Raw genomic sequence first — 72089 nt, forward strand, 5'->3', positions numbered from 1 at the left:
TTGAGTATGTTTTCCTGTGTATGAAATCCAGGATGGGTGAATCTACAGAGACAGTAACGGGATTAATGGTTTCTTGGGGGTCTGGCAGGGGAGGTTGGTAGGAAATGAGCTATGAACAATGAATGCAAGAAAGAAGAAACTGTTCTGAAATTGATTGTGGTAATGATTGTACAATTCTTCTTGATATGGCTGAACTATTGAACTGCATGATATGTGGATGATGTGCCAATAAAACTGTTCTGTTTAGTTTTTCTTTTAAAGAAAATGGGCTAAATTAGGTTGTGGTGGTGGTTGCTAACCTCTGACTATACTAAAACCCACCCACTTGTACACTTTGACAAGTGGATCTGATGGTCTATGAATTTTGTGGTATGTGAATTATATATCAATCAGGGTATTTAAAAAAAATAAGTGGAAAGTTGACATGAATTTTCCCTAAAAGAAACTTCATTCAGGTGTATTCAGTTCTACAAAATATCAGAACTACTTTCAACTCTGACAGAAATATACATTTTTATTTTCTAAAATTCTTGCTTGGATTCTCTATTTGCTTGCTATTGTAAACGGCAGTGGTATGAATCCTTTGCAGGAGGGAGGAAAGTGCCCCTAAGGTACACAACATCTAAGCTTGTACCTGGCGGGCAAGACGTGAGACGGCTCAGAAACGCCTATGGTGTATTTTCTTTTTAATACTTTTATTGAGGGCTCTTACATCTCTTATCACAATACATACACTCCTCCAACGCTTCAAGCACATGTGCACAATATGCCACCATCATCGTTTTCAAAGCATGCTCTTCCTACTTGAGTCCTGGATACCAGCTCCCCATTTCTTATCCCTCCCCCACCTGCCCACCCTCCCTCACAAACCCTTGATAAGTTATAGATTATTTTTTCCATATCTTACATCGTCCTCCATCGCCCTCACCCACTTTTCTGTCGTTCGTCCCCCTGGGAGGGGGTTATAGTTGATCCGTCTGATCCATTCCCTCTTTCTCTCCCCACCAACCCCTAATCCTCCTGGCATCTCTACTCTCCTTGTTGGCCCTGGGGGATTTATCTATCCTGGATTCCCTGTTGTGGGCTCTTATCTGTGTGCAAGTTCTGGTCTAATTCTATTTGTAAGGTAGAATTGAGGTCATGATAGTGGGGGAAAGGAAGCACCAAAGAGCTAGAGGAAATTTGTGTGTTTCATTGGTGCTATACTGCACCCTGACTGGCTCATATTTTCCCTGTGACCAGGGGATGTCCAATTGTCTACATGTGGGCATTGGGTCTCCACTCCATGCCCGCCCCCCAATTCACCTTGGGTATGGATTTATTCTGGGTCTTAGATGCCTGATACCTGATCCCATCGACACCTCGTGATCACACGAGCTGGTGCGCTTCTTCTATATGGGCTTTGTTGCTTTGATGTATTTTCTACATCACCTAAAAACAAAATCTAAGTTCCAGCTAATGTAAGATCAGGCAAGTGCAGTTCACTGGCCCATGCTTAGGAACTAATTGCACCTAAGTAGAAGTAATTATTTAAAGAGCGTTATGTGTGAACTTACCAATTGATTTTCATTTGAATAGCATCAGAGTGTGAAAGCCATGATAAAACTGAGAGCAAATGAAGACTTCCGGGAAGATGGCGACTGAGTAACACATACCACAGGGACTCCACAGAAATTAGCCCAGGAGAGTTACTTAGAGGTAAAGTTAACACAGCTGGATCACAGAAGGAGCATCACAAAGATAAGTAGGCACAGACCCACAAGGTTTTGAGGGGCTAGGGGCTTTTGACTTACCACAGTGGAGGCTGGCTAGGGCTTGATCATAGTGCCACCAATGTCTCAGCCGGAGCCAGGACCATTTGGAACAGGCGCAGAAGCTTTATCTCAACACAGCCACAGCTTGCCGCCACCTCCTGGAAGGGATTAAACCATTGCAGAACCATAGGCAGGGATCAACTACATTGTTACTTTTGTTTCCCTCTCTTCTCTCTATCACCTTCAGTCTCAGGGGGCTTACTTTTTAATTTATTTTTTCCTCTTTGTCTCTTTACTGTTCTTTCACACACCACTGCCAACCTCCAGACCACTCCCCTTAGCCTAGGGCATTTACGCCTGCCCCACACCAGCTAGGTGAGCTCCACCCTGTGGAGCATAGCCTGAGGCAGGGGAAAGCCCTGCCAATCTCCACCACGGGACACTCTGCCCAACTTCCTACCAGGAATTTCTTTTTGTGTGCCTGGGGGAGCTCCTATTTTTCCTCTGTTGTCCCACATGACTGAGGGAACGTTCTCCTGCCTACCTTTGTGCCTCACAAGGCCTAAGGTAGCTCAGCCAACACTCATGAACATTGCAAGCTGTTGCAGGAATATCTGCCCAACCTCCGCAACACCAAAGCAGGGAACCCACCAGCCTTCTGGACCACTCCCCTGAGAGGGAAGCTACATGAGGGTAAAGTGGTAGGTTAATTCCATAGTGAAATTAGCTGTAGGCAGGTCGAAAAAACATTCTTACAGGTCTCCCAGAGAGAACCAGTGCTCTTCGACTCCCTAGAAAATGGCACCTGGCTCCTCTAAAACAACACAACACAAAGAGCCATCAGTCCCAACAACTTCAATAAAAACCATGAGAAGAGGGGGGAATAAAATGGCGACCAGATAGGACTCATCCCTCCGGAGCTCCTGCTGCCAGACCAGAAAATTGGGAGGTAAGGCAAAGGAACCGGGGAGGTAGAGTCCTAAAACTAGAACTAGGGTACCAGGGCTTCTCCTGAACCCCTTTTTGCGTGGGATTTCCACTCACAAAGCAAACCAAGAAGGCTTTAAAGCGCTCTAGCATTGGCGAGGCCACAGGCGCCGGCTGTGCCCTTGCCTAGAGCAGGGATCTCTGCAGACAGCAGGTGGAGAGGGGACAGAATCCCAGACACGAGGGGAACCTCTCTCTGGAGCTCTCTGCATGGTTGGCTGCCTTGCGCCCAAGGCCAGGGGAGTGGTGGTGGGTAGCCATACGTAGGGTAAAAGAAAAATATATAGTATTACCTTAGGAAGATCGCAGTGTGGGAGAATATAAGAGGAAAGTTGGGAGTCCAGTGAGCAAATTTAGTTCCAATTGGCCAGGAAGGAAGCAACTCCCCTAATAAGCTGGATCTCCCCCTCTGGGTGTCATCCTGACAGCCCCCAAATCAGAGCACATCACAAGCAAAAATTAAAAAGGGGTGAAATATATATTATTGGTTTACAACTCAAATCCAAGTCAGCTTGTTCAACTCCAAGGGAGGCCCTTAACATAAATCAGCATAAGAAGTAACCTAGCTAAGGAATATCAGAACTCAGCTACAGGGCTGGGCATCTTTTAGCATAACAAAGACTACAGTCCAGTGACTATGAGAGACAATTACATTTGAATATACTCTAGCTGGCCAGGGAGATTAAATAAATAAATAGATAAATAAAATCCTCAGGCTCAACTGGCTTGCTTTTTAACTTTTTTGTCTCCTCTTTGCCTCTTTCTTGGTCTCTCACATTCTACCACTAACCTCCAGACCACTCCCCTTAGCCTAGGGCATTTACACCCAGTTAGGTGAGCTCCACGGGCGTATCTAGATAAGCTGGGAAAATCCCTGCTGACTCCCACCAGGGGATACTCTGCTCAAATTCTTACTGGGCAATTCCTGCCTGTGTGCCTGGGGGCATAAGGCAGCTAGATCAGCCTACATTCCTCTACTCTCCAGCAGGAACCTCTGCCCAACCCCCACAACACCAAAGCAGGCAACCCTTCTGGATCACTCCCCTGAGAGGGAGGCCATGGGAGGATAAAGTGGTAGGTTAATTCCATAGTGAAATAAACTATAGGCAGTTCAAAGAAGCATTCCTACAAGTCTCCCAGAGAGAGCCAGTGCTCCTCGACTCCCGGGAAAATGGCACCTAGCTCATCTAAAACAACGCAACGCAAACAGCCATCAGCCCCAACGACCTCAACGAAAGAAATGGAGAAACAGAAGGCAATGCCATAAGATGGCCTTAACATAATGACATGCATAGAGGAAGCAGACATTGAGCTGCCACAGAAAGGAATTTTCAGAATGCTACTTGGAGTCATAGAGGATATGAGGAAACAATACAGAAAAAGGATGAAATGATAGAAGTGGTAAAAGCTATAAATCAAAGAAATACAGGAGTTGAGGGAGGAGATAACAAAAACCAGTAGCAGACTCAAGGACCTCGAGAATTGACTGGAGGAATCAGAGAACCGCATCAGTGACTTGGAGGACAGCTAAGCAGACTTTTACAAATGCGAACAAAAATGTAATAAGATTATCAGAGAAGCTGAAGAAAACTTAAGAGCTATGTCTGATGCTATAAAGCAGAACAACATTAGAATTATAGGCTTACTAGAGGAAGACACAACAAAAAAGTCATCGGCAACAACAGTGAGAGAATTCTTGGAGGAAAGCTTCCCCAGCTTAGTGAATGAAAACCAGGCAACCATTCAGGAGACTGAAAGAACCCCAGCAAGATGGGACCCCAAGAAGAAGTCACCAAGGCACATAATAGTTAAATTATCCAACATTGAGGCAAAGGAGAAAATCATGAGAGCAGCTAGGGAAAAACAAGCAATCACATATAAAGGTTCCCAAATAAGAATATGGTCAGACCTATCAGCAGAAACGATGAAGAAGAGGAGAGACTGGAGTAACTTTTCAAAAAACTGAAGGAAAACAATGCAAACTCAAGAATACTCTACCCAGCCAAACTATCGATCAAGATAGATGGAGAAGTAAGAGTCTTCCCAGACAAGGGAAAACTCAAAGAATACGTTAGAAGAAACCTAGTCGTACAAAAGATCCTTGCCGACCCAGTATGGGCAGAAGAACAACACTCACCAAGCATAGATAAGAGACCACCACATAGAACAACCTCACCCAGAGGGCAAAAAAACAGAAAATAGCCTTCAAGATAGCATTGACTGAAATATAGAAATACTTGAAAGACTGCTGAAGTAAGCTTAAAAAAAAAAAAAAAAGACAAATGGGGCATAGTGAAAAAGCGACGGTTTACAAATATCCCTGGGATGAAGACCAGGTAATGTGGCAGGGACCAGACCAAATACAGGGACACACATGGAAGACAACTAAAAAAGGAGATGGGGAAAGGAAAAAATAATAATAATTTAAAAAGAAAAGGGTAGAGGGGGCACAGGGTACTAACCCACCCAAGGGGAGGATATTGTTTGTGTCTCCACAGGGAAAGAGGGACCAGACTTCATCTGATGCTCAAAGATGTGAATGCAACATGACGGCGTGGCATAGGGAACCAGTGGAGAGGTCTGGGGGGCCAGCCCCAACACCAACTACTAAGTGGACATCTATTCCTCCCCTCAGAAGAATTTATATCAAAGGACAGCATGGAATCTACAGCTCTGGAAGAGGGACATAGCTGCTCAGAGCACACAGGATAAGAGGAAGGGAGAGGAGGAGAGAGTGGAGCACATCATGGCCCACCAGGCCAGGAGGTTGATGTTCTCATTTAGAACAGCCAGTCGACAGAGAAGACCACATGGCCGGCCCCACTATAAGACACGACGTCCCTCACAGACCAACCCATAGCCTACAGGCAACAACACCAGAGACACAGTGAGGGAATTGCACCTGATCGGATCTGCCACACCGAGGCAAAACATTAAGGGGGTGCAACAGAGCCGCAAGGTCCCCAGGGAAAGCTGAAGATGGACTTTGGGGCCAGGACATGGTGCCCCAACAGACTGGACTGGAAAACACTCCTAAAGGCCAACCAACAATCCTTAAACTAACTACAAGCTTTTCTTTCTTGTGTTTGTTTTTTTTTTTGTCATCAGTTTGTTGTTGTTTTGTTATATATTGTTTCTTGGTAGTGCTCTGTCTTGTTTTTGTGCATGTTACTATCTCTGCAGGTCTGTCTAAAAAAGATAGGCTGGATGAACAATTGGAGGAAAAAACAATGGGACCGATAGTTCCGAGGGGACATGGGAGACAGGGAGGTAGGGGGAAAGGTAGTGGTGTTAAAAAAACCCAGGGACAAGGGAGCAACAAGCGATCCAAATTGGTGATGAGAAGGGGGTGGGAGGCCTGGTTGGGCATGATCAAGGGCAACGTAACTAAGAGGAATTGCTGATACCCTGGTGGGAACTGGGCATGATAGTGGGACAAGAGGGAAGTCAAAGGAAATAGAGAAAAGAGAGGGGAGGCAGATGGCATTTATAGAGGTCTAGCTAAAGACATATACAAATGCAAATATATTTATACATGAGGATGGGGCAATAGATGCAGGTGCATATATTAATAAGGTTAGTATTAAGGCAGCAGAGGGACATTGGACCTCCACTCAAGTACTCCCTCAATGCAAGAATACTTTCTTCTATTAAATTGTCATTCTATGATGCTCACCTTCCCAACACAACCACTGAAGACAAAGTGGGTGAACAACTAAATGTGGTGAAGAAAGCTGATGGTGCCCGGGTATCAAAAGATATAGCATCTGGGGTCTTAAAGGCTTGAAGGTAAACAAGCGGCCATCTAGCTCAGAAGCAACAAAGCCCACATGGAAGAAGCACACCAGCCTGTGCGATCACAAGGTGTCAAGGGATCAGGTATCAGGCATCATCAGAACAAAAATCTTACCATAGTGAATGAGCGGGGGAGTGTGAAGTGGAGACCCAAAACCCAGTTGTAGGTCACTGGACATCCCCTTACAGAAGGGTCTTGGGGAAGAGAAAAGACAGGGTGCTACGTAGCAATGATAAAAAAATACAACTTTCCTCTAGTTCTTAAATGCTTCCTTCCCCCACCACCACCACCTCCCACTGTCATGATCCGAATTCTACCTTGCAAGTCTGACTAGACCAGAGAAGGTACACTGGTACAGATGATAACTGAAAACATAGGGAAGCCAGGGCGGATGATTCCCTCAGGATCAGTGAATGGCAATACTGGGAGGGTATAGGGAGGGTGGGTTGTAAAGGGGGAATCTATTTCAAGGACCTGCATTTGACCTCCTCCCTGGGGGACATATAACAGAAAAGTGGGGGAAGGGAGATGTGGGAAAGAGCCAGATATGACAAAAAATAATTTATAAATTATCAGAGGTTGATGAGGGAGGGGGGAATGGGAATGGAGAGGAAAAAATGAAGACCTGATTCCAGGGGCTTGGGTGGAGAGCAAAAGTTTTGAGAATGATAAGGGCAACAAATTTACAAATGTGCTTTACACAATTGATGTATGTATGGATTGAGATGGATGGTGCATGAGTCCCTAATAAAATGATCCAAAAAAAAAGAAGTGGGGGAAAATGGGAAGATGCCATTATATTTTAATTGATTTTTTCCCTACACTTTAAAAAAATCCCCTCATATTATACTTAACCTTAAATAATACATTATTTAATAGTATTTTTAAAATATTATATGGCATCTATGCAAAAAAGACAGAAAATGTTTTGAAACCGACTGTGGTAGCAATTGCACAATACTGTTTTATGTGATTGTTGGAATGTTATGATATATGTAAGAGCTCCCAATAAAATATTTTTTAAAGAAAAACCAGGAGAAACAAAAGGCAATAGCAAAAGCTGTCCTAAACATAAAGAAATGCATAGAAGAAGCAGTCATTGAGCTACCACAGAAAGAAATTTTCAGAATGTTGCTTGGAGTCATACAGCAGATGAGGGAAATAATACAGGAAAAGGATGAAATGATAGAGGAGATAAAGTATACAACTTTGAGGAAAAGGAGAAAATCAAGAGAGAAGCTAGCAAAAAACAAGCAATCACATATAAAGGTTCCCAAATAAGAATATGGTCAGACCTATCAGCAGAAACTATGAAGAAGAGGAGAGTGTGGAGCAACATATTCCAAAAATTAAAGGAAAACAATGCAAACCCAAAAATACTGTATGCAGCCAAATTATCAATCAAGACAGATGGAGAAGTAAGAATATTCCCAGACAAGGAAAACTCAAAGAATAAGTTAGAAGAAATCCAGTCCTACAAAAGATCCTTGCCAACCCAGTATGGGCAGAAGAACAACACTCACCAAACATAAATAAGGGACCGCCACTGAATATGTCAACCAAACACTCCAAAAGAATAAAAAAGAAATCACAGTCTCAACAATTATAGTGGATGACTTCAATATACCACTCTCTGAGAAAGAGAGATCACAGGGAAATAAACTCAACAAAGAGGCTAGAGATCTAAACACTACAATTAGACAATTTGACCTCATAGATATTTACAGAGATTTTCATCCCAATACAAAAAAATCCACATTCTTTTAAAGCCCACATGGCATATATTCGAAGCTAGAACACAAGCTGGGGTATAAGGCAAATCTACATAAATTTAAGCACATTGATATCATACAGACCTCTCTCTCTGACCACTATGCCATAAGTCTGGAAATCAACAAAAGGAAGACAAAGAAAACAAGAGCAAACAATTGGAGGATGAGTAGCTCTCTATTGCAAAAGGAGTGCATAATGGCACAAATCAGAAATGAAATTAGGAAATTTCTAGAAACCAACGAGAATGAGAATACGACGTACCAAAACTTATGGGACACAGCAAAGGCTGTTATCAGAGGAACTTTCATAGAAATATATGCACACCTGAGAAAGGAAGAGAGACTCGTGATTGATAGGCTGACATAAAATTTACAACAAATATAGAGCAGAGTCAGCAGGACAATCCTACTAATAGCAAAAGAAAAGAAATAATAAAAATCAGGGTTGAGATTCAAGAGAGAGAAAATAAGAAAACTATGGAAAAAATTAATGCTGCTAAAAGTTTGTTCTTTGAAAGGATAAACAGAATCAACAGACCACTAGCAAACCTAACCAAAGAAAGGAGTGAACAAATACAATAGCAAGAATGAGGGATGAAAGAGGGGACATTACAACAGACCCTAATGAAATCAAAAGGGTGATTACACAGTACTATGAGGGATTGTACTCAAATGAATTCAACAACTTGGAAGACATGGACAAATTCTTGGACAAACAATCCCTCCCTAGACTGTCCCCAAAGGATGTCAAGAATCTCAACAGACCCATAGCAATAGAAGAAATAGACAAGGTTATCAAGGGATTACCACACAAAAAATGCACTAGACCAGATGTCTTCACTAGGAAATTCTACCAAGTATTTAAGGAAGGACTAACACCAATCCTACACAAACTCTTCCAGAAAATAGAAAAGGACGGCAAACTCTTGAACCCCTTCTGTGAAGCCAGTATAAATCTGATACCAAAACTGGGCAAGGTTCCCACCAGAATCGAGGACTATAGACCAATATCCCTAATGAACATCGATGCAAAAATCCTTAACAAAATATTGGCCAATAGAATACAAAAGTATATCAAACAAATAATTCACCATGGCCAAGTGGGATTCATACCAGGGAAGCAAGGATGGTTCAACATACAAATGACCATTAGTATTATTCACCACATTGACATGAAAAACTATAAGAACCACATGATAATATTGATAGATGCAGAAAAAGCATTCAACAACATCCAACACCAATTCCTGTTTAAGACACTTGAGAAGATAGGAATGGAAGGAAAATTCCTCAAGACACTATAAACTATAAATGAAAATCCATCAGTCAACATGGTAGTCAATGGAGAAAAGACTAACACAATCCCATGGAAAAAACAGACCAGACAAGGATGCCCCTTGTCCCCACTCATACTTAATATCATGTGGAGGTTTTGGTTAACAGCGTAAGGCAAAGAAAAGACATCAAAGGTATTCGTTTGGGGAAGGAAGAGGTGAAATTACCTTTATTTGCAGATGGTATGATTTATATATGGAAATCCTAAAAGCTCCACAAGGAGAGTACTGGAAGCAATAGAGAAGTTTGGCAGAGTGGTAGGACACAACATCAACTAACAGAAGTCCATTGGACTGCTATACACATCGGATAAGACCATAGAAGAGGAGATAAAAAATGTGGTATCCTTCACAATAGCCAAACACAAATTGAAATATCTAGGGATATATCTCACTAAAAGAACAAAAGATCTATATGGGGAAATCTACAGAACATTATTACAAGAAACCTAGAGTGACCTCAACAAATGGAAGAATATCCCATGCTTTTGGATTGGAAGACTCAATATAGTCAAGATGTCAATTCTGCCTAAGGCACTATATCAGTTTAATGCAATCCCTATACAATTACCCTCATCTTTCTTCAAAGAAATGGAAAAACTGATTACCAACATCATATGGAGAGGGAAGAAGCCCAGAATTATAAGAGACCTCCTCAAGAAGAAGGACACAGTGAGAGGGCTTGCATTACCTGACTTTTGCACATACTATACTGCCACAATGGCCAAAACTGCATGGCATTGGTACAATGACAGATACTCAGACCAATGGAAAAGAACTGAAAACCCAGAAATTAAATCATTAGGATACAGATAACTGATCTTTGATAAGGGCCAAAAAATATCCAGTGGGAAGCTGATGCCCTCTTTAACAAGTGGTGCTGGTAAAAAATGGATATTTACCAAATTGGTGGTGAGGAGGGTGTAGGAGGCCTGGTAGGCATGATCAAGGGTAATGTAACCAAGAGGAATTACTGAAACCCAAATGAAGACTGAGCATGATAGTGGGACAAGATGAAAGTCAAAGGAAACAGAGGAAAGAGCTAGGAGGCAAAGGGCATTTATAGAGGTCTAAATAAAGGTACATACATATGCAAATATATTTATACATGAGGAAGGGGAAATAGATCTATGTGCATATATTTATAGGTTTAGTATTAAGGTAGCAGATGGACATTGGACCTCCACTCAAGTACTCCCTCAATGCAAGAACACTTGGCCTATTGAACTGGCATTCCATGATGCTCACCTTCCCACACAATCGCTGAAGACAAATGGGTGCATCAAAGAACAAAAAATCATATCATGGTGTGATCACCTCCCTGATACAATAGCTGATGACAAAGAGGTGCATGAGAAAATGTGGTGAAGAAAGTTGGTGGTGCCCAGCTGTCAAAAGATATAGCATCTGGCATCTTAAAGGCTTGAAGGTAAACAAGCAGCCATCTAGCTCAGAAGCAATAAAGCCCACATGGAAGAAGCACACCAGCCTGTGCAATCACAGGGTGTCAAAGAGATCAGGTATCAGGCATCATCAGAACAAAAAATCATATCATTGTGAATGGGGCGGGGAGGGTAGTGTGGAGTAGAGACCCAAAGCCCATTGGTAGGCCACTGGACATCCCCTTACAGAAGGTTCTTGGGGAGGAGATGAGCATGTCAGGGTGCGATGTAGCAACGATGAAACATAACTTTTCTCGAGTTCCTAAATGCTTCATCCCCCCACTATCATGATTCTATTTCTACCTTACAAATCTGCCTAGACCAGAGGATGTACACTGATACAGATAGGAACTGGAAACACAGGGAATCCAGGGCAGATGATCCCTTCAGGACCAGTAGTGTGAGTGGTGATACTGGGAGGGTGGGTTGGAAAGGGGGAAGCAATTACAAGGCTCTACATATAATGCCCTCCCTGGGGGATGGACAACCGAAAAGTGGGTGAAGGGAGACGTCAGACAGGGCAAGATATGACAAAATAATAATTTATACATGATCAAGGGTTCATGAGGGAGGGGCTGATGCTAGGGGCTTAGGTGTAGAGCAAATGTTTTGAGAATGATGAGGGCAATGAATGTATAAATCTACTTTACACAATTGATGTATGGATGGATTGTGATAAGAGTTGTATGAGCCCCCAATGAAATGATTACAAAATTTGAGCACAAATATCAGTTTAGTGAAGAGAAGATCACTTGTGAGTTTTGGGATCATTAGAAATTATTAAGATGACAGGATGAGTATTGTTATGCCAAAAATTTGAATTAAACAGACAAATACCTAAAATATAACAGAAGTAAGATATATAAAATTCTATAACCATACTGCTTTAAGTAAAATATTTATTAAAAAAACAACACCTCGCTGGCTCTGTGGGTTTCTGAGACTAGGGAAGTGGCCTCATCTTTCTCCCTCAGACACGTTCTGAAATGCGCATCTTACGGTTAACAAGCCCAACTTGTAACGCCACTCAGGCTCACGCACTTCACGTAGTAACCCTAGATATGTGGAAGGGTACTACCCATGAAGTTCATGCTCTACATTCACAGATGTCCTCTGTAAATATCCTGTCCATTCAAATACCATCTCCATCAGTTTAAACATCCATTCTATTTGTAGAAAGGCTGAGATTCCGGAAATATTTTACAGGAGTCCTTACTCACCTGGCTCTCAGTGTTTTCATCTGCTGAATTAACTCAGGTGATGGATCTCGCTGTGTCAAGCTGCCACCCCTGCCCACCATGTGGGTTCTGCTGGGAAGCGCAATACCTTTCCTTGATTTCCATATGTAATTAGTGTGAACAGTCAATTTTACAGGAAGTTTTGAGAAAAAGATGTTTGTATCACATAAAACCAATCCATTTAAAATTGAGCACCAGTGAACTTTTTCTTTGGAAATACATATATATACATATATATTTCCTCCCCTCTTCTTTCCCTCTTTAGTTTTGATACTATAGATTTCCTGTTTTTTTAAAAATAATTTTTATTGGGGGCTCGTACAAGTCTTATCGCCATCCATCCATACATGCATACATCATGTCAAGCACATTTGTACATTTGTTGCCATCATCATTCTCAAAACATGTTCTTTCTACTTGAGCCCTTGGTTTCCGCTCCTCATTTTTCCCCTCCCTCCTCCACTCTTCCTCCCTCCTGAAACCTTGATAATTTATAAAAATTTTGTTCATGTCTTACACTGTCCGACGTCTCCCTTAACCCACTTTTCTGTTTCCCATCCCCCAGCACAGGAGTCATATGTAGATCGTTGTGATCAGTTCCCCTTTTCTCCCCCTACCTTCCTCTTCCCCTCCTGGTAACCTACTCTCATTATTAGTCCTGAGTGGTTTATCTGTCTTGGATTCCCTGTGTTTCCACGTCTGATCTGTACCAGTGTACATCCTCTGGTATAGCCGAATTTGTAAGGTAGAATTGGCATCATGATAATGGTGGGGGGAGGGGTGTACATCCTATGGTATAGCGGATTTGTAAGGTAGAATTGGGATCATGATAGTGTGTGCGTGGAGGGGGGAGACACTAAAGAACTAGAGGAACATATATTTTGTCGGTGCTATACTGCACCCTAAATGTCTCATCTCCTCCCTGAAACCTTTCTGTAAGGGGATGTCCAGTTGCCTACAGATGGGCTTTGGGTCTCTACTCCGCCCACCCCCTCATTCAGAATGATATGATTTTTTTTTCTATGATGCCTGATAACTGATCCCATAGACACCTCATGATCATACAGGCTGGTGTGCTTCTTCCATGTGGGCTTTGTTGCTTCTGAGCTAGATAGCTGCTTGTTTGTCTTCAAGCCTTTAAGACCCCAAACACTGTATCTTTTGATAGCCGGGCACCATCAGCTTTCTTCACCACATTTGTTTATGCAGCTGCTTTATCTTCAGCGACTGTGTCTGGAAGGTGAGCATCATGGAATGCCAGGTTAATAGAACAAACTGTTCTTGCATTGAGGGAATACTTGAGCGGAGGCCCAATGTCCATCTGCTACCGTAATACTAGACCTATAAATATATGCACATATATCTATTTCCCCATCCTCATATATAAATATATTTACATATGTACACGTCTGTTTTTAGACCTCTATAAGTGCCCTTTGCCTCCTAGCTCTTTCCTCTATTTCCTTTGACTTTCCTCTTGTCCCACATCATGCTCTGTCTTCATTTGGGTTTCAGTAATTTCTCTTGGTGACATTGCCCTTGATCACGCCCTACCAGGCTCCTACACCCTCCTTGCCATCCATTTTGGATCACTGTTCTTCCCTTGCCTGTGGGCAGAGTTCTGGTTTCTTGTGCTGAGTACCAAGCTACGTTTATGTCATTCCATGTGGCCTGCTGACCCTGCTGGCAATCACTTTTCACCTCAAGCAGGTTTTTTTTTTTAAGTATGTTTCTAAATGATGAGAGAAAGAATGTACAGATGGCTTTATACAATGGATGTATGTATGGATTGTGATAAGAGGTGTATGAGTCCCTAATAAAATGTTTTAAAAATAAAGTATTTTTCTAAAGCAAGACAGTTCCTTCCCTAAAAATGACGTTTGGTGTTATTTCTGAAGACAATCACTGTTCGTCCTGCTGCATGCTGTCACTCACTCTCGCTCCTCAGTGCCATCCAGTCGACGCCAACTCAGAGTGACCCCACAGGACAGAGTAGAGCTGCCCCTGTGCGTTTCTGAGACTGTGACTCTTTCTACCTCAGACCAGAGCAGATGGTGGTTTTTGAAATACTGACCATGCAGACTGCAGCCCAACACGTAGCCTCTATGCCAACAGGGCTCCTCTGCTGCCTTTCATGTCTTCAGGCTTATCTATGGACATGCCATTGTTATGTCCTTTATCACAATGCCTATTAAAACGTCCTTACAATATCTGGGTACCAACAAGCAAATAAGTATGTTTCTGCCTTGTAAGGGTGCAGCGGCAGCTAGGAAGATGGCGAGCCTGAAGAGTATAGCCTTAGCTGGCTTGAGCGCCTTGTCTGATCTGAGATTTGGCAGCTGTCTCTTTCCTATCCCCATGCAGACCTCAGCACCTTATCTGCACCGAAGCCACCGTAGCTCCCAGTTGCAGATTTCAGACATCACTCTCTTTCCTTCATCAACCAGACCTTCCAGAGCTGGTTAGGAGAAGCTAAAAGGCAAGTGTCACAGAATGATCTTCATCCCTCCCTGTCTTTCCAAATGAATGGCGATTGAGGAGTTTTGCACATCTCAGGGGGATGCCCATATACGGCTTGATTACCCAGGCGTTGGACCTTCAAACAGTCTGTCAGGGCAGTGCACAGTAAGGCGATGGAGGGAAGATGCCTCTCTTTCCCAGCTACTTGGTGGATCTAGCCTTGGTGTATGGTTCATGCTTTATGCTGCCACGGTATTGCCAGAAAAGACGGTCGCTCGTATTGGTGCAGTAACAGCCGCAAATGGTCTAGTGGCACGGTTTAATCAGCTCCTCATGGAGGTAAAGAAGGAAATAGAGATGAAATACGAGTCCTCAATGTCATCAAAATATACTGAAGAAGGAGTCTATCACCTTCTGCACTGTTTTATTATAAAGCTGAGTGCCATGGCAGTCACCGAGCTCTGCCTGCAAATTGCCTGATATGATTTCTTGATGGGATTCCCCCACTGCATGAAGGAAGCCATACCTCCTCCAGGCCGGCTCTTGGCCAAGTAAGTACTCAGCACAGGTGTGGGAAAAGGTAGCACACTGGCATCTTGGAAGATGCAGACATTCATCTTACTGTTTACACTCTTAATGACTTAATTGATAAATGTACCATTGCAACTTGAATTGCATCATGGTATAAAGATATACTGTATTCTGCAGTTGGCTATAATCACATACTTAGTTGGCATGCAAACTGATATATTCGGGAGATTAGAAGAGAGAGAGCTAACGACAGGCACTCATAACTTTAAATGTTTTCTCCCTTGTACCTCTAGTTCGTAAGTATCTTGAGCATGTACTTAATGCTGTTTTTTCGCAAAGGGTCCATATTGTGAAGAAAGTGCCAGCGGCTGTTTAGTAATAAATTTTCTCCTTCCTTAAATATCTCATTATTTTTTCATTAAAATGTTTCCATTATACACATATATATTCTCTGCCTTAACAAAAGGTAAAGCCATCAACAGACAAAAAAGGGATTTTGCTAATACTGATGGCAATTAAAATGAAGTGTTTGCTGACTTTATTTCATATACCAAAAAGCACTTAAACAACTACTGATTTTTACTGCCTAAAATGTATAAAAATAAAAATCACTTAGCTACTGATGAGGTTAACTACATTAAAAGTGTTCAATTAAAGGTTTTAGCACTGAACTAGCTCTGTTCAAACCACAAAATCCCCTATTTCTCATTTTCAAATGAAAACTTGAAAATTTTCATTTCCTCAAAATTCACCAAGAAATCTTGCTTGCTTGTCTTGTTTTAAGTTCTAGTACCCTTGGACCTTTTATCTCCATCTTCTCTTTTTTAATCTTCTGGAGCTCTACTTGAGTTACTGTCAGCAAAAAAATAACAAACCACAGATTGTTTACTTCACACCTAACGGTTGGAATGTCTCTGTAAGAACGGCAGCTTGTTGGAGCTCAGCAAATGAAATTACCGCAACATCAAATGATGATGACCCCAGATAGCTGGATGCAGTAATTATAAAGCAGTCTCTAGTCTCCCATGAGAACATGCTGAATAATGAAATAGGTAACACTTATTAGCCACCTATTACATTTCATCATTTCTGATACACATTCTCATTTAAGCCTTACAGCTTTCTGTAAGGAAAGTGTTGTTGGGTGCTGTTGAGTTCTGACTCACAGTGGCCCCCTAGTTCTGGGAAGAACCGCCCATCCAATGCCTAGGCTGTAATCTTTATAGTCACAGGTCTCCAGGTCTTTCCCCTGGGAAGGGCTAGTGAGAGGGACTCGGGGCTTTCTGTTAGCAGCAGAGTACTCAACTGTGGCACCACTGCATCTCTTTAAAGTAAGTATTAGCATCCCTGTTAAATAGTTTAGGCTCAAAGAGGCTACTCAACTACCTCTCACTACCCCACTCTCCAAATTAAACAGCTAGAAAATATCAGAATTGGATGGAAACTCAGGATTTCTTCTGCTTCAAAACCAATGTGCATTACATTTAAGATTTTGCTGTCCACTGCTGCTTTCCATTCTAATCCACAGATACTCACTCTGGATGTTTTTCATCTGAAGTTAACAGTTACGGCAGCTTCTTCATTGATACTATGGTCTAGTCCTCTGAACAGGTACAATAAAGATAAGATGAGATTGCTTCTGAAACACCTGCCACTCATTGTAAGTAATTATTAGACTTCCAAGAAAACATGTAAATAAGTCTTCAAATAATAACCCAAATTACAATTTAGCTGATGCCTTACACATGCTTTCTAGACATTGTTTACAAATTCTAGCAGATTTTTATTTCTTTCCAAACCTAAAGCAATATACAAAATACTTTTAAAAACTCATTTCTTAGCAGTGATTATCTGTTATACCAAAACACTAGGTTTTGGTTTATAAAGACTTTGCCTTTTAAGAACAATATTTAATTTCCACAGATATTGTGTGAGCACAAGCATCACTCCTGTGAGATGAAAAGAATAATTCTTTTCTTTTTTTGTCCCCACTCTCTCTGGCCTCGTTGATGCAAGCTAATTTCACTTTTCATCACGCCTTCATTTCCATAAATTTCATTCGTACTGTACAATAGCACTCCCATCCCCTGCTTCTACCCACACACATAAAATCACTCATTAAGGAACATAAACACAGAACACTTGATGACATCATGCCTGTGAAGATATTAAAGGATCGTGATCCCCCTCCCCCACTTCTTTAGAAGGAAATTCAGATACAATCTAATCAAAAGACTCTTGGAGGATAATTGTTGGCTGAATGATGCAACTGACCTGAACTAAATAAACTTAAAGATTTATCAATATGATTTTTTTCATATACATTTGCATTTGTGGTTCAAAAAGAGCTAACACTATGTAACATTAAGTATGCTGATGTGTAAATTAATGAACACATTTCTTATTGTTTTAAAGGCTGATGCCAAAGGGGAAACAACAAGGGTTACTACAATCGCTGAAAGCTAGGCTATTTGGAGGGGCCTAGATTTTTAAAAATTATTTTATTGAGAGTTCATACAGCTCTTATCACAATCCATGCATACATCCATTGTGTCAAGCACATTTGTACATTTGGTGACATCATCATTTTCAAAACATTTGCTTTCTATTGAGCCCTTGGTATCAGCTCCTCATTTTTTCCCTCCCTCCCTCCCTTATGAACCATTGGTAATTTATCATTTTTTTTCATGTCTTGCACTGACAGATGTCTCCCTTCACCCACTTCTCTGTTGTCCATCCCCTAGGGAGGGGGTTATATGTAGATCCTTGTGATCTGTTACCCCTATCTCCCCCAATTTCCCCTTACCTTCCTGGTATCGTTACGCTTATTATTGATCTCGAGGGATTTATCTGTCCTAAATTCCCTGTGTTTCCAGCTCTTATCTGTACCCATGTACATGCTCTAGTGTAGCCGGATTTGTAAAGTAGAATTGGGATTAGGATAGTGGGGGGAGGAAGCATTAAACACTAGAGGAAAGTTGTATGTTTGATTAGTGCTACACTGCACCCTGACTTGCTCGTCTCCTCCCCGTGACCCTTCTGTAAGGGAGTGTCCAATTGTCTACAGATGGGCTTTGGATCTCCACTCCACACTCCCCTCATTCACAATAATATGATTTTTTTTTGTTCTGGGTCTTTGATGCCTGATACCTGATTCTATAGACATCTCATGATCACACAGGCTGGTGTACATCTTCCATGTGGGCTTTGTTGCTTCTGAGCTAGATGGCTGCTTGTTTGTCTTCAATCCTTTAAGACCCCAGATGCTGTATCTTTTGATAGTCGGGCACCACCAGCTTTCTTTACCACATTTGCTATGCACCCGTTTTGTCTTCCGCAACCATGTCGGAAAGGTGAGCTTCACAGAATGCCTTGCGTTGAGAAAGTATGTGAGTAGAGGCCCAATGTCCGTCAGCTAACTTGATACTTAGCATGTAAATTTATGTTCATAGATCTATTTCCCTATCCTCACCATCAATTTTAGATTACTTGTTATTCCCTTGTCCCTGGGTTTGTTAACACCCACTTCCTTTCCCCACTTCCCCTCTCCCATGTCCCCCTGAAACCGTTGGTCCTGTTGTTTTCTCCTCTGGATTGTTTATCCCACCTATCTTATCTAGATAGATGTGCAGAGACAATAATAAGCACAAAAACAAGGCAGAGCAAAACAAAAGAAAACAACAACAACAAAAAAGAAAAGCCTATAAATAGTCCCAGGTTTGTTTGTTGACCTTTAGGTGTGTTTTCTGGTTGAGTCTGATGGGGTGCCATGCCATGGTCCCAAAGTCTATTTTTGGTATTCCCTGGGAACTTCATTGCTTTGCTCCCCTTGCTACTCTGTTACATGGCCTTTGTGTTTCGCCTCAGTGTGGTGGGGTCAAATCAGGCACAGTTCCCTCACTGTGTCTCCAGTGTTGCCCCTCCTAGCACTATGGGTCAGTTAAAGAATACTTGTGTCGTGGGGGAGACGGCCCTATGATTCTCTCTGTTCATTGGGTGCTCTGAGCAGGAATATTGTCCTTGGGGCTTCGTGGACCAAGATGTATTCCGCACTCTCTCCTTTCCCCTTTGTTTGCTCCTGTGTGCTTTGATCAGACATGTACCTCTCCCTGAGCTGTAACTTCAGGGATGTCCTCTGCAGTGCATTCTTCTGGGAGTGGAGGGGGGCGATGTCCACATAGTTGGGATTGGGGCTGGCCCTGCAGACCTCTCTTTTGGTTTCCTACTTCATGCTGGTATATTGCATTCATGTCTTGGAGCACTAGGTTTAAGCCTGGTCCCTCTCTCCCTCTCCTGTGGAGATATAAACAATACTCTCCCCTTGGGTGGGTTATTGCCCTGTTCCCCCACTCCCCACGGTTTCTTTTTTCTCTTTCCCCTCCTTTTTAGTTGGCTGCCATATGTGTCCCTGGATTGGGTCTGGCTCCTGCCATAGTACCTGGACCACACCCCAGGAATGTATGTATATAGTAGCTTTTCCCTTATGCCCCTTTTGCATTTTTAAGCTTACATCAGTGGACTCATGTTATACTTGTCCTTTTGTGCTTGGCTTACTTCACTTAGCACAATTTCCTCCAGTTGTTCCCATGTGGTGATGTGCTTCATGTGTGCATCACTGCTTTTTAGGAATGTGTAGCACTCCATTGTACGTATGCAACACAGTTTTGGGGCCTAGAGCTTTTGATGTTTTCCCATTGGCAAAATTTTAAGTGACTGTACCTACTGTGGGGAAAGTTTCAGGGAAACCATAACTTTTATACACTATTAGTTACAATATAAGTTGATATCACTGTTCAGTTGAGAAATCTGAGAGTGTTATTTTTTCAATTTTGAATGTTTAAGTCCTTTGATAACTAGCATTTTCACTTAATTGAATTTATCCAAAAGTATTTATTCTTTTAAAGATTAATGTATAAAGATGTAGGCACAGACAGTATATTCTATCAGAGATTCTTGATAATAAAAAATACTTTAAAACAATTTAAATATCCAACCATAGAGGTCAGTTTATTAATAAATGGCATATCCATATGATAGAATAAGTGTAATGTACTAGTTACTGCATAAGAGGCTTCATAGGCTTTCAAATAAACCCAGGTTTCCAATCATGTACTTGCTGTGAGATGTAAAATAACAAAAACAATAGTGCCTACTACTTATGTTCTTGTTGGATGCTGTCAAGTTGGTTCCCACTCAAAATGATCCTATGTAGAACAGAATGAAATACTGCCCAGTCCCAAGCCATCTTCAACTTAAGTCCATTGTTGCAGTCACTATATTAATTGAGCATCTCATTGAGCGTCTTTCTCTTTTTTGCTGACCCTTTACTTTACCAAAGATGATGTCTTTTGTTAGTTAGGTTTGAGGTTAACTTTATTGAGCTAGGGATCTCAGTGATTTGGCAGTTAAGATCTAGTACTTCCTCATGATGTGACCTAACACACTGTAGTCAACTCCATAATGGAAGCTGCTGTGAAAAACCAAGCAGTTACAAGGGAATGAGGATGGTGTGATGGGTAGGTTTATTGTGCCAACATAGCCAATAGGAACATGTGGGATTAATCGAGTTGCAGTTTGATTGGAGGGCAAAGAGATAAATGGCTTGGCAAGGCCTGCCCTTCTCTCTCTTGCTCTCTGGTGATAGGATCAGCGTGCAGCTGCTTTAGCGAGTTCTATGCCTCAACTTGTGAGCTACACTACCTGTGGGACAACCAACCAATGGATCGTGTCACTAGTGCTTGAGGTTCCTTCGAGACCTGCTTTGCCATGCTGCTGGTGTGTATATCGCTTGAGCTTGAGGCTAGTGGATCCTGTCACTTTGCATTGCTTGAGTTAAATATCCCATCTGGGCCTCCTTTGCTAAGCTCCTGAGCTGCTAACTGTTGGTCACCCACCCTGCCATTTGCTGCCTGTGAGCAGACTCTGCCTGCATTGCTCAAGGGAAGACTCAGCTCTCTGCTTCCTTGATCTTGGACCAGCAGCCCTCGTAAGTTGATGGACTTCCAGTATATTAACTGTTCCACAGAAGTGAATTGAACTGAGCCCTCTGTACTGCTGTGTGGACTAATTAGCTGTTATATTCCTTCATTCTGAATAAATCTATAGATAGATTGATAGATAGATAGATAGATAGATAAAATCATAAGTATCCCAGTTTTGTTTCTCTAGAGATACCTGTCTAAGGAAATATCTTTGGAGGTGTGGCCCACTTCCTAGACAAGTGGATGGTGTGGGAAAAGTTGCTTGCTTGTTACTTTGTCTAGATCCTGTATCTAACTCATTGAACTTCCGTTCTTTGGAATTGAGTCAACAGTCTTCCATATTGTCTGTTGATGCCAGGAGCCATCAGTAACTTGCCACTAACCTGACAACCTTGGATTCATTCACCTCCTTAGTTACAAACCTGATCTGCTGACCATGGGGTCTTTCTGCTAATCTTGGGTTCATCAGCCCCTGCAGCTATATTAGTCAGTAAAAGTCTCCATTTGACCCATGCACTTGGAACCTGCCTGAATTTGGACTTGATACTTCAACAACTGTGTGAGTCATCTTCTTGATAGCAGCATTACACACGCATACACATACACAAACATGGGGGAAAGACGAGGCTTTCTACTTCCATAAATAGTTACGGTCTCACAGTGCTGGAATTCTGCCTAGTCTGATGCCCCACACTGGGGCAAAACAGGAAGGGAGCATGACAGAGCAGAAAGGGGAGCAAAGCAATGAAGTTTCCAAGGAATCCCGAAAACAGACCTCAGACTCGGAGGGCAGGGCTTGGCACCTCATCAGACCTGATTGGAAAACATTCATAAGGGTCAGCAGACAGGCCTGGAACTATTCATAGACTTTTGTTGTTGTTGTTTTTCTTCCCTTTTCTCTGTGTCTGTTGCTCTTTCTCTCTTTTTCTATATATAGATAGGCAGGATAAACAATCTTATATAGATAGGCCGGATAAACAATCCCAAGGAGAAAACAATGGGACCAACAGTTCCAGGGGGACATGGGAGGAGAGGAGGGGTTGGGGGAGTCAACAAACTCAGGGACAAGGGAACAACAAGAGACCTAATATTGATGACAAAGAGGGTGTAGAATGCCTGGTAGGATTTGATCAAGGGCAATGTAGTTGAGAGGAATTACAGAGAACCGAATGGAGGTAGAACATGATAGCGGGACAGGAGGAAAGGAAAAGGAAATAGAGGAAAGAAGTAGGAGGTAAAAGACATTTATAGAGGTATAAATATAAGCATTGTATATGTAAATATACACATATATTTAAATGTAATATATAACGATAGGGATCTAGTTTGCACATTTATTTATATGTTAAATACTAAGGTAGCAAATGGACATTGGGCCTCTACTCGAGCCCTCCCTCAATGCAAGAGCTCTTTGTTCTAATAACCCAGCACTCTGTGATACTCACCTTCCCTGACATAATCAATGAAGACAAACTGGGTGCATAAGCAAATGTGGTGAAGACAGCTGCTAATGCCTGGCTATTAGATGCTATAGTGTCTGGGATCTTAAAGGCTTGAAGTTAAACAGACGGCCATGTGGCAGGGAAGCAACAACACCCACATGGAGGATGTACTCCAGCTGTTTGAGCGCAAGGGTTGATAGGATCAGTTATCAGGCACCAGAAAACCCCAAACAAATAATCCTATCAGAGGGGTTGGAGTGGAGACCCATCTGTAGACAATTGGACATCCCTCATAGAAGAGTCACAGGAAGAAATAAGTCAGTCAGGGCGTAGTATAGCACCGACAAAACACACAACATTCCTCTAGTTCTTTAATGCTTCTTTACCCCTGCTATCATGGCCGCCAGTTCTACCTTACAGACCCGGCTAGACCAGAGCATGTGCATTGGTACCAAAAAGAGCTCTTGGCACACGGAATCCTGAACAGATAAACCCCTCAGGAACAGTAATGGAAGTAGCGATACCATGAAGGTAGGGGGAAGGTGTGGGAAAAGGGGGAGAAAGGGGAAACTGATCGCAATGATCAACTTATAACACTGCCCCCCCACCACCAGGGAGACGAACAACAGAAACATGGGTAAAGGGAGATAGTGGACAGTGTGAGATATAAAAATAATTATAATTTATCAAGAGTTCACGAGAGTGGGAGAGTGGGGGAGGGAGGGGGAGAAGAGGAGCTGGTACCAAGGGCTCAAGTAGAAAGAAAATACTTTGAAAATGATGATGGCAACATGTGCACAAATGTGATTGATACAAATGATGTATGGATTGTTATAAGAGTTGTAAGAGCCCCCAATAAACTGATTTAAAACAAAAAGCGTTACAGTCTCAGAAACCCACAGGGGCAGTTCTATTCTGTCCTGCAGTATCCCTATGCATAAAAATGGACTCAATGACAAAGCCTTTGGTTTTAAGTGTCACTGGTTTGGCTTCCCTAGTGAACCCCGGCTAACACCATGGCCTCCTCCGGGCATATTAGTCTCTCCTGAAATCATGTCCAAAGCATGTAAAACAAAGTGCCTCAATCTAACAGAAAACCATTCTGCCTAGGCTCCTTCCTCTGACTGTCCATGTCATAGTTAATAGTCTTCACCAACACCATAATTCAAAGACATGAATTCTTTTCCAATCTTCATGTGGCATCTTACTACATACAGGGACTATCAAAAGTAAGCGAATGTGTATATAAGTATGTTTTAAACACTTGGCATATTAATTCACACTTGAGAAATATTTTCTGGCCCTACAAATTAAGTTTCAAATACTATTTCAGGATATAATAAAGTATATGTGGTATAGGATTCAGGATTTTGTTTATTTGTTTTGGTGATAGGGCACGTTTTCCAATAATATTCATTCTCAGCAGCAGAGCCACATCTTCTAGTTTAATATATGTCATAATATATTATGACAAGGAGGGCATTGAAATAGGACGTGTGTGGTTCTTTCCGACCACCATTCATTGGGCACCCTCAAGGCAAGGGATTTGAACCAACATCCAACATGCCTTTGGGCTAGCCGTCTCACACAAGGGAGTTTCAGCCTTATGTCCAAGGGCTACAGGAGAGCTTGAGGTAAAGCCCTGTTCACCTACTGAAGTTTCCACATCAAACCTTTCTGGTGTGGCCTATGGGGGATGCTGTGTACCGCAATAGAAGAGTCTAAAGTCTCAGTAGTCTGTAGCGCATGCACTGGGTCACCATGGGCTACATAGAAACTAGGTCAAAAGTATCAAATTAGGAAGCTAATACCAGTTACATTCTAACCTTGGATTCCACATAAGTATTGTTTAAAAAAATGTTCCCTGTTGGAGGGTTGTTCCTCCCATTTTCCTACTGACAGAGATAGAATTGCTTTCCCTGAGAATACAGGCCCTGGCCCCCTATCTTGGCTTGAGTTCTAGTAAGTTTTCCTTTTTATTCTGAGAGAAACGTCTGTTGGATTGAGGTGCCCGTAGCACAATTTTTTATGGCAGCAAAGAAAGAATCTTCTCCATCTCCCTAGATCTTGAAAAATTGACCCCAGCTGAGGAGAGGTCTCTGTCCAACTGGATGTACATTTAGCAGGGGTGATACATGTTTCATGGGTGCTAGGCAGGCTCTCTACCTTGTTGCTTAAAGGGCTAAATTAGAAGACTTGATCTGGGAACAGTAGTAGCCTGCCTTCATATTGGTGTTTACCTGATAGTAGTGGACTCATACAATAATTGTCCTTTTGTGATTGACTGTAATGTGAGTTTCCAATATTCATTCTCTTCTTTTGCTCCCCACCCCCTTTTTTTTGACCGTTTGTACCTGAGGATTAATTTTTTATGATACCTTGTTTTTGTTTGTTTTTTATTTCAATCATTTTATTGGGGGCTCATGAAACTTTTATCACCATACATACATCAATTGTGTAAAGCACATTTGTACATTCATTGCCCTCATCATTTTCAAAACATTTGCTCTCCACTTAAGCCCCTGGCATCAGCTCCTCATTTACCCCTCCCTCTGTCCTTCCCCCTCCCTCATGAACGCTTGATAATTTATAAATTATTTTTTGTCATATCTTACACTTTATGACTTCTCCTTTCACCCACTTTTCTGTTGTCCATCCCCCAGGGAGGAGGTTATATGTAGATCCTTGTAATCAGTTCTCCCTTTCCACCCTACCCTCCCTTCACTTCCCGGTATCACCACTCTCACCACTGGTCCTGAAGGGATCACCTGTCCTGGATTCCCTGTGTTTCCAGTTCCTATCTGTATGAGGGTACATCCTCTGGTCTAGCTGGATTTGTAGAATTGGGATCATGATAGTGGGGGATAGAAAGCATTTAGGAACTAGAGGAAAGTTGTATGTTTCATTGTTGCTACACTGTCCCCTGACTGGATCGTCTCTTCCCCACGACCCATTTTTTTTTAAAGTTTTAAACCTGGCTCAGTCTTTGTAATCTGACCTAGCTTACCATACACCATGGCAAATCCTTCACATACACTATCTCATCTAATGTCACATCACAAAAGCAAGAGTTGATGGCAGAGAGAGTTAATGCTCACCAACTCCACAATCCCCCTTATATTTTCCAACCTCCGCTGCAGATGGGTTAGGACCAGGTGACATTTTTTGACCAATAATCTATGAGCAGAAATAATGTATGTCTGCCTTGGTGGCTTCTGGGTGATGCAAACAGTGTGTATAGACAGTTTGAGCCCAGCCAGCAGCTCCACAGCAGAAAAGACTGGTGATCTGCTTCCATCAAGATTACAGCCAAGAAAACCCTACGGAGCAGTTCTACTCTAACACATCCATCCTGTCTGTCTCCTGCTGCGATGATCTAGGATTGCAAACCAGCGGTTCTGAGAGGAAGGAGGGATGCCAGACTCCTGCTGGGTTCTCTAAGAGTGAGAAAGTTTCTTCACTGTGTTAAGCTACTGAGATTTCAGAATTGCCTCTGGATGCAGCGTAGTCTACTCTAGCTTCAGCAACAAGGATGGTTTTCAGGATGTTTAGCAACTAGTATAGCATGGCCAAGGAAGCCCGGGGACTTAGTGGGCTGCATGTGAGGCTGCTGAATGAGAGGTCAGCAAACAAGATGGGACTTCCTGTTCCCATAAAGATGTACAGCCTTGGGAGCCCACAGGGACAGTCCTACTCTGTCCTTCAGGTGCCCTTTAGTGTCCTGTGAGTCAAAATTAACTCGATGGCAAGGAGTTTGATTTTTGGTGATAGTATGGACACGAACACCCAGGCTGACTATAATAACTAGTCAACCAGAGTATATGTTGACTGTAAACAAACTGGAATGACAATATGAGTTGGTTCATATCCCTGAAGACAACCCTGCACAATTATCACAATTTTATACTTCATGAAGCAAAAGTTCAAAGGGTCAAGAAGCCTGCTGAACGTCAGTGACTCATAAGTAGCAGAACGGGAACTCAAACCAGCTCTGTTGAAGGCAAGGCCCATTCATGTTTCCCTTAGCATTCTGCTTCCTGCTTGTTGACTGATGCCTAAATTGTCTCAACAACTCATTAAAAGTTGAGCTCTAATAGAACTGTCCTGATAGCTTAATCATTTCTCTAAACATTGATGACATGGCCTATAAAAATGATTAATCCTGAAATGTTTAACTTGAAACCATTTCTAACTCCATAAAATGTATCAGCATTGAATATTTTGCCTTGGATTTTAAATGTCCCTCTTCTCATCATTTATCATTAACCCCCACATCATAGTATTTAAACTAATGTATCCAACTTTATGATGGAAGGTGTATTAAAAAGGCAATAGAAAACTTAATTGAATGAAATGTTTGGCTTTTGACATAGTTTTTTTGCTCCTGCTGCTCAGCCTTCATTGAAATTCATAAGTCTTTTTTTCTGACAAGATAATCATCTCCACAGCAACTAACTATTATATCACAAAGGACGATGCCTGTGAGTGAGAACTGATCAGCAGGAGATGAGCAACACTTAAGCAACAGAGATACTATTTTCATACAATATCTCTAATTATAATAAGCTAGGGAAAATATATATAATGTATTCCCCCACCTGCCCCCTCCAATACAAGCAGAGTTGTTTCATCATAGTTTCTCTCAAAAACAGAGAATGGCTTTGTAAGAGCACATGCCTATACAGAGAAGACACCACGTGCTATTGCAAGACTGAAAACAGGCAATGGTTAAAATTGCACAGACACATTGCATGACTTAGAGTGGAAATCAAAGTAGAATATGTATTTCAAAATTGGTGATGACATTCAAACCAACAAAGAAAAACATTTTTAAAAGCAAAAGGTACAGAAATTGTTACATGCCTGAGAGATTTGCATGACCAGAGCTACTTTTCCCAAAAGGAAACTTGGAATGTGGGTAACACGATCAGAACCTTGTATGTGTTGACTAATAACAACAAAGGCAAGCATGGCACATTACAATGCAATCCTCGTCGGACTCTGTGGGATTTTTGTAGGGTGCCAAAGTCCTATTACGTACAAGCGATTAAGTCCAAGGGAACAATGCTTGATGACCAGATGCTGCTTACTGACCTCGGTTTCACAGAGTTTAACATCCGATAGTACCTATAGTAAATAGTTTACTATCTTACAAGTTGTTGCCACACATGAGTTTGTTTTGATGAATTTTCATGATGATTCATCACGTTATCAAGCATGAGTTATTTGAGGAATATCAGCCTTGGCTCTTCCTCTGGATGACAAGCATCTTGGGGACAGGATCCTTGACTTTTATAAGTACCTGCAGAACCCAAAACACCGCACCATAGAGAAGTATGGTATCAGTCCACTATTGAAATACCAGTGTGCTTGGGCTTGTAGTTCATTATTGTTAGATGCTATTACGTTGGCTCCAACTCGTAGCAACACTATGTAGAAAAGAACAAGATAATGCCCAGTCATTTGCCATCCTCACAATTGTTGTTATGTTGAGCCCATTGTTGAAACCACTGTGTCAATCCATCTCAGGGAAGGTTTTCCTATTTTTTGCTGAGCCTTTACTGTACCAAGTATTTTCTCTTGAGAAACAAAACCAGTGGCTCACACAGTTGTAGAAGTGGGTAAGTACAGTCTGATTCAAGTCTGTTCATCAGGTATTAGGCTAGAGATTTCTCTTGATTTCTTTTGTTGAGGGGACTGACAAACCAGGAAACAGGAAAATGAAGAATCCAAGGTTGGTGGTCCACTGATAGCTTCTGAAATCAACAGGCAACATAGCAGGTATTCAACTAACCAGATGCAGGACCCAGACACAGCAGAAAGGGGGAACTAGCTTCTTGACCCACAATGTGAATTTCTCTTAAGAGTAGGTCACACCCGTGATGAAACTTCTTTTCAGTCACATCAAGGCTGCAACCAGCTTAAGGAGGTAGCACTTCGCCAGGTTCTTCCCACAACTGCTTGGTTTCTCACAGTAGGTCCTTGGGTAGAGTTCATTACATTGTGTTATCTCATATCCTAGGAAAATCCTGGTCCATCCTAGTTGACATATAATCTAACTATCACACCAAACATAATGTCCTTTCCCAAGGAATGGTGTCTCCCAATAATATGTCTAAAGTATATGAGATGAAATCGCACCATCCTCAACTCTAAGGAGCTTTCTGTCTGTATTTCCTCTAAGACAGATTTGTTTGTACTTCTGGCCTTCATGATTCTTTCAATGTTATTTGCCAACACTATAATTCAAAGGTATCCATTCTTCTGTCGTCTTCCTTGATCATGGCCTTTACACATTAGCTTTTACAAGTATATGAAATGATTAAAGATGGCCTGCTTTGGACCAGGAGCACCTAGTCCTCAAAGTGACACCGCTGCTCTTCCCCACTGTGAAGAGTTCTCAGGCAGCAGATTTGTCCTTGGCACCATTTGATCTCTTGACTGCTGCTTCCCTGAGCATTGATTATGGATCCAAGCAAGATGAAATCTTTGACATCTCTATTTTTTCCCTCTGTTTATCTGGATTTTGTCTACTGGTCCATTTGTGAGGATTTTAGTTTTCCTTACACTGAGATGCAACCCGTACTGGAGGATCTGATTTTGGTTTTCATCAGCAAGTGCTTCAAGCCCTCCTAGCTTTCAGCTAGCAAGGTTATGTCATCTGCATATCGCAGGTTATTAATAAACCTGCATTGAATCCTGACCCTGAGTTCTTCATGTAGTCTAGATTCTCAGATTATTTGCTCAGCATACCAATTGAATAATTATGATGAATACTTCTTGATTTTATAACATGCAGTATCCCCTTGTTCTGGCCAAAGATCCACCTCTTGGCTTAGATATGCCTTCTACTGATACAGTGAAGCATTCTAGAATTCTCAATGTTATCCATCGTTTGTTGGACACCACACAATTGGATGCCTTTGCATACCCAGTGAAACACAGGTAAATACCATTCTATAGTATCTCTTTCTATATTATTTATATTCCTAGATCATAGGAGGAAAAATAATTGAAATTAGCACTGCCTAGACATCCCCCTTTTAGTTTGAAAACTCAAATGAATTGGGTATACTGGTTTGAAAAGTGTCACACAAAAATTTATATTCACCTGGACTTCAGAATGTAACCTTATTTGGAAATAGAGTCTGCATAAGTAACTAGTTAAGATGGGCTCATACTAAGGTCCCTGGATGGCACAGGTTGGTTGCCCTTGCCTACTAACCTAAAGCTTGGCGGTTTGAAACCACCAGTGGCATCTTGGAAGACCTAGAAATCTGCTTCTGCCAAGATTATGGCAAAAAAACCCAATACCCTGTCAATCAGTTCTAATCTGAAATACATGACATTTCCATGCGTTCTGATCAACTTGACACCAATGGGTTTGGAATGTAACCTCAGAATTGAAGCCCATTCCAGTGGGTTTGGAATATAACCTCGGAATTTTGTTTTTATTTAAAATTCGAGCTTCTGCAAATGTAATTTGTGAGGATTGGGTCATACTGGGTGGAGGTAGCCCTAAATCCAATGACTGGTATCCATAAAGCAAATAAACATATGAACCCACAGAAACACAGAGAGATGGAGCGAATGTGATAACAAAGGCAGACACTAGTGGATGGACAAGCCAAGGATGGCCAATAACCATCAGAAGCTCAGGGGGCAAGTAAATACTCTTCCCCAGAGCCTTCAGAGGCACATCACTCAGAGACTCTGCTGGCCCTTTGATTTTGGAGTTCTAGCCTCTAGAACCAGGAGCGAATAAGTGACTATTGTTTAAGTCGCCCGGTTTGTGGTACTTTATATGACTGCAGGTCGTACTATTGTGATATGCAGAGTCTTGTTGGCTGATATTTGGAAGACTACTGCCAGGCCTTTCTTCTTAGCCTTGAAGCTGTGCTGAAACCTCTTCATCCTTCTAGCAACATGAAAGCTCTCCCGCTTGCAGCTGGATGGTGGCTGTGCACATGGTGCTCGGCCAGGAATCAAACTCGGGCCTCCCACATAGAAAGCAGAGCACTCTACCACTCAATCACCACTGCCTAGATATTACTCTGGTAGTGTAATGGCTATATGTTTGCCTGCTAACTGCAAGGTCACCGTTCGAAACCACCAGGCACTCTGAGGGAGAAAGAGGAAGCTTTCTACTCCTGTAAGTAGTTACGGTCATGGAAACCCAGAGGGCCAGTTCTAGCCTGTCTTGTAGGGTCACCTGTGTCAGTGTTGACTCAATAGCAGTGAGTTTGTTTGGGTTTTGAATTCCGTTTAACCCGCAACCTGGATTCCACTATAAATAATCCCAAGAAACACCCCGCATCACCTCAATTCTCTAGCCTTCATCTCTAGCCCACTTCTCCTCTCTTAGCACTTTCTGCGAGTTGACCCCAGGTTGATGATTGTTTCTGGAGGAAGATACAGAAATTTACTGACACAGCCTTATTTTCACAAACTTTTCACTTGAACAGGGTCCATTCTTCTGAACAGAAATATTGTTGGTCATTTATTATTGACACCTTAACCAAAAAATATGTTGTTGCAGTGGTTGTTTTTTTTTTTTTTAGCAGTGGTTGTTTTTAAATCAATATGCCAACAAGTCAATTCCAACTCATGGTGACCCTGTGTGTGTCAGAGTAGAACTGTGCTCCGTAGAGCTTTGGTTTTGTGTTTTTTTTACCTGTAGAGTTTTTGATGACTAGTTTTTTCAGGCTTTTCTCCTGAGTTAGGCTCAACTGATTCCGTACGGCCTTCTACAGTGGGGATAATAGTTTTAAAATTTTAGGTAGATTGGCCCAACCACCAACCTCCAAGAGAGCCCCCAGATGTCCTGGGAAATAAGCTGAGGTTGCCTGAGCAGCAGCTGATTTTTTACCAACTGATAAATAAGCCTGTCAATATTTTAATAACTGGTACACTGAATGGTTTGAAACAACTGGACATCCGCCCTGTCTAAAGCATGGCTTTTCCAAAGGTTGTCAACATAAACCTGGCTACTTATTCATTCAACAAATATTTATTGAGTATTTCATTATCGTTCTAAGTGAAATGGGGGTGGAGGCGGAACAAAACAACACACAGTAATTCCCATACCTTACAGTTTTCTGGAGGACGACAGGTAACAGAAAACAAGCACAGTAAATAGATGATATTGTGTGCTTGAACCTGGTGAGTGCTGTGGGAAAAGGAGGGGCTAGAGGGATCCAGGGATGCAAAGCAGGTTAGGGAGGAAGGTGCGGGTTCAGATTTAAGACAAGAGACCAAGGCTGACTGTGAGTGGCTTGAAGGAGATGACGCTGTGTGGATACATGGAGGAACAGGTTTTTGATCTGGGGACTGTCCAATATCCAAAGACAATTTATTTTCTGACAATTTAGGAGGTGAATAAGCCAAACCAGAATGTCCAATTGTCAAGTGCGATTCAGGACCCTCAGAGGACCATTTGGAGCAGCCCAAGGGGGTTTCCCAGGCTGGGTACCTGTACAGAAGCAGGAAGCCACATCTGTGTCCGGGAAAGCTGCTGCTGGGTTCAAAGCGCCAACATTTGGGTGCACAACCAAGCTTTTAATCACTGTACCATCGGAGCTCCTTCAAGAGACGAAGTCCAGATTCAGGGCACCGCTTCCCCTCTCTGCTGGCTCAGCTCTAGGCCTTCTCTTTGCAGCTTCTGTTCTTTTGTGTCATGGCATCCATTTCCCCACCTGTGCTTGCTTTGCTGCACTGAATCTATCTCAAAGGTGACTGGTTGGCTTAAAATAGCTCTACATTGATAGTGGGTACATTAACATAACAAGCAGAATCCCACTCCCAGATAGGATCGCATCCACTGGTGTCACCCAAAAACCCAATTCATAGCCACGGAGGTGATGCTGACTCATAGCGAGACCTATTGGACTAGGCAGAACTGCCCCTGTGAGTCTCTGAGACTCAGTGTGAGTAGAAAGCTCCCTCTTTCTCCTGCTGAACAGCTGGTGGTTTCAAACTGAGGACCTTGTATAACCCAGAAAATCTTGCCATCGAGTCAATTGCACTTATGGTGACCTTCTAGGACAAAGCAAAAGTGCTCCTTGCAGCTTCCAAGACTGTAAACCTTTATGGGCGCAGAGAGTCTCTACTTTCTCCCACTAAGCAGCTGGCAGATTTGAACTGCGATCTTGGTAGCTCATCTTCATAATCCACTATGCCATCATCCACTATGGCTCCTACAAATATACAGGGGTTCAGATATACAAAGCATATTTTGTATTTGGGGGGATACAATTCAATTCATCATTCTTTCTACATTTAAGACATTCTTGTTTTTCTCTCTTCCTCATATCTCAAATAAATAAGCCTCCCTCTTTCTTCATTAGGCTAATTTTTTCAAGATTTCAGTTCTCCCATATAATACAATACCCCCAACATACCCCTCTTTCATCCTATACAATCTATTTCTATTCTGTATCTTCAGATATAGAGACATTTTCTAAATTATAAAACCCTTCACTTACCCCCAAAAGTTTCTTCTAATTACAGGCTACTTCTTCCATTCAAAATCCAATTTCTTCTACTTCATCTTACATATTCTCCTCATCCTCTGACTTCTACCTTGTGCTCCTTTCCAGCCACTTGCATTTATCTCTGGAAGGCCAACAATGGCTCCTAACCTCAAATTCTGCATCTCCACTCTGTTCACAGCTCTACCATTGACAAGCATTACTGCCCAGGAGAGATGTTCTGGCTTAAGAACTACTACTTACTTATAATTACTTGAATTAAAATCCATATTTAATTTGTTAAGGTTATTAATTTTATAACCTCATTTAAAATTCCAGCTTAGTCTATGTATAAATCTACTTATTTTAAAATAGAAAATCTCACTTTTATTTTTTTTCTTAGTTTCATCTTGATTATATGACATTTCACATAACTCTATGGAATATTCAACATCTAAGTATACAGGGATTCAATTTCCCTAAAACAGTTCAAACTATACTTTTAAATATAACATACTCTTTTCAAGCACTTCAAATACCTGACAGAATAGATTTTCAAACCTAAGAAGTACATTCTATGTAAACAATTAGCACACACATATAAGATTACAAGAATTACTAAAGATATCCCTAAGCTAATACAAAAGTAGACCTTCTATGATTTGAGCTGTATCCTCGTCGTTTATACATTTCTAAGATTGCAGAGTCAATTCTCCTCAGCCTAGAACTCGCTAGAATCTAGAACTTGCTAGAAGCATTTCAGGCAGGGTTCCGTCAAAGAATCTGGCCACTATTACTTCCTGAGCTGGTGATGGGCCTTCTGCTGCTTCCCATTTTGTAGCAATGAGAGAGCGTCAACATATTCTTGGGAAAATTGAATTAAAAGATAATGGACAACAAAATCCATTTACAGGGTCCCTGCATAGATGAAGCCTCTGGTGAATCCCTCTGATCACAGCAGAGGGATGTGAACAGCCTTCCTGCCCAAGAGAGAGCGTGGTAAACTCAATTACAGCAGATGGACGTAGGGTAAGATGCAATACCTTATCTTTGATCTCCCTTTGACCCATTTTAATATGTCCTGGATTTTATTATTATTTCCTGCTTTATTTTCTCTTGGAGGTTTTCTCTAGTTTATTTTGTTATTGTAGTTTCTGTTGGATTATTTTTTGGTGGGGTGGGGGGCTAGTATGTTTTCAGTGTATGAAGTCCAGGAAGGGTGGGTCTATAGAGATAGTGACTGGATTAAGGGCCAATATTGAAGATGTGGCAGGGGAGTTCGGAAGGAAATGGGGAGCTGGTGCAGGGGGCTCAGGAAAGAAGAAAGTGTGCTGGAGCTGATTGTGATGATGATTGTGCAACTCTTTATGATATGACCTAATTATTGAGGTGCGTGGTATGTGAATTACATCAATAAAACTGTTATTTGAAAAAAGAAGATAGTGGAATTTTTCTTATAAACTTTGGAATCTCTCCATTATACCAAGTGCCTGAAAAAATCTTTTTTTTCCTTTTTTATAATAAAGAGTAAATTTTTATGACCCTTTTTATAGGTCCTGGTTACACATTATAGGTTACACATTGGGCTGCAAATCTTATGATCAGTAGTTCAAAACCACTAGTTGCTCCTTGGGATAAAGCTGAGGCTACTCTCATAAAGATTTATAGTCTTGGAAACCCGCAGGATCAGTTCTTCTCTGTCCTATATGGTCACTATGAGTCAGAAGTGGATCAATGACAATGAACTTGGTTTAGAGTGTGAGCACAAAGAATTTCCACTCAGCTGGTTTCCCAAAGGTTGGTGGTTCAAAGCCAAGTCAGGGGACGCAGCAGAAGAAAAGGGCTGGTGATGAGCTTCTGTAGAGATTTAAACCCAAACCAAATTCACTGCCTTTGAGCGAATTCCAATTCCCAGTGACCCTATAGAGCAGAGGAGACTGCCCCACAGGATTTCCAAGGTTATTCATTGTTACGGACACAAATCTATGATTTGAACCGCTGACCTTTTTGTTGGCAACTAAACACTCAACCCACTGCACAGACTGCAGCTGCAACAAGAACAAAACCCTATGAAGCAATCCCAATTTGTAACACAGGGATTCTTAATGTATTGGAATCAACTACAAAGCAGGAAAGAACAGCAAGCGATTTTACAACCTTAATTGCCTTTTGTGACTTGTTAAGAGTCTCCCCTCCCTCTCCCTGACTACATTCTGTATCTTTGTCTTTCTTTTGGCTTCCTTTTTTCCATTCTTTTATCAGACAAGCCCCTAAATTCAGACAGCTTTCACTAACATTGATTGTCCTCTCCTTTTTTAGGAACCAATTTCCCTTGCTTTCAGGAGGCTGCAGTCCCTTGGATGTTCCCCGACTTGCTGGACTCTCGTATCTTCTGGGATCCTAGTGCTACTGCTTCTTTTCCTGCACTGCATGGAGGTTCTCGGTCCCTCAGGCTCAGAACAGAGCCTTCTTCTCGCTCTGTTCTCTTGTTGACCTTTTCAGCTTCTCAACTTCTGCTTGTGTTCTGACTTTGCAATGTGTATCTCTATTTTCAATTTCTTTTTTGAATTCAAATCTGTGTTTTCCATCTACTGCTGGACATTTTCACTTAGGATTTCTTGCTTTTACTTTGAATTCAAGTCACCTGCTATGAATTGAAATGTGTCTGCCAGACATAAGTGTAGTAAATCCCCGCCCCTGCACTGTGGACATAATCCATCTGGGAACAAGGTTTTCTTTGTTTTGTCAGTGAGGGTATATCCGTGGAGGGTATGTTTTAAACCAATCACTTTGAAGATATTAAAGGAACAGGTAAGGCACAGAAGCCAGTACAAACTTTGGAAAAGTCACATGACGAGCCCCAAGGACAAGCCCCAAAGAACCAGCAATAGACCCTGAAAAGACCCTCCCCGGCAGCAGACACAGTCTTCCCCTGGAACCATCCCCCTGCAATGAACATCTAGCCTCCTGACCCGTGCTAAATGACATGTGTATGTGTGAAAGCCACCCTCCTGTGGTATTTCTGTGACAGCCACTGTGGTAAAAGGAAGTGACACTTTTCTCTATGTCTTTATAACTCCCGTCAATTGACTGAGTGGAACCATGCAAACAGGGCATGTGAAACAGTAATAGAGAAAATTAGTCAGTTTTGCCATTCTACTGGGTATATGAGAGTGAGCCATCTCAGAAGCAGAGAGAATCCTGTGACCATAAAGAAGAGCCACCAGATCTTCTTGCAACATGCATGCAAGATCCCTGTTGAATGTGGCAGAGATACCAGAGGCTGCAGCACTAAGACCATGACTCACAGCAGGAGCGCAGTCCCATGAGGTGGGACATCACTTTCAGCCCACAGAGCAAAGCAAAGGCCAAGGGACCACATGGCTAAGAGGCTGAGGGCTAAAGAGACACACATGGCTGTTGGCATGGCTGAGGAGAGGCACTGATGTGGACAAAGGACTGTATCCTTAAGGTTTTCTGATCCTAGCTTATGGTAACTTACTTTTCCTAATACCCTTTAATGATGAGTATTCTCTGTAAATTCTGTGTGGCCATCAAAGTAATGATTAAACCCACCGAAGAAAGTGAGTGCTATGGGAAGGACAGGTGGTGTCTGAATAGGATAAAGGAAGTTAGAGGATGAAGACCTATCTGACTTCTGCCTTGTGGAAATTGGCCTTGGGCTGGTGTGGCAGGGATTCTCCTTCCCCCTTGGGTAGTCAGAAGAGGTAAAAAAAAATGCCCCCTCCCTCTACCGCTCATGCCATTTTCTCAGCAGCACTAAGAAACTAAAACGCAGTCTAAATAAAAATTCTTTATCTTGCTCGCTGAGGTAGTTAGTTTATTATGCCAACCTGGCTGATAAACACAAGTGGGCTTAATTGAAGGGTGGAGGGATAAATGGCTCAGTGAGCCTTGCCTTTCTAGTTTTCGGGTCTCTTGCTTTGTGATGGTCGGACCAGGGTGCAACTGCCTTAGCCAGTTCCCTGCCTCAGCTGGCAAGGCTCACTTCCTACAAGACATCCCCGAGGAGAAGCCGCATGGACCTACCCTGATGCAGCCCTGGGAGTGAAGCAGTCATGTGGGGACCCCTGCCAGTGCTGAGATGCTTACACATTCACTGACTCGGCTTTCCTCCTGCAGTCAGCGTCATAGAATGTGTTTTGTGAGATGGAGGAGGACTTTGTGCGTTGGTGTTGGGTATATGGGTTAATGTTGAACTTGTGGACTTGGTGCCCCCTAAACCTTTATATAAAACTTTCTCTTGTACATGAGTTTCTGTCGGTTTGTTTCTCTAAAGTACCCAGACTAACACACTCGCAAACACACCTCTGAATATTCCTTAGTGCGACTAGAATTCTTCCAGGCCCAAGAATGAGAAGCAATGATCCCAAAAGAGACAGGTGAGGGTCCTCAGGCAGGGAGAGTAGAGCTGGAAGAACAAAATGAAGACACATAGAAGAGAATTTTCAGGAGAAACAAACTCCAAACACCAGGGTCTGTGATTGCATTCTGGACTTGTCACCAACGTGGGTCTGTGACCTAGGTTTAGTGGCCGTGGAACAGCTGCCCCAGACCAATTAACACGCTCTCATCCCGCTGCTGGAAAGGAAGGGGCGTCTTAGTGGACTGTAACTCCTCCCACGAGTCAAAAAGGGGGAGACTATTTTAATAAAGCCGATGTCAAGAGCTTCTCTCATCAGATGCATTCAAACTAATCCACTAATATTCAGGTGGAGGAGCCTGACTTGTTAAAAAAAAAAATCTTGGAAATTTCTTTGACTCCTTTCTCTCGTTCATTTCTTGTACTCGAGTTTCAGGTTTGTTTTCTCAGATGTGTCTTTCACACGCATGTATTTCTTCTCTCACCACTCAGGTTCAGGCACTTCGGTACATCTTTCCTGATGTTCTTTGCCAATTGTTTTTCTTCCTTTAATTATCAGAAAGGACCTTAAAGTAAGCTAGTCTAAAACCCATATTACTTATGAATCATTTCTTCAGTGTTTCTACTGTTCATCTATCCTAGGACACAGTCCCAGGTGTTAGAAATAGTTAACACACCCAAATAATAACTAAACATTGAAAGTCCATATCCCCTAGAAGTGCCTCAGAAGAAAGTCTCATTGATCTAGAAAAGCAGCCATTGAATACCTTACAGTTCAATTCTAACACATATGAGGCCATCATGGTTAGAAATTGATTAACATATGGTAACATGTTAACTTCCCTGAAAAACCCTGTGTAGTATTTTTAATTCGCTAGTATTTTTGATTCACTAGTATTTTTCATCTAGGATGACTAATTCATCTCCAGCATGGTGATGATATTGAGTCCCAGATTGCCCTCTTTCTTCAAACACTTCTAACAGGCAGAGGAAGACCTGGGAGGAGTGCCAGAGTCACAGCAACAGGCCCATCCTGTGATCCACGCAATCTTGCAGTGTGGTGATCTATGAGTGATGCCTGGATAGACACGTGGGTCAGACCGGTGTAGGAGAGGATGGGAGTACAACCACAAATACAGATCGGTTTGACAGAATGCTTATACATGGGTAACTGACTAGGCTGCAACCGTATTCATCAATATGGTAAAGCATACAGGGGGCAACATTTTAAACATGTTCTACCCATAACCAAACATCTTGAGAGACTGAATCAGGAGCTCAGGATTGATAAGGACCAAGATTTTAGAGGATCCCAAAATCAATTGTCACAGCATAGTTCACAAGACAATGTTCTACATCCTACTTTGACCAACTGGGGTCATAAAAGCTTGTGAGCGGCTGTCTACGGTGCAACAGCAGGTCTCTGCAGGTGGGAAAATGATGAAAATCAAAGACACATTTGAACAATTAATCCAAGAGATTCTTGAGGGCCATACAAACATCAGCCTCCACAACTCGGAGCTTGGAAGAACTCGATGGCGACTGGCTGCCATTGCCAACTGCTTAGAAAGAGATAATATTAGAAGTCCTGGGTACATTGGGAGAAAAATGTTGACAAAAATTCAAGTCATAAAAGAGACTAGATTTATTGGTTGACTAGAGACTAATGGAATCCCAGAGACTCTTAGCATCCAGGTCTAGAAGTGAACTCACGCCTGTGACCCAACTTTGCGCCAAACAATAGACAAGTAGGTCTATATGGGAAACAATAACACACTCCATAGGGTAACCAGTCATTTGCGATCAAAAGGGTAACATTTACCCAAGACAAAGGGTTAGGAAAGAAGGAGGAATACAAATGGGAAACACAGGGAGTGGGACACGTGATATTACATTGTAGGAATTGCAATCAATGGCATGGAACAAAATGGGCACAAATTGTTGAATGTCAAATTGATTATCTACTCTATAAACCTTCAACCAATTCACAAAAAGTTTTCATAAAAACAAAACCCTAATGGAATTTTAAGAGGAAAGATATTCCTTGTTTGAAATTGTCTCCTTTTGAATCACATTTTATTTATATGAAAATAGATTTACTTGAAGCCATAGTGGTACTGTCGGATAAACATTACTACTAATTGCCAAGTCGGTGGTTTAAACCCACAAGCCACTCCACAGGAGAAAGATGAGGATGTCTGTTCCATTAAAGATTTATAGCCTCAGAAACCTTATACAGGTTTGCCATGTGTTAGAATAGACTAAATACCAGTGGGCTTTTGGATCCATATGCTTATCTCTCTCAAAGAAATTCTGAGATATATTTTTTTGTAAATCATTTTATCGGGGCATCATACAACTCATATCACAATCCATACATACATCGTCTGTCAAGCACATTTGTACATTTGTTTCCCTCATCATTCTCAAAACATTTGCTTTCTACTTGAGCCCTGGGTATCAGCTCCTCATTTTTCCCCTCCCTCCTCGCTCCCTCGTGAATCCTTAATAATTTATAAATTATTTTCTCATGTCTTACGCTGTCCAACGTCTCCCTTCACCCACTTTTCTGTTGTCCATCCCCCAGGGAGGAAGTTACTTGTAGATTCGAATTCTTAGATTCTTGAGGACAGATATTAAATAGTGTTTTTTTGAGTTCTTGAGAATTCATTATTGTCCTGATTTTCTGCTTTTCAGACATTTGTGTTGTCCTGGAGGATTTTTTGTCTAAATATGAATAAATCAATCTCAGGTTTGTCATGTGTAAACGTGTTGAGTTTATTGCAAAGGTAGTCATGGCAAAGCATGCGAGTAAGACCTCAAGGCGTTTATTGGCTACTGGAGAAGCAGAATTAACCATTACAGTGGTAGTTCAATTACTAAAACTCAAAACTTACTGCCATTGAGTCAAATCAAACCTAGTTATGTCTTAAGGTAAATTTATAGATACTTTTTACAATTTTGAAATTTTTTACAATTTACAAAGGGTTATTAATTGATATACAAGTGGATTTCAAAAAGTTTGTAGAAACATAGAATTAAAAGATTGTTGGATTTTTCCACAAACTTTTCAAAGGCCCCTAGTATTTATATGCCAATTACAGATATTTAATTAATGCTACACTATTGTTGTGGTTTGCAGTCACACACCTATTGCAGGAAGGGTTTTTCACTCCATACTTCTCTTCATTTCCTTATCTCTGGTTAGAACAACTTTCTAATGACTTAATATTATGGCTTCGTTAATTACTCTCCTCTTTTCACTGCCCCTCCACTTTACCAAGTATAATGCCTCCCGAGACTGGCCTCTCCTGACAACATATCCATAGTATGTGAGATGAAGTCTCATCATCCAAGCCTCTAGGGAACATTCTGTCTGTACTTCTTCCAAGACAAATATGTTTGTTCTTTTGGTAAGTCCACGATCTTTTCAAATGCATCAGTTTTTCTTCCATCTTCCTCATTCAGTGGTCAAGTTTCACATGCTCATGAGGTCATTGAAAATACCACGGTTGGGGTCAGCCACACCTTAGTCCTCAAGGTGACATCCTAGCTTTTCAACACTTTAAAGAGGTCTTGTGGAGCAGATTTACCTAATGCAATCCTTTCTTTGATCTCTTGACAGCTGCTTCCAGGAGCACTGATTGTAGATCCAAGCAAGACAAAATCCTTGACAACTTCAATCTTTTCTCCATTTATCATGATGTTACCTATTGGTCAAGTTGCAAGCATTTTGAACTTCTTTACATTGAGTTGTAATCCATACTGAAGGCCACAATCCTGGTTCTTCATCAGCAAGGGCTTCAAGTCCTCCTCACTTTCAGCAAGCAAGGTTGTATCATCTGCACATATCAGGTTGTAAATTTAAGCCTTCTTCCAATCCTGATGCCTCATTCTTCTTCGTATAATCCAGCTTCTCTTTGTTGTCAGCATACAGATAGAATAAATATAGAGAAAGGATACAACCTGGATGCATACCTGTCTTGGTTTCAGACTGTGTAGTATTCCCTTGTTCTGCTCACACACTATCTCTTGATCCATGTACAAGTACCATTTGAGCACAAGGAAGTGTCTGGAACACCCATTCTTCTCCAGGCCATCCATAATTGCTAGAGAGAATCATGAAAGTATATGTGTTTCCATTTCTAAGTTCAAAAGTTCTCTGTTTGCAACTTTACATTATAATTGGCTGATATATGCAAGGGGTGAAACAAACCAAAAAACAAAACAGAATTTTTTTTCTTTCAAAGCTAAGTATCTGAAACTTTTTACAAAACAACTGTTTCATCTTCAAACTACTCTCCATTACAATTAATATATTTGTCAAATCTGAAATTCTATTCTTGGAAACATTTTTCAAACTCATGTTTGGATGGCTGATGGTATCTCCCTCGGTTTTTTCTTCACTTCTTCTGCATCGTCTTTCATGTCCCTCTTCGTTGAGAAACAAAAAGAAGTCGCTTATAGAGAGGTCAGGTGGGTCAGGTGTGTGGGACAAGAAAGGCATGCTGTTTGGGGCCCCAAACTGGCACACTGAGATGGCGGCGTGAGCAGGTGCATTGTCGTGGTGGCAAAACCAGTCCCCTGTCTGCCACCAATCAGGCCTTTGCTATGCTATGCTATCTTTTCAGAACCTCTAAATAGAAAGCTTAATTAGCAGCTAACTGACCTGATGGAACAAAGTCCAAATACACAACAGTTGACATTTTTGTCTATTCAGGAAGTTGTCGGATGCCCAGAAAGAGGTTTGAAATCAACATTTCACCTTTTTTGAAATGAAAAAGTCACTCATACACGTGAGTTTTTCCCATAGCACTGTCCTTGTAAGCTGAGTTCAAAATCACAACAGTTTCTGTGGCATTTTTCCCAAGCAGGAAACAAAATTTCATGGGAACACACTATTCTCTGAAATCAGCCTTCACAAAAAATGAGGTTCAAGTGAAACTGCTTGTGTTAGTCTGGGTACTTTAGAGGTGCTCCAGCACCCAGGGCTGCATCAGGGGAGGTCCATGTGGCTTCTTCTTGGGGGTATCTTGCAGGAAGTTAGCCTTGCCAATTGAAGCAGGGAACTGGCTAAGGCAGCTGCACCCTGGTCTGACCATCAGAAAGCAAGAGACCCGAGAACTAGAAAGGGGAGGTTCACCGAACCATTTATTTCTCCGCCCTTCAATTAACCCCACATGTTTACCAGACAGGTGGGCACAATAAACTAACTACCTCAACCCACCCCTTGCCAACCTGACACCTGTAGATAATTCTTTAGCTTCACGATTGAAATTAAATACACCTACAACTTAATCCTATAATACTGTGAATATGTTCCCCCACCTATGAAAGTTTGTAAGCCAACCACTTCATGCCTTTATCCCCCAATTTTGAGTATCCAATTAGTATACTGTACATGTACATCAACCCAGTTTTCTGAGAAGATAATCATATTTTTCAACATGAAGAGTCTTCATTCCTGTTTGAATCTTGTGAAGTCTGCATCCATAAGCAAAGTCAAATCTGGACAGGCCATTCACGAAGTCAGCAACAATATGCACCAGTTCACAGACTCAACAATCTCCATCTGGTTGGGTTCTGGTCAACTCAATGTGGGTTGCCTCAGTCAGCCTCCACAGGGTGCCCATTGGTCGCCTTGCCTTTAAACCATGGGCTTTCACCAATACCCAACAAGCCTAGCCCCCTCGTGCTAGGTCATGAACTTTAGACCAGTCAACCCGCTCTCATCTTCTCCTCTTTTTCCTGTAAATCAAGTCCACAGGTGTCAGTGGCCAAACTCAACCCATCTCTTTATTGCTGCATTTCTCCCACTTCCACTCAACAAGTAGATCCAGGTAGTCATGTAACAAGCATTTCAGCCTGCTCACAGGCTTCCTTTAACATTCAGTCATAGAGTTTTCTTCATGGTTCCAGATTTTTCCCCCAGCTTTTGACAAAGACTACTGGTTCCTGAGTACTCCAAAGCACTGGGTGGGACCTATCTTTCTTGGCATAGCTTTCTTTGCGAATGTGGCCTAAACCCATCTGAAAATAAAATTTTAATGGCTGAAATCAAGTGGGCTTACAAACTTTCTATTTTTCCCAAGAAAAGTGCTGAATAAATAGTATGGCTTTATCTGGCCTCTGGATAGACAAGAAAAACTACCATGAGGGAGAGGTCAAACAAACATCTACTGTCCATCTTATGATTTGTTTCTCCAGTACCCCACTCCCAAGGTACCATAATGTGTTGGTCTGAGTACTTTAGAGAAACAAATCCACAGAAACTCATGTATAAGCGAGAGTTTTATATAAAGGTTAAGTGCGCATCAAGAAAACATCCCAACCCAGTGCTGCCCACGCCTGCAAGTCCAACATTAACCCATCAACCCATATGTCCAACACCAATCCACAAAGTCCTCCTCCATCACACAAAACAGATGCAATGATGCCGACCGCAGGAGGAAAGCCAAGTTAGTGAACATGTAAACATCTCAGCACTGGCAGGGGTCTCCACATAGTGCTCCAGCACCCAGGGCTGCATTGGAGTGGGTCCATGGGGCTTCTCCTCAGGGACGTCTTGCAGGAAGTCAGCCTTGCCTGCAGAAGTAGGGAACTGGCTAAGGCAGCTGCACCCTGGTCCGACCATCAGAAAGCAAGAGACCCAAGAACTAGAAAGGCGAGGCTCACCAAGTCATTTATCCATCTGCCCTTCAATTAAGCCCACATGTGTTTATCTTCCAGGTTGGCACAATAAACTAACAATCTCACTGCTTTTGTGAAAAAATTCACTGTGACCAGAGAGACCCTTCCCAGGCAACGCCACTGGGTGCATTACCTCAGAGCAAGTTTTCCTAGTGACAAAAATGAGCTTTTTTCCAGTTATTTTTGGGGGGGTCCTCCCTCATATTTGTCTAAACATTAGAAAGCACCATGACATCATAAGACGCATTGTGAAAGTATACGTAATAGTGATCGATGCAAAAGTGACTTGAGAGCATCACAAAAGTATACATCCCCCATGGCAAAGCGTGTTTCAAAATTACTAATGAGGCCATCTTTTTATAGGGTAAAAGATGCCTTTAATATTATTGACCTCTCGGTCATTCTAACAGCAGAGTGATGGCCTCAGATGGTATGAGCGTGCCTGTTTTCCACAACAGCACGGTGCGTTCAAGAGAGCAACAATAAATGCTAGCTGATGGACTGATCAAATTATCTATTTCTTATTAACAAGTAATATAAAACCAGGACAGCCCCTGTGAATGAATAGTATTCCATGAGTCTTAATGGGGTAGAGTAAATTCTAAAAGGTAATCTTTAGAAATGTAAGAGCTATGTCAATTTTGTTTAATATGATAATTAAATAATTCATTTAATACAGCTATTAAAAATAAATGTGGCTACAACAGAAGGATAGACAAATATGCCAACATGGCAGAATAGTAAGCTCATAAATAGACCTATACATAAACGGTCTTTTGAATATTTATAAAGGTAAATCAATTCAGCGGGAAGAGGAAAGTCTTAAATAAATGATGTTGGAACAACTGAACAAATGAAAAATATAAAGAAACATCAGCCCCTTCCTTACACAATATACAAACACTAGTTTCCTTGAATCTGACCCAAACATAAAGCCAGAACTACCAAGATTCTAGAAGAAAATACAGGAGGATAACTTTATGAAATTGTTGTTGTTAGGTTCCACTGAGTTGTTTCCAGCTCAGAGTGATCATACGTACAAAGGAAGGAAACATTACCCAGTCCTGCACCATTCTCACCCTTGTTTTTATGTCTGAGGCCACCGTGCAAGTCCACTTTGCCAAGGGCCTTTCTCTTTTCCACAGCCTTTCTCTAGGGACTGGTCTCTCCTGACAGCATACCCAGAGTAAGTGAGAAGTCCCACCGTTGCCTCCCAGGAGTATTCTGGCCCTACTTCTTCCGAGACAGATTTGCTTGGTCTTTCGGAAGTTCATGGGACTTTCAATATTCTTCACCAGCACCATAATTCAAATGCATCTATTGTTCTTTGGTTATCTTATTCAGTGTCCAACTTTCACATACACATGAAGTGATGGAAAAGTCCTCAAAATAACATCCTTGTTTTCCAAAACGTTCAAAAACTCTTGTTAGCAGATTTATTCAATGAATCCTTTGATCTTTAACTGCTGCTTCCATAAACACTGAGTGAAAAAAAAAAGATGAAGTTCTTGGCAACTTTGATCTTTTTTCCATTTATCATGATATTACTTATTGGCCCAGGTGTCAGGATTTTTGTTTACTTTACACTTGAGTTGTAATCAACAGTGAAGGCTGCAGTATTTGATTTTCATCAGTAAAGTTTTCATGTCCTCCCCACTTTCAGCAAACAAGGTTATGTCATCTGCATTTCAACAATTGTTAATAAGCCTTCTTCCAATCTTAATGACATGTTCCTCTCATAGTTCAGCTTCTAGGATTATTTGCTTAGCATACAGATTGAATAAGCATGGTGAGACAATAAAGCCCTGATGCACACCTTCCCTGATTTTAAAACATGCAATATTCCTTTTTTCTCTTTAAAGGCCTACCTCTTTATCCACATACAGGTTCTGCATGAGCACCATGACCAAGTCTGGGATTCCGATTCTTCTCAAGACTATCCATAGTTTATTACAATCTACAGAATCAAATGCCATTGTATAGTCAATAAAACTCAAATACACACCTTTGTAATATTCTCGGTTTTCAGTCACGACTCATCTGACATCGCCAATGTTATCTCTTGTTCCACATCCTCTTCTATTGAATCTGACCTGAACCTCTGGCAGGTCCCAGTCAATGTTCTGATGCAACCACTGTCGAATAATCTTCAGCAAAATCTTCCTTGCACGTGATGTCAGTGATAATTTTCTATAATTTGCACATTCTGTTGGGTCACCTCTCTTGGAAATATGGATCTCTTCAAGTCAGTTGACCAGTAAGGTGTCTTCCACATTTCTTGGCACAGACAAGTGAATGTTTCTAGTGTTTCATCGGGTGGTTGAAACATTTCAGTTGACATCTCATCAGTTCCTGGAGCCTTGTTTTGGGTGAGTGCCTTCAGTGCAGCTTGTAATCCTTGGTCCCAGTGGCTCTTATTCAGGTGCTAATTCTTGAAATGGCTGAATGTCAACTAGCTCCTGTTGGTACAGTGAATCTGTTTATTCTTTCCATCTTCATTTGATTGTTCAATATTTTGAGCATGGAATTTTTCAATATTACAATTCAAAGCATGAATTATTTTCTTGAGTTCTTTCCATTTATTATATGCTGAATGTGTTCTTCAATTTTGGTTTTCTAACTGCAGGTCTTTATCCATTTCATTATAATATTTGACTTTGTCTTCTTGAGCTGCCCTTTGAAATGTTCTGTTGAACTCCTTTACTTCATCATTTTTTCCGTTTGTCTTAGCTACTCTATGATTAAGAATAAGTTTCAGAGTATCTTCTGACATCCACTGTGGTCTTTTCTTTTTTTTTCCTGTTTTTGTTTTTTAAAACGACCTTTGATTCCTTCCTATATAATGTTCTTGATATCATCCTACGGCTCATGAAGTCTTCTGCATTAGTTATCAATGTGTCCAGTGTGTTCTTGAGATGATTTCAAATGCAGGTGGGATAAATTCAAGATCAAAATTTAGTTCTCGTGGACGTGTTTTAATTTTCTTCAGCTTCAACCTAAAATTAGAAAATAACAGTCTGTTCCACAGTCAGTCCATGGCCTAGTTTTAGCTGCCAATACTGAGCTTCTCCGTTGTTTCTTTCCACAAATGTGGTCAATTCGATTTCTGTGTATTCCATCTGGAGAAGTTCAGGTGTATAGTCACCAATCGTGTTGTTGAAAAACAATATTTATGATGAAGAAGTCATTGATTTTACAAAATTCTCTTTTTGACAATCTCCCACTTTGTTTCTATCACCAAGGTCATATTTTCCAACTATTGTCCCTGCCTGTTGTTTCCAATTTTGCATGAAAATCATCAATAAGTATGAATGCATCTTGATTGCAATGTTTGGTTAATTTCATACTGAAGAAATTGGTAAGCCTCTTTAATTTCTTAATAACTAACTTTAGTGTTTGGTGCATAAATTTGAATAATAGTTGTATTGATTAGAGAGCCTGTGTGCAGATAGATATTGTCCTGTCCCAGACAGCATTAGACTTCAAGATAGATCTTGAAATGTTTTGTTTGTTTTTAACAGAACAAGTCATTTGATTATTCAAACAAACTTCATTTAGCTTTCTGGCTCTGTGCTTGTGCCTTCAACACTTTCACAATGATGTTCTGCTTACCAGTAAAGAAAACACGCTTGATCCTGTCTCGGACTCATCTAGCGCACATGGACCCACTATACGCCCTGCTGACGTGTTTTTTGTTTTGGGACAACCTCATGAGAACTTTGGGTCACACAACATGGACCCCTTGAAGTCAGCCAGGCACACGCCACATGCAGATTTTGGTGCTTTCCCAACCATCTTTGTATAAAGGTAAACAATTCTGTTACTGGGGGTTCGGTACAGCCTAGTTTTGTTAGAGGCTGTCTTGTAGGACAGCCTACGCGGACAGATCAGGCGCTGAACCATTTAGAATGCCTCTACACAGCATCCCCAGAAGAGCTGGAATGTTTTTTTTTTTTGGATGATGTTTTGGATGGATAGGAATCCATCATTCCTAACATAGTAAACCACATGACTTCCTGATTCAAAATGGCCAATACCAATCCATTTCAGCTCACTAACATGTAGTAATGTGTTCCATTTCCTTTTTTGATGATGTTCAATTTTCCTAGATTTACAGTTTGTACAGTCCATGGTTAATTATTAATAGATGTTTGCAGCTGTTTCTTCTCATTTTCAGTTGTGCCCAACAGCAAATGAAAGTCCGGAAGGCTTTACTTGATCTAGGTCATTATAATCAGCTATACTTTGAGAAGGAAGCTCCTCCTCAGTCATATTTTGAGTAACATCCCACTAAAGGGGCTTGTTTTCTGATATTATATCAGACAGTGTTCTGCCGATTAAGGTTTTCAGTAGCTAGTTCCTCAGAACTAGAATCCTATTCCTTTTTCATAATGTGTTTTTAGTCTCAAAGCTCTGCTGAAACCTGTTCATTTTGGGTGATCCTGCTGGTGTTTGATATACTTGTGACATCACTTCAGCCTCACAGCAATACTCAAGCCACCACAGTGTGACAAGCCAGCAGACAGGCGGTGGTTGTAAATTAGAGTAGGTAAAGGTTCTGAAAGCACAAAAAGAACTAGCCAGAAAAGAAAAGCAATCAGTAAATTGGTCTTCATTCAAATTAAAAGCTTCTGGTCATCAAAAAACATCATTAGGAATGAAAATCTGGGGAGGGAGGGAGAAAAATGAGGAGCTGACATCAAGGGCTCAAGTAGGAAGCAAATGTTTTGAGAATGGCGAGGGCAACAAATGCACAAATGTGTTTGACACAATGGATGGATGGACTGTAATAAGAGTTGCACAACCCCCAACAAAATGATTAAAAATATATATATGATTGCCGGGGAAAAGAGGGCCCCCAACAAATCATCACTGGTCTGGTGGGCGCCATTGTACGGCAATAATAAATAAAGATTACAGTGAAGTCATCGAGAGCATGAGAGATACAAGAGAGATTGAAGTAATGGTGTCAGACACAAGTCATGGTAGCGTGCTTACTCAGCCCGGCTTGGTGATTCTTGGGGGAGAGTCTGAGAGCAAGAGCAGGAGAGCCTCAAACTCTATTGCTGACCATGGGTTATCACTCCTTAGGGGGGCTTAATTACAGGTAACCACACATCACAGGAAGGGGAAGTACAATAAGTATACACATCATAGGAAGGGGGTGTACAATAGGCATAAGTGTGACAGGAAGGGGATGAGAGAGGGGTGTGCACATAGGAATGGGAGGAACTAGAGGTGTACATATGACAAGATGGGCGGACCCTAGATTCTTGATGGCAGCCTAACCTTGGCCACCCTGGGGCAGGTTTGACCTCTCAGGGGGCTCCTACAAGGAAACCATCAACTACTATCCTTATCAGAAGGCAGTGGGCCCTACTTGTGTGATAAACAGTGATGACTGCTTGCTCTGGATGGCTGATAACCCTTAGGGAGAATAACCCCTGATTTACTTATGATGACCTCCAAATGTACAGTCATTCGTAAGCAGCTAAGTTTGGGATATATTTGGGGGAGACAACTTGGGCGAAATCTTTCTGTTTCCCACATATGATGAAAAAAAAAGAATGAAAATATAGGTCATAAATAAAGAAAATTCTATATATGTGTGATAACACATTTGTGTGAGAATATATAAAGGTCGCATACAAACAACGATTGAAAAACTTTAAAAGATTCAAGCCCCTATCCAAGAAAATAATCGAGATGTACAAAAGGCAAACAAATACAGGAAAGTCTGCTCTCCTTCTCTGCTCAGCATGGAAACCTCGATAACACTAGAATGGAAACTCATTTCACACCCTCTAAAATGGCTGAGCTGAGAATGTGGTACAACTGGTACACCCCACCCACCCTGATGACGGGATTATAAAATAATACAACCACATTGGAAAATTGTTTGGGAGCCTTGTATAAAACTATATACTTCCCTAATCACCCAGTAATTCCACTTTTAGGTATTAATTCAAGAGAATGAAAATACATGTTCACAAAAAGATGTGACATATAATGCTAATAATAGGTTTATTTCCTAGACAAAAAAAAAACAACCCTGAAAACCCTACAGTCCCTGCTATCTAGTCAATTCTGACTCATAGACCAACATTCCATGTGTGTAGCCTATGTAGGCTGAGGGAGCAGGGATTATCTGGAGGGAGGCCAGAGGAAACTTACTGGGGCTGAAGAAAAAGTGTCCTCTACCTTGTTGAGGTATTGGTTACATGGGCAATTTTATTTATTAAAACTCCTCCGGTGGTACACTGAATATCTGTGCATTGCACTTTATGTAAATTTATATTAATTACAAAGAAATATATAGTCTGACCCTATGCTGATTAAGCACAATATATTAGTTACAGGTCTTCATTTTTCTCCCTAACGATACCTAGAATCGTGTCCAGAACACAATAATGCTCAAGGAAAGTTGATCAAACAAATCAATTATTTTGGTCATTTACAGACAGCAATACATATCAAGGTAATTTTTATCTTATGCATATTTATTTTCCTATAGATACTTATTATAGTGAGAGGGGTCTTCTTTCTGTGCTTTTCTTAGACTGTAAATGGTAACTTTAACTTTCAAGAAATAAATTTTATTTAGTGTTCAATAGATATATGTGCATACATGGATGCATGACCACATCTCCATGGTATACTCAAATGTCTTGAGTTGTTTTCTTGTAGAATATATTGTCTAAATTGACTAATTGTTTTCTTTTTCTTTCCTGGCATTTGCATTTATTTTATTTTTTCCCATCATTTTATTTTAGGGGCTCATACAACTCTTATTATAATCCATAAATACATCAATTGTTTAAAGCACATTTGCATATTCATTGCCCTCATCATTCTCAAAACATTTGCTCTCCACCAAATTGTGATTTTCTGAGAGCTCAGAATGGCTTATTATGTGGTAATAGCAAACTAATATAGCATCTGTTTACCTTTAAAGTTCCAATATAAATCACTAGTCTTTTTTGTTTAACTTTTATTGTGAATTGAGTGAAAGTGTATAGAAAAAACATCTGTTTTGTATTCCACAATTTGTAAATATTTTGCTTTCTTTCATTCATTCATTATAATTCCCTCAATGCAAAACTACTCATCCTACTTCCTCGCTGTGCTTTCTGCTTGCACTCCTCCTGTCTAACTTCTCTAAACGTTATCCTTGGGCGCATGTGCTCCTTGATCTCACAGGGTTGATGATCATTATCCTCGCTCATACTAACTTCCTCCTATTTATATACCGGTCTGTTGTTTGCCTGGTAGTTGAGGCACAGGGGTGATTTCAGTTCCAGATCTGAAGGCTGACGAAGGGCCATGTTCTTGGGGCATCCAGCATTTGACTAGTAACACGGTCTCTTGAGTGATTTTGAATATTGTTTCACTTTCCCCTTCTCTATGCAGGATTTTTTACTGTGATCTTTTTCAGAGCAGTAGGTAGTGGTAGCCAGATACCATCGAGGTCTTTTTTGTCTCAGGGTTGTAGAAACGGATGTTTTATGACCCATTAGTACTTTACACTAATTCTTTCCATGTTCTTTGATTTTCTTAACTAAGTCAGAAACAATTCAATGGCAGTGAATTATTTTATATGTTTGTTCGTTTATCCAGGCAAGGAGAGACAAATAGATGCTACTTAAATGGCCACTTACAAGCTTTTATTATCTGAATTGGTGCTAACAAAAATAGAATGTAATAATTCTATTGATAGTATCATTAATTGAACCATTGATAGAGAACATAAAATACTGTGGAGAAAAAGAAAGTACACATGTATAGGACAGCTTTTTAGACTAAAATAAATGGGTTGCTGACTGGTACAGATTAAAATCTTAAACGAATGGACATTATTTACACAAACATTAAGGATTAGAGATGAGACCAAACTTTTTTTTAATCATTTTATTAGAGGCTCATACAACTCCTATCACAATCCATACATACATCAATTGTGTAAAGCACTTTTGTACATTCATTGCCCTCAAAATTCTCAAAACATTTGCTCTCCACCCAAGCCCCTGGCATCAGGTCCTCATTTTTCCCCTCCCTCCCCACTCCCCAGTCCCTCATGAACCCTTAATAATTTATAAATTATTATTTTGTCATATCTTGCTGTGTCCCACGTCTCCCTTCACCCACTTTTCCATTGTATGTCCCCCAGGGAGGAGATGACATGTGGATCCTTGTAATCAGTTCCCCCTTTCCAACCCTCCTTCCCTATACCCTCCTAGTATCGCCACTCACACCCCTGGCCCTATAGGGATGATCCACCCTGGATTCCCTATGTTTCCAGTTTCCATCTGTACCAGTGTACATCCTCTGGTCTAGTAAGACTTACAAGGTAGGATTCAGATCATGACAGTGGGCACTTAGACCTAATATGCACTTAGACCTATTTCCCCATCCTCATGTATAAATATTTTTGCATATGTACATGTCTTTATCTAGACCTCTATAAATTCCCTTTGCCTCCCAGCTCTTTCCTCTATTTCCTTTGACTTCCCTCCTGTCCCACTATCATGCTCAGTCCCCACCAGGGTTTCAGCAATTCCTCTTAGTTACATTACCCTTCATCATGCCCAACCAGGTTTCCCACACCCTCCTCACCACCGATTTGGATCGCTTGTTGTTCCCTTGTCCCTGGGTTTATTGACACCACTACCTTTCCCCCCACTTTCCCTTCTCCCATGTCCCCACAGAACTATTAGTCCCTGTTGTTTTCTCTTCCAATTGTTCATCAAGTGTATCTTATTGAGACAGACCTGTGGAGATAATAACATGCCAAAAACAAGACAGAGCACAACCAAGCAACAATATACACAAAACAACAACAAACCAATGACAAAAACAAAACACAAGGAAGAAAAGCTTGAAAGAATGTACAGAAGTGCTTTATACAGTTGAGGTATGTATGGATTGTGATGAGAGTTGTATGAGTCCCTAATAAAATGTTTTAAAAAAGAAGAAAGGAAAAAAAAGAAAGAAAAGCCTGCAGTTAGGTCAAAGATTGTGTCCTGGCCTTTAAGAGTGTTTTCCAGTCCACTCTGTTGGGGCACCACGCCCTGGCCCCAAAGTACACCTTCAGCATTCCCTGGGAACCTTGCCACTCTATTCCCTTGCTGTTCTGTTGCACCCCCTTAGTGCTTTGCCTCGGTGTGGAGGGATCCAATCAGGTGCAATTCCCACACTGTATCTCCAGTGTTGTCCCCTGTAGGGCTATGGGTCAGTGAGGGATGTTATGCCTCACAGTGGGGTCGGTCATGTGGTCCTCTTTGTGGACTGGCTGCTCTACTTGAGAACATCGACCTCCTGGCCTGGTGGGCCATGATGTGCTCCACTCTCTCTTCCTCCCCCTTCATCTGCTCCCGTGTGCTTCGATCAGATATGTCCCTCTTCTGGAGCTGTAGATTCAGTGCCATCCTTTGAAATAAATTCTTCTGAGGTGTGGGGCAGGTGTCCACTTAGTAGTTGGTGTTGGGGCCAGTCCCCCAGACCTCTCCACTGGTTCCCTACTCCACGCTGGCATGTTGCATTCACATCTTGGAGCACCTGGTTGAAGTCTGGTGCCTCTTTCCCTGTGGAGACACAAACAATCCCCTCCCCTTTGGAGGGTTAGTGCCCTGTGGCCCCACTACCCTTTTCTTTTTTATTGTTATTGTTTGTTTTCCTTTCCCCACCACCTTTTTAGTTGTCTACAATGTGTATCCCTGTATTTGGTCTGGTCCCTGCCATATTACCTGGTCTTCACTCCAGGAATATTTGTATACCATAGCTATTTCCCTATACCCCTTTAGCCTTTTTTTATTTTTTTGAAAGCTTACCTCAGGAGCCTTTAAAGTCTTTCTATATTTAAGTCAATACCATCTTGAAGTCTGTTTTCTCTTTTTTGTGCTCTGGGTGAGGTTGTTCTATGTGGTGGTCTCTTATTTATGTTTCGTGAGTGTTGCTCTTCTGTCCATATTGGATCGGCAAGGATCTTTTGTAGGGCTGGGTTTCTTCTAAGGTATTCTTTGAGTTTTTCATTGTCTGGGAAGACTCTTACTTCTCCATCTATCCAGATAGATAATTTGTCTGGGTAGAGTATTCTTGGGTTTGCATTGTTTTCCTTCAATTTTTGGAATATGTTATTCCACTCTCTCCTCTTCTTCATAGTTTCTGCTGATAGGTCTGAGCATATTCTTATTTGGGAACCTTTATTTGTGATTGCTTGTTTTTCCCTAGCTGCTCTCATGATTTTCTCCTTTTCCTCAAAGATGGATAATTTAACTATTATGTGCCTTCGTGACTTCTTTTGTGAGACCTAGTCTAGCTGGTGTTCTTTCAGCCTCCTGATAGTTGCCTGATTTTCATTCATTAAGCTGGGGAAGCTTTCCTCCAAGAATTCTCTCACTATTGTTGCAGATGACATCTTTGTTGTGTCTTCCTCCGGTAAGCCAATAATTCTGATGTTGTTCTGCTTTATAGCATCAGACATAGCTCTTAAGTTTTCTTCAGCTTCTCTGATGATCTTATTAGATTTTTGTTCACGTTTGTTAAAGTCTGCTTGGCTGTCCTCCAAGTCACTGATGCGGTTCTCTGATTCCTCCAGTCACTTCTTGAAGTCCATGAGTCTGCTACTGTTTTTTGTTATCTCCTCCCTAAGCTCCTGTATTTCTCTTTGGTTTATGGCATTTACTTCTTCTATAATTTTATCCTTTTTATGTTTTGTTTCCCTCATATCCTGTATGACTCCAAGTAGCATTCTGAAATTTTTTTTCTGTGGCAGCTCAGTGTCTGCTTCTTCTATGCATGTCATTATGTTCAGGACATCTTCTGGCATTGCCTTTTGTTTCTCCCATTTTTTCGTTGAGGTCGTTGAGGCTGATGGCTGCTTGCATTGCATTGTTTTAATCTGCTTTGAATGTGTTTAAGGTAAAGTCCAGTTTGCATAGTTGGTTTTCCAAATCAAATACCTCTGGCATATCCTATGAAAAATGTTGTGAACCCTGAAAAGTCTGAGTCTAAATTCCCAGTTATCTATAGCATATGGTCTGAGACACTAACAGCTGGATAGAAACTTAATAAAAAATGCTGTCTTTAAAGTGGATGAAGGACATATATACACCATAGATGTATGAATGGATTTTGATCCTACACTTAATCATAACCCTAATCTAAGAACAATTCATTTATTTTTTTTAAATAAATTATTTTATTGGGGGCTCTTACAGCTCATATAACAATCCATACAACAATTGTATCAAGCATATTTGTACATATGTTACCATCATCATTTAAAAAATATTTTCTTTCTGTTTGAGCACTTGGTATCAGCTCCTCTTTTTTTCCCCTCCCTTCCCCACCCTCCCACCATCATGGACCCCTGATAAATTAAAAATTATTATCATTTTTATATCTTACACCACCTGCTATCCCCCTCGTCCACATTACTGTTGTTTATCCCCCTGGGGAGGGGGCAGAATTATATGTTTGTCATTGTAGTTGGTTCCTTGTTTCTCCCCTATCTCCCCCTACCTTCCCCTTACCCTCATGGTATCGCTACTCTCATTGCTGTTCCTGAGGGATTTATCTTTCCTGGATTCCATGTGTCAATAGCTCTTATCTGTACCAGTGTACATGCTCCAATCTAGCCGGATTAGCAAGGTAGAACTGGGGTCATGATAGTGGGGCAAGGTGTGTGTGTGTGGGGGGGTGGATTAAAGAACTAAAGGGGTGTTGTGTGTTCTGTCAGTGCGGTGCTGCACCCTGTCTCAAAGAACAATTTGTTCTCATGATGTGGCCCAACACAACACTTGTCCTCATAAAGAGATCACTGAAGATATAGATGCTTTAGCAAAGTTTGGTGAAGAAAACTGATGGTTTCTGGATATAAGACAGAGTAGCATCTGAGGTCTTAAAGCCTTATCTTAAAACAAGCAACCATCCAAATAACTTGCAAGCTAAGTCCACAGAGAAGAAGCATACCAGCCTGTGTGATCCAAGGATTGAAAATAATAAAACCCAAGACCAGAGGAAGGAAGAGTATTAAAGCTTAAATTCAGAGTCCCAATTTGTGGAAAGCTATGGATGCCACTGAAAGCCCCAAATCCATTTGCAAGATCCCCACATGGATAGAACCTCCCGTGAATCCCCTCTGACCAGTGGCCAGGCATGTGAATAACCTTGATAGCGGATATAGTGCCTTGGTTTGATTCAGATGCAGTTAGTTAGGTTAAATTTTAATACCTTATAATTTGTTCTTCCTTTGATCCATTTTAAATGTATTCTGGTTTTTATTATTTTCTGATTGCTTCTCATTTTAGGTTTTTCTTGGTTTTATTTTGTTATTGTTGCTGGGAGTTTTGTTGTTATTGTTGTTCTAGGTTTTCTTTACACAAAATCCACAATAGGTAAATTTATAGACAATAACTAGATTAATAATTTCTTAGGGTTGTGGCAAGCGAGGTTTGGGGGATAATAAGGAATTATTAATAATGAGTACTAGATAGAAGAAAGCATTCCAAAATTGATTGTGGTGATGATTGACAACTCTTTTTAATATTTTTAAACCACTGAATTGTATGATATGGGAATTATAAGCCAATGAAATCATTAAAAAATAGAAAATGTTAGGAAAGCATGTAAAACATTGTCTTGGTGGTCTATGTTATGACAATTCACCAAAATCTCTTCCGAGACTTGCTTTTGAACTCAGTAACTCATTCCCTCAAGGTATTTGGTTATGTCTAAGAAGTTTTCATAACTTTGCTTGCTGTGTGCTCATGGATATTTTTAGTATAGGTAAATACATATGGACAAATATCCTCTGTCAATGCAATATATAATAAATTATTTTTTGAACAGGTATATTGCACATGAAGGTATTATAAAAAACAATTTGGAAACTAAAATCACAAGTACATTCAAGAAAGTCATCTTTGCTCAATTTCAAGATATTTTTCTCACTAAAAAGAGAAATGCCTAGAAATCTATGACATATTATGCATGTTTTGTTTCCAAGCCTACTTCCAAAGTAAAGCATTTACACAAGAATTTTCCTCCCCTAATCCTTTTAAAGTTTTTGAAAAATAAAGTTGTAACTATAGTTGTAACTATAGTGGCTGGTTATGTAACATGGTTGGTTGGTTATGTAACATAACCAACACTAGGCTAATTTGGGGGGTGGTGGGATTTTACACATGTATCACTAAAAAACATGATTTCCAATACTTAAAAGAATTGGACATTCTTTCACATAACAGCAGTGTAACTTGAACGAATTGATATTTCTCAAAACTTTACTTTTAAAAAATAAATGGCAGATAAAGACATGATGTTTAATTCAACCTATTAAAATGTAAAATTTAAATACTAGACAAGAAGAGTGATGTGCAAGACGGTGATGTACAAACATCAATATTTACATATTAAAATATGCTTTTTCAAAAAAGGTTGCTTTACATTAGGTTTAAATTACTCAAATAAATCTTGGCTCTCTCTAAAAATGAAGAAAATTACATTTCCAAAGCTAGAAGTTTCAGTAACTCCTAGATAAAGAAAAGAGTTCAGCTCAGTTGAAAAGATTGTGACATTTTTACTCTAGTGTGCAGTTAGCACAAGAGAAAACACCTACCGACCTTTATTCTCTGTTTTCAACTTAGAGTCACATTCCGCTCCCCTCTTCATCCTAGCATGAAGTCTACATCTGGTTTAAGTTCCTGCCACATGCAATAAATCAGTGAAAAGCAAAGAATAAGTGCGAAAGGGGGTATTCCTGAAGACTTTTGCTTCTATTCTTTTAGTCTCTGTCTGATGATTTTTCCAACTTAGTTTATTTATGTTATCGTAATAAGAGAAGGCAAAAGAACTCGCTTTCCTTTAGAACTAATAGTGTCTCTCCAAGCAATCGCTAGAAAATTTGACAGGACCAGCCCCTGCTGTGTATCCTTCTGAGCTTTTGAAAACTGAACCCACCATGCACGGAGCTGGGCTTTTCACACCATGCTTGTGAATTGAGGGTAATTGTACTAATATTATTTTATTATATGGTCCCTTATTTTAGAACAAATATTCAAAAACTCAGAAACACTCTTTTATTAGTTGAAGGAAGGGCATCAATTATAAGAATGCAATATAGACTTGGCTACGGGTATAGAATTGCCCACCTCGTTACTTGAAGTAACATAAATAAGTATTGAAATACTCTCAATCTTCACTTCTTCTACATATAATGGGAAAAATAATGGCAATTCCCTCAGAACACTATTGTGATAATTAAATGATATAATGCTTATAAAATACTTAGCACAATGCCTAACAAATACAAAGTTTATGAAGTTGTTGACTCTTAGCACAATTATGGATTTATCAACAATTCTTATCATATACATGATTAAAACTAATATAACCATGACTAAAGCCCTAAGAGAGATAAGCTTCCATAATACATAATTATATATAGGCCAGAGAGGGATCCTCACTCCTATTGCTTTATTCTAATTTTGTTTGGCCTCATTTGTCATGTCTCCCCTACAAGACACTGAGTTTGTTGGGGACAGGGCATATGCCTTATGACTCTTAATTGCTGAGTTTGACCAGTTGTCACTCTTAGTAAATGTTTTTAAGTGAATAATCAATTTTATACTGAAGTTTTATATGTATGTATAGATAATCACTAAAAAATAATTTAAGTCCTTTGAATTTGGTAAAGTATCATAGATATTATAGCTACTGTTATAGTGTAGCATCAGCTTTACACTCTCTTAGAGATAAAAACAAAGAGCTCAGAAGCAACAAAGCCCACATGGAAGAAGTACACCAGCCTGTGTGATCATGAGGTGTCGATAGGATCAGGTGTCAGGCATCTAAGACCCAGAACAAAATCATACCAAAGGTGAATGGGGGAAGAGCATGGAGTGGAGACCCAATGCCCAACTGTAGACAATTGGACACCACCCTACAGAGGGGTCACAGGAAAGAAATAAGCCAGTCAGGGTGCAGTATAGCCCCGATGAAACACACAACTTTCCTCTAGTTCTTTGGTACTTCCTTCCCCCCCACTGTCATGACCTCACTTCTACCTTACAAATCGGATTAGACCAGAACATGCACACTGCGACAGACATGAGCCCACAACACAGGGAATCCAGGATAGATAACCCCCTCAGGGCCAACAATGAGAGTAAAGATACCAAAGGATTAAGGGACTGTGCAGGAGAAAGCAGGTATCAATCACTAGGATCAATCTATAACCCCCTCCCAGGGGGACAAACCATGGAAAAGTGAGTGAAAGATGATGGAGGACGATGTAAGATATGAAAATAATAATCTATAACTTATCAAGGGTTCATGAGGGAGGGCAGGCAGGGGAGGGAGAGGGAAGAAATGGGGAACTGATATCAGGGGCTCAAGTGGGAAGAGAATGCTTTGAAAATGATGATGGCACCATATGTGCAAATGTGCTTGACACACTAGAAGAATGTATGGGTTGTGATAAGAGATGGAAGAGCCTCCAATAAAAGTATTTGATAAAAAAGGGAAAAAATTATTGGAGCTCTTATAGCTCTTATCACAATCTATGCATACATCCATCTGGTCTAGCACATTTGTACATATGATATGCCCATCATTTTCAAAACATTTTCTTTCTCTTGAGCCCTTGACAGCTCTCTTCCAATCCCTCTTTCCTCATGAATTCTTGGTATTACATAAACTGTTTTTTTCATGTCTTACACTGACCACTGTTTCCCTTCATCCACTTTTCTGTAGTCTAGCACTGGGGAGGGGGTTAAATGTAGATCATCTTGATTGGTTTGCCCTTCCTCTCCCCACCTTCCCCTTATGCTCCTGGAATGGCTACTCTCATGATTGTACCTGAGGGGTGTATCTGTCCTGGATTCTCTGTGTTTTCAGCTCTTATCTGTACCAGTGTACATGCTCTGGTCTAGCCGGATTTGTAAGGTGGAATTGGGGTCATGACAGTGGGGAGAAGGAAGCATTAAAGAACTAGAGGAAAGTTGTATGTTTTGCCACTGATACACTGCACCCTGACTGGTGCATCCCTTCCTTGTGACCCTTCTATGAGGGGATGTCCAATTGTCTACAGGTGGGCTTTTGGTCCCCACTCCTCCATCCCCCACATTCACATTGATATGATTTTTGTTCTGGATCTTTGATGCCTAATACCTAATCCTATCAACACCTCATGATCACACAGGCTGGTGTGCTTCTTTCATGTGAGCTTTGTTGCTTCTCAGCTAGATGGCCACTTGTTTATCTTCAAGCCTTTAAGACCCCAGGTGCTATATCTTTTCATAGCTGGGCACCATCAGCTTTCTTCCCCACATTTGCTTATGCACCCATTTTGTCTTGAGCAATTGTGTCAGGGAAGGTGAGCATCACAGAATGCTGTGTTATTGAATAAAGTGTTCTTGCATTGAGGGAATTCTTGAGTAGAGGCCCAATGTCCATCAGTTACCTTAATACTTAACATATAAATATACGTACATAGATATATGTACAAAGAGTTTTATTGAAAGGTAGAGAATTTTGTGAAATTGGGAGACACTAGCACCCAGGCCATGTGGAGTACTGGAGGCATAGTGGGTTACAAGTTGGGCTGCTAACTGGAAGGTTAGCAGTTCAAAACTACCAGCTGTTCCTCGGGAGAAAGATAAAGCTTTGTACTCCTAAAAAGTTACAGTTTCAGAAACCCACAGGAACAATTCTACCCTGTCCTATAGGGTTGCTATGAGACAGAATTGACTTGATGGCAGTGAGTTTGATTTTTGAGCACCCAAGTAAGTACTATAGTGTTGCAAATTGTAAACCCTTCATGAGATAATCTTTTGTCAGCTGGAGTGAACAAAGAAATACATACTCACAGGCATGAGGGATTGCATTACAAAATGTTACCAGGGGTTTGTTTAACTACAATGCTTCTTAGTATTATTATTTCTGTTTTCTAACCTCTGGGAATATATTGACCAAGGTATTCTTCCTGAAGCAAGATGTGTAAACACTCTCAACCAACATTATTTAAAGAAACAATTCCTTGAACAAATTAAAATCGTGTCCTTTGTTCCTTTTAGATTATAAGCAGTGAGCGCTTTACAAGAAGCCGAATTGTCTCTTTAGAGCAGCCTGAGCAGGAGTTTTAGATCAAGCTACAGTTTAACTCAAAATGCAATTCAATTTAGATCTGGGGCAGTCATTCCAAGTACCTCGGCTTCAGGGCTCAGTTATTCATCTATGTTTGATTAAGCCACTGCCAGGGGGTTCTGATCACTCACTAAGGAGTTCTCCAGCTTCTTCAAGGATTTGATATTTCTGGGATGGCTGCTGTATCTAAGCCTTCAAGACCACAGCTACTACGTCTCTTATTGGAAATGACTCAATAGAGTTCAGTGTTACCTTCAGGGTAAGTTGTTTAGAGTTGAGTAAGATGTTGCAAACAAGGACATATCAGATGAACAAGTTGCATTTAAGAAGGTTCTGATCCCAGTGGAGAGGTCTGAGGGGCCGGCCCCAAACCCAACTACATGGAAAGCTGCCCCTCCCCACAGAATTTATTTCAGAGGACAGCACTGAAGCTGCAGGTGCGGGAGAGGGGCATGTCTCATCAGAGCAAATGAAAGGGGAGGAAGAGCACTTCCTGGCCCACCAAACCTTGACGACGATGACAAGATTCCCTTCACAGAGCAGCCAATCCACAGAGAAGACCATATGGCTGGCCCTACTATAAGACACAATATCCCTCACTGACCCATATCCTTACAGGGGACAACAATGGAGACACAGTGTGGGTATTGTGCCGGATCTGATCCAACCACACTGAGGCAAAACACTAAGGGTGTGCAACAGAACAACAAGGGAACAGCGCAATGAAGTCCCCAGGAATACGAAAAATAGACCTTGGGACCAGGGCTTGCCACCCCATCAGAGCCGATCAGAAAAACACTCCTAAAGGTCAACATCCCTTGAACTAACCATAAGCTTTTCTTTTTGTTGTAGTTGTGTTGTGTTTTCTTTTTTGTCATTGGCTTTTTGCTGTTGTTGTTGTTTTGTTTTCTTTTGTTGCTTGGTTTTGCTCTGTTTGTTTTGATGCATGCTATTATCTCTGCAGGTCTGTCTAAATAAGATAGGCTGGATGAAAAATCTGGAGGCAAAAACAATGGGACCAACATTTCTGGTGGGGGACATGGGACGGGGGTGGGGGGGAAGGAGGTGTTAACAAACTCAGGGACAAGGGACCTACAAGTGATCCAAATCAGTGGTAAGGAGGGTGTAGGAGGCCTAGAAGGCCATGATCAGGGTAATGTAATTGAGAGGAATTACTGAAACCCAAAAGAAGACTGAGCATGATAGTGAGACAAGATAAATGTAAAAGGAAATAGAGGAAAGAGCTAGGAGGCAAAGGGTATTTATAGAGGTCTAAATACAGGAATATACATATGTAAATATATTTATATAGGATGGTGGGGAAATAGATCTACGTGCATATATTTATAGGTTTAGTATTAAGGTAGCAGATGGACATTGGGCCTCCATGCAAGTACTCCCTCAATGCAAGAATACTTTGTTCTATTAGCCTGGCATTCCATGATACTCACCTTTCTGACACATTTGCTGAAGACAAATGGGTGCATAAGCAAATGTGGTGAAGAAAGCTGATGGTGCCCAGCTATCAAAAGAGATAGCATCTGGGGTCTTAAAGGTTTGAAGGTAAACAAGTGGCCATCTAGCTCAGAAGCAACAAAGCTCACATGAAAGAAGCACACCAGCCTATGTGATCACAAGGTGTCGAAGGGATGAGCTATCAGGCATCAAAGAACCAAAACTCATATCATTGTGAATGAGGGGGAGTGCAGAGTGGGGACCCAAATCCCATCTGTAAGCAACTGGACATTCTTTTATGGAAGGGTCACAGGGAGGAGAGGAGCCAGTCAGGGTACAGTGTAGCAACAATGAAAAACATAACTTTCCTCTAGTTCCTAAATGCTTCCTCCCCACTCACACACCCCACCCCATCATGATCCCAATTCTACCTTACAAATCTGGCTAGACCAAAGGATGTACACTGGTACAGATGGGAACTTGAAACAGAGGGAATCCAGGATGGATAATCCCTTCAGGACCAGTGGTGAGAATGGCGATAACAGGAGAGTGGAGGGAGGATGGAGTAGAGAGGGGGAACTGATTGCAAAGATCTACAAATAACCTCCTCCCCGGGGAATAGACAACAGAAATTTGGGTGAAGGGAGACATCAGACAGTGCAAGATATGACAAAATAATAATTTATAAATTATTGAGTATTCATGAGGGAGGTGGGAGCGGAGAGGAAGGGGGCAAAATGAGGTGCTGATGCTAGGGGCTTAGGTGGAGACCAAATGTTTTGAGAATGATGAGGGTAACAAATGTACAAATGTGCTTTACACAATTGACATATGTATGGATTGTGATAAGAGTTGTATGAGGCCCGAGTAAAATGATTTTAAAAAATGAAAAAGGTGACCCAACAGACTATGGAAATTCTCAAACAGCATCATTAACATCATATACAAACAAAAGGTTGCTGAAGATAACTTTCCAATGGCTGCAGCAGTGCAGCGCCAAGAACCTCCAGAAATTCAAGCCAGATTGAAAAGAGAATGGGGCCCAAGGAATATCATTGATGACATCAGATAGACCTTGGCTAAAAGCAGCGAGCATCAGCAAGATGTTCACTTGTGTTGGAGTGCCTGTGCAAAAGCGTGCAACTGTGTGGATCTTAATAAACTAAAGACAACGCCGAGAAGGGTGGGAATTCCAGAATACTTCAGCATGCTCCTATGGAACCTGTATATAGAACAAGAGGCTGTCTTTTGGCGCCTTGACGTTGAAACTCTATGCCCTGGAGGAGGATTTAAGAACCCCGGTGATGCTGTTGGGTAAGTGTTGGGCTGCTAACTTCAGGGTCGGCAGTGTCAACCCAGCAGAAAGTTGAGGCTGTGTGATCCTGTAAAGATGTACTGGCTCAGAAGCCCTCTGTCGGGCCACCATCCTCACTTCGATGGAGGGTTCTCCCTGGACTTCCTCCAAGGCAGTCCTTGGCACTTTCAGCGTTCTTTGCAATACCACAATTCAATGCATCACTTCTTCTACAGTCTTCTGTATTCCAGGCCCAGCTTTCTTATGTGTTCGAAGCCACTGAAAGAGACTCTGGCTTGTTTTGAGAATGATGAGGGCAACAAATATACAAATGTGCTTGACACAATGGATGTATGTATGGATTGTGCTAAGAGTTGTACGAGCCCCCAATAAAATGATTTAAAAAAAAAAAAAAGAAGGTTCTGATCCCAGAATTAAACTTCATTTGCTGTAGCAAAATTAATTTCTTCTAAATACAGGACTTGTCACTTGGCTAGATACCTTGAGGTTGACTGTGGCAAAGAGAAGTGTAATATGTAATATACTTAATGAGCCTTAAAATGCTCATCAGTTTGTCATACTGTGGTGGCTCACATGTTTCTAGGTTGCTAGAAGATGTGTCACCATTTGTGTTAGTCCTGGTAGACTAGAGAAACAAATTCATAGACACTTATGTGTATAGGAAAGAACTTTTTATACAAGAGCAATTGAATATTGAGAAAACATCACAGCCAAGTCCATTAGCTCGATATTAGCCCATATGTCTGATACCAATCTATAAAGCCCTCTTTAGACTCACAAAACATATGCAATGACACCGAATGCAGGAAAATCATAGGCCAGTGGGTGGAAAGTCTTGTGGATCCAGTGGCGTTGTAAGCATCTCAGTGCTGGCAGGCGTCTCCACGTGGCTCCTCCAGCTCCCAGAACTCTGGTGGCATCAGGATAGCTTCATGTGGCTTCTTTTCAGAAATGTCTGGCAGGGAGTGAGTGAGTTTCCTGCCTCCAGTGAACTATTTATCTCCTTAGTACCTCCAAATGAGGTCATCAAGCTGCAACCTGATGGACAGGTGAACTCCACCCCTTCACTTGAAAGTCTCAAATTGACAAAAGATTATGTAACTATCACACCAGTATTTCAAATGATAAATATGTTAATTTGTTAGAAATTATATGTATCATGTATTTCATATATATGGGTTTTTAAATGTGCCTACTTGAATTTTAATAGATTCACTAAATAACACTGTCAATGTCTGTGGATGTAGAGGTCTGTAAACTTTCGGGGATATGAGAAGTAACTTCAAGAGAAAGGTAGCATAAGAAATAGTCCTGAAAGGGCACTGTAAAAGCTTACACATGGTAAAGTAGGACCTTGAATATATCCCACCTGAAATCTGAGAACATCTCAAGAACATATTTGATGCATTGAACACAAAGGACAGAACATCTCACAAGTTGTGGGATGACATCAAGAACATCATACATGAAGAAAGCAAACGATCATTAAAAAGATTCAGAGGTGACTCTGAAACTTGCGCACGAACACAGAGTAGCTAAAACAATTTTTTTTAAAGAGGAAGAAGTCAAAGAGGTGAGCAGAATATTTTGAAGGAAAGCTCTAGGAACACAAGTAAATTATTATAATGAAATGTGTAAAAATCTGGAGTTAGAAAGTGAAAAAGTAAAGATCATGCTCAGCATATCTCAAGGTAAAACACCTGAAGGAAAAAATTCGTTTCGAGTTGCAATTTTGAAGGATTCTATAATAAAATTAATAAACAATGCAGAAAGCATCAAAAGAAGACTACACAGAGTAATTGTACCAAAACACAATAGATTTACATTCTATCATTTCAAGAAATACTGTATGATCAAGAGCCAATGGAACTTAAGGAAGAAGTCTGAGCTTAAGTCATTAGCAAAAAACAAGTTTCCAAAATGATGGAATACCAGTTGAAATGTTTCAATGAGCTGATGATACACTCATCATTGCTAAGTCATTCGGAAGATGGCAAACTGGCCAATCAACTGGAAGAGATACATATTTGTATACATTCCAAAGAAAATTGATCCAATGAAATGCAGAAATTACTGAACAAAATCATTATATCACATGCAAGTTAAATTTTGCTGAAGATACTTTTAAAATGGTTGCAGCAATATATGAACAAAGAGCTGTCAAAAACTCAAGCCAGATGACATGGCATGAGGGATATCATTGCTGATTCAGATGGCTCTTGGCTGAAAGTAGAGCATACCAAAAAGATCTTTACTCGTTTTTTTTGACTATGCAAAGGCAAGCAACTATGTGGATCATGACAAACTACAGACAATGTTGAGAAGAGTGGGGATTCTGAGACATTTGATGTTTTCATGTAGCAAGATGCAATCATTCAGAGTAGGGAATTCTGCATGATTTAAAATCAGGAAAGCTGTGCTTCAGGATTGTATCTTTTCACATATTTATTGAATGTCTATGCTGTGCAAACAATGCAAGAAGTTGAACTAGATGAAGAACATGGCAGAAAGACTGGAGGAGAACTTATTAAGAACCTTTGAGGGAAACAGATGTATGTACATATATTTATGATAAGTATTAAGGTAGTCTTAATTGGGCCTCTACTCAAGTACTCCCTCTATGCAAGAACACTTTGTTCTAATAACCCAGCATTATGTGATGCTCACCTTCTCTGACACAATTGCTGAAGACAAAATGGGTGCATGAGCAAATGTGGTGAAGAAAGCTGATGGTGCCTGCTTATCAAAGATATAGCTTCTAGGGTCTTAAAGGCTTAAAGATAAACAAGCAACTATCTAGCTGAGAAACAACAAAGCCCACATGGTAGAAGCACACCAGCCTGTGTGATTATGAGTTGTCTGTGGGATTAGGTATCAGACATCAAAGACCTAGAACAGAAAACCATATCTATGTGAATGAGGGGAATGGAGGAGTGGAGACCCAAAGCCCATCTGTAGAAAATTGGACATCCCTTCATAGAAGGGTCACAAGGAAGGGATGAACCAGTCAGGGTGCAATATAGCACTAACAAAACATGCAACTTTCTTCTAGTTCTTTAATGCTTCCCCCACCCCACAATCATGACCCCAATTGCACCTTACATATCTGAGTAGACCAGAGGATATACACTGGTACAGATAAGAGTTGGAAATACAGGGAATCCAGGACAGATAAACCCCTCAGGACCAATAATGAGAGTAGCAATACCAGGAGGGTAAGGAGAAGATAGGGGGAGAATGGGGGAAGTGATCAAAATGATCTATATAAAACTCCCTCCCAGGAGGATGTACAACAGAAAAGTGGGCGAAGTGAGAGAGAGGTCCATGTAAGACATGGAAAAAAAAAAAGATAAATTATCAAGAGTTCATGAGGGAGGGAGGAAAATGAGCTGTTATCAAGGGCTCAAATAGAAAGAAAATGTTTTGAAACTATTTATGAAAACATGTACAAATATTCTTGATACAATGGATATATATATGGATTGAGATAAGAGCTGTATGAGCCCCCAATAAAATGATTTTTTAAAAGCACTTTTGATATGCAAATAACATAACCTAGCTTGTTTAAATTCTAGAGGACTTGAAGCACTTGCTGATGAAGATCAGGGAATGCAGTTTTCGGTATGGATTGCAATTTTGTTAATAATTTTATTTGTATATACCTCATATAGCATATAATTTGATCGTTAAACCATATTAAGATTTGTGCAATCATGACCACAATCAGTTTCAGAATACTTTCTTTTCATACACATTGTTAGCTCCCTATATCCCCCTCACACTCCCTGGCCATGTCCCCAGCTAGTTACTATCTACCTCTCCTGTATTTCACATACAGAAAATCATACACAATAAAACACAACCGTATAAAACCATACAGGGCAAATGAACAACCCCCCAAAAAATGACTAAGCAAAACATAGAAAAACCTCAATCAAAAGAAAGTAAAAAATATAAAAACTGAAACAACTTAAAAAGTGGTTCAAAAAGGAGATCAAATGGTAAAGTATTGCATTTTATCCTAACTACATTGGCCATAATTGACTTTAATGTTTTGTTCAATAGCAGGGCTGTTCACATCCCTTAACTATGGTCAGAGGGTGTTCACCAGAGACATAATCCATGTGGGGGTTCTGCAAATGGATTTTGTGCTTCCACTCTTATTCATAGCCTTCTACAAACTGGGTGTTCATAATTTAAACTCTAATACTATTCCCTCCTCCATATTTGGCTTTTATTAGTTACACAGACTGGTGTTCCTCCATGCATACTCAGTTGGCACCTCACTTAGATGACTACTTGTTTGAAGACCATCCTTTAAGACCTGAGGCACTGTTATTGCTCATAGCCAGGCACCATCTGGCTTCTTCCTCATACTTTGTTATAGGTCCCAATCGTTGGTATCTCTTCATGAGGGCAAGCATTGAGCACAGTCATGTCATTGAAGCTCATTGTTCTTAAATTGGGGTTAGAATTCACTGTGAGCCCCAAATTCACTCTTATAGCTGTGGTTTATGTATTACTCTGGCTCATTTTAGAGATATCATTATCATTTTTTAACAGGAGTGTCAGGACTCAACAGAACAGGATACAGAATCCAAGAACAAAAGATATTTGCATAGATTGAAAATGAACTAATGTTGCTTCTTTATTCATATCCCTCACGAGTTCTTACTCAAGGGCAGAAGTTTTTGTAAACATGTGGCTTTAATTGAAGAATAGAGTAACCCCAGTGTTTACTTAAAATTGTCAGCGGTTCTTCAATGATACACAGTGATGTCATTTCGAGGGTTTAGCACCACTGTGAGAAAGTTCCCCTTTTGCCCCTGGAGCCTTTTCATTTTGAATCAGACGATGGAAATGTGATTGGGTGGAAAACCTTCTGTTTATTCTTCAGTTTAAAACATTCAATTTTCCAATAGTCCGGTTTAAGACAATAGTGGCAGAGACCAGTTTTAGGTCCCTTGAAGGGTTTTTTATTTATTTTCTGAGTAGGTCATTGCAGCTTCTGTAATTAAAGGGCCATGAGTTTGTTATCCTTAGCAGTCTGTTCTTTTTCTAAAGTATAGGCAAGCTCGGGAGTCAAATAGGCAGTAGGAGTACAAACCATACCTTTAAGCTAAGATTGACATTCCAGACTCGAGGGCAGATATAAATTCCAAAATCAAACTCACTGACATTGAGTCAGTTCTGACTCATGGCAACCCTAAGGGCAGAATAGGACTGGCCCTATGGGTGTTTGAGATTATGATTCTTTATGGGAGTAGAAAACCTCGTCCTTCTCCCACAGAGTGGGTGATGGTTTCAAACTCCTGACTTTGTATTTAGCAGCCTAATGCATAACAACTATACCATCAGGATTCTTCCGGATATAAATACTGTATTAAAATCCCCGTATTTTCTTCAATGGAGTCCTGTTGATGCAGTGGGTTGTACATTGAGCTGTCTGCTCCTGTAAATAGTTACAGGTTTGGAAACCCTGTGGAACACTTCTATTCTGACCTCGAATTGCTATTAGTAAGAGTCTACGTGATGGCAATGGGTTTGGTGTATAGTTCTTTGTATGAAGGGTCTAATCCAGAATGTTCCTAAAGCTTCTGGAATGATTGGTGTGATAATGCATGCAACAATGGGTATTTGTCAATCGATTATTAGCAGCAATCCTTAGAGGTAAAAAAGTTCCAGAGCAAAAGACCTTGGAAGTCTGGAAGATCTGGAGAAGCCTGTAAAAGAAACTGAATTTGAAAAGGTCAGAGGGTCAGAAGCATGAAAAGAGCCAAGAAAAAAATCCAGTCATCATACATCCTCCTTTTTTTGGTCTTTGAATCTTTTCCTCAAATTCTGATTCCTCGTTGCTATTTCAGAGCCTTTCCCCCATTTTGCTTTTTGGATGCACATCTCCTGTTTTCATAGCTGATCGTCTGCTTCTCACCAGACTCACCCCAATAATGTACTGTCTCTGTGTGTCTTCAAATTTAGCCCATCTGTAATTCAAAGACTTAGTGTCTAGGCTGGGGTGTCGCGTTGCCAGCCTCAGCGCTTACCATCCACGTGTACCCTGTCCTCATTGGTCATGCTCTGCACTCCAGGAGAATGTTCCTCATTTCAAACTGCTTGATTCACTTTCAGGTGAGTTTTATTCACTGATCTTAAACTTATACTCAGGTGCATTTTCCTAGATTTTAACCTTACTCCAGCTCTGAGCGAGAGGTCACCTTGAACAAGCAGCTTTTCCTCTTCAGTCAGTTCCTCCTCTATGCGCAATCCTGCTCCCATTCTAGCCATAGCCAGAAATAGCCATTACTCTGCTGAGACTCCGCTGAACCTTTGGGCTAGATTTGGAGGAAGGTCAAGTTCCGTAAACTCAATTCAATCCATTGCCTAACCGGTTCCCGATATCCTGATCTCATGTTGTTATTGTAGGTATCGTCCTGTCAATTCCCATTCACAGCAACCCTGTGACCAACAGAATGAAACATGGTCCAGTCCTGTGCCATCCTTAGTATCTTTCCTGTGTGCGAGTCTATTGTTGTAGTTGCTACATGAATCCATCTTGTTGAAGGCTTCCTCTGTTTTGCTGAACCTCAACTTCACGAAGTATGACGTCCTTCTCCAGAGACTGGGCCCCCCTGATACCACTTCCACAGCCTGGAAAGGGAAACTTTCTGAGATGGAGGAATTTAAAATGTGCATTCAACTATTTTGATGTTCACCCAACAATAAATAGCTGCTTCCAGCAATCATGTGCTAAATCAGTAGGAATTTCTTAGGGGAGTGTGAAGGAGTCTAATTAGCAAACAACAACTGATATTTCCTGTCAAACCTGTGGGACTTAAATGAGTTGGAGGAGAGGCGATCTCAGGATAATTCTGTAAGGCCTAGAACTACTTTAAAGGGCTGCTATTTGAGGGATCTGTAATCCTGGCTTGGGCCCTGTTTTGCCTAAATTCTTAATAGGTAGGGTTAGGAATGTGTAAGGGAAGTGACGTGTAAATATTTGATCTCCAAGGTCACTACACATCTCAATTTCTAGAAAATTCATTCTAAATAATTTTCAAGTTTTATTTTTCTATGTATTTGGCTAATGATGCCTAGATCTTTTTTCTGTTCTACTTCAGTTCTTCAGTTAATAATGGTAGTTATAAACTAAAATCTGCATCCATCTTATTAGATAGGTTTATTTTTATAAATAATTGATTTATAAAATCAATTGATTTTTTAACATTATAAAACATTAAAATAATACAGAAGCCAAGAAATAATTTAAAAGTGAAATTCTTTCTCCCTTCAATCAATCACTCTTAATAGTTTTGGTGGATATCCTTTTGGCGTTTTGGATACATATTATTATGGATATCCTTGGGAAGAATGGAAATTCCAGAACACTTTATTGTGCTCATGTAGAACTTGTACATAGATCAAGAGGCAGTTGTGTGAACAGAACAAGGGAATATCTCAAGGTTTAAAATCAGGAAAGGTGTATATCAGGATTGTATCCTCTCACCATACTTATTCAATCTGTATGCTGATGAATGCATCATCAGGATTGGTGGCAGGTTTATTAACAAACTGTGATATGCAGATGACACAACCTTACTTGCTGAAAGTGAGGATTTTGAAGCCCTTGCATATGAAGATCAAGGATTTCAGCACTCAGTGTGGTTTATGATTCAATGTAAAAAAGACCAAAATCCTCACAACTGGACTAATATGTAACACTGTGATAAATGGGGATGTTAGCTAGTCAGAAAAAGAGGCCGTAGGTAGAGAGAAACTGGCAGGAATCTTAAACACAAAAGAGGTGGAGACAGGCTTCCTCACATACCTCTCCAGCACAAAGGAAGGTGAAGGGCAGATAGGACACATTTCCTCATCAACTGAAGAGACCTGCGAT

General features: G+C 40.8%; 1 pseudogene; it reads left to right on the forward strand.

Annotated features, from left to right (window-relative positions):
* The first annotated feature begins 5287 nt into the window (after positions 1 to 5287).
* LOC142439265 (palmitoyl-protein thioesterase ABHD10, mitochondrial pseudogene) lies at positions 5288 to 15263 on the forward strand (annotated as a pseudogene).
* Positions 15264 to 72089: the final 56826 nt, after the last annotated feature.

Source organism: Tenrec ecaudatus, chromosome 1, assembly GCF_050624435.1.
Source record: "Tenrec ecaudatus isolate mTenEca1 chromosome 1, mTenEca1.hap1, whole genome shotgun sequence".
Taxonomy (NCBI): Eukaryota; Metazoa; Chordata; class Mammalia; order Afrosoricida; family Tenrecidae; genus Tenrec; species Tenrec ecaudatus.